Consider the following 72,089-nt stretch of genomic DNA (forward strand, 5'->3'; position numbering starts at 1 on the left):
AAGGCCCACTTGGCTTCACATTCCAGGATGCATGTCTCTAGGTGAGTGATCACACCATGGTGACTATCTGGGTTATGGAGATTTTTTTGTACAGTTCTGTCTATTCTTGTCACCACTAATTAATGTATTTTGCTTCTGTAAGTTGCATACCATTTTTGGTCCTTTTTCAAGCCCATTTTTGCATGAAATGTTCCCTTGGTATCTCTGATTTTCTTGAAGAAATCTCGAGCCTTTCCCATTCTATTGTTTTCCTCTATTTCTTTGCACTGATCACTGAGGAAGGCTTTCTTAACTCTCCTTGCTATTCTTTCGAATTGTGCATTCAAATAGGTATATATTTTCTGTTCTCCTTTGCTTTTCACTTCTCTTCTTTTCACAGCTCTTTGTAAGGTCTCGTCAGGCAGCCATTTTCCTTTTTTGTATTTTTTTTTCTTGTTGGGATGGTCTCGATCCATGTCTCCTGTACAATGTCATGAACCTTCATCCATAGTTCATCAGGCACTCTGTGTATCATATATAGTCCCTTCAGTTTGTGTCTTACTTCCACTGCATAATCATAAGGGATTTGATTTATGTCATACCTGAATGGTCTAGTGGTGTCCCCCACTTTCTTCAATTTAAGTCTGAATTTGGCAATAAGGAGCTCATGATCTGAGCCACAGAGAGCTTCTGGTCTTTCTGTGCTGGCTCTATGAAGTTTCTACATCTTTGGCTGCAAAGAGTATAATGGAGTTCATGATCTGAGCCGCAGTCAGCTCCCGGTCCGTGGATTAGATTAGCAATTGGATCAGATTGCCAGTTGCCGAACTCTAAGCTTTAACCTTTTCTGCCTCAGAGAACAGTGTATGCGATAGATACTATTTAAGCTGTTAGAGCTGAATTATGGAATGAATGTGGGCCTGTAAAGCTCTGTCTTCTATTTTTTCCTTTCCCTGCAAGCTTCATAATCAAGACATCTCCCTGGAACTTCTAAACTCTTTCATATAGAGATATTTTCAATAGCAACCACTTGGTCATTTTGCTCCTTAGAAGCCTTCTTACTTGTACTTATCTAATTCTGTGCACATCACTTTGTAATAGGACATGCAGTTTAGAGGTTGGCCTTACTGCCAAGATTGGGCTTCTCTGATAGCTCAGTTGATAAAGAATCTGCCTGCAATGCAGGAGACCCCGGTTCAATTCCTGGATCAGGAAGATCTGCTGGAGAAGGGATAGGCTACCCACACCAGTATTCCGGCCTAGAAGATTCCATGGGCTGCTGAGTCCATGGGGTCACAAAGGCTCAGACATGCCTGAGCAACTTTCTCTTTGACTTTAGAGCCTGGATTACTAGCAGCAACCATTAAAGGAATCATTCAGTAGGACAATTGGACCCTGGACTTGGACTTTGAGTATGGCGGCTAGTCAGTGAAATACCTGGTATTCTCTTTGTCCTTGATGTGCACGGCTCAGACAGTAAGATATCTGCCTGCAACGTGGGAGACCCAGGTTCAATGTGTCAAGATCCCCTTGCAAAGGAACTGTCTACCCATTCCAGTATTCTTGGCTGGAAAATACCATGGACAGAAGAGCCTGGTGGGGTCCAGTCCATGAGGTCGCGAAGATTGGACACCACTGAGCAACTGACACTTTCTAATTCCTATAATATGTGGATGTGGCTTGCTTCATGGCAAATTTTAGTGGTCCAAGGTTCAGTGGTAGCCTCTGTTTCAGGCATACAGTAAGTAGGAAGACCAGCGGTAAAAACGAGAAGCAGTGTGGCCTGCTGGGTAGAACACACCAGACTATACTTATTATAGTGCACCACTCAGGTTACTTTCACTAGGTATCCTTCAACTCCATAAACCCTGGCCACTAATTTTTGTGAAAAGTTTCCTGTTCTGGAAAATTGCCTTTGGTCATATGAAAGCTTCCTCACCCAAGAGGTGAAATTCCCACATCTGTGGGTGAGATTTGGACTGAGTGACACGGAAGTAAATGTCTTAATACAAAGTGAGATAAAGCCTGGTGTAACTTGGTCTCTGCTTGACATTAGATTTTGTTTCCCCTCTGCTATACCCTGTTTCCCTCATTCCATTTCTTCTGGAAAACCCTCACCATTGAGTCCTCTGAGTAACAAAGATGGGCTCTGCTTTTAGGAAATCTGATGGAAAACATTCCCACCACAGAATAACAACTACTATTCGTCACGAAAAGGAACGGGAAAAATATTCATACTCTAGCCTCAATTTCTTTTACGGTGAAATGCCATTGTCTGCTGCTATTTACTATCCTTCCTACAGACCTGTGAGATTACTTTGTTTGTATGTTTTTATTTTTATTTTTTCCTTTTTGATGTTCCTTGGCCACATAAGTCATGGAAAGATATGCTTTTCTTAGAAGCTGATGATTTTTTTTAGCTGATCTTGAGATGGACACCCAAAGTTGGTGGTTTTAACTTATAAACAATATACTTCCTTTTTTCAAGGGATAGGATCTTAATAATCTGTCTTCAAGTCCAGAGTTTATCAAGAATAGTAAGGTTAAACATGTTTCTTATCGGTTCCACTATTTAGGTTGTATGTTTCAAACAAAGACCTCTATTCCAGAAGACAATTGAATAAAATCCCAAGCGAAATAGACTTGGGAGATGATCGTCTATTCCAGTCAGATAAGACAATCTATCAAAGTGCATTGAACAGGTCAATCTAAAATAGTAGTCTAATAACAATCTGTAAAGTCAGAAAAAGCTGCATGAGGAAGTTAAAATAAGATCTCATAGGCATTAACAGACAAGAGAAACCAAGGGGAGCAGTAGAATGCCATAGGCACAGATGGTGAGACTAAGAAGAAAAGAGCACAGATTGAAAGGTCGGTGTGATTGAAGAATAGAGTTAAAGAAACAACGTGAAGATTGAGAATAAGGTAGAATCCAGAGTCCTCATAGGCTCTTCTCAAGATCTTGCTTTCCATCACATGGCTTAGCTGGTGAGTGACAATTTTCTCTGATTGTAGCAAGGTAGACAGTGTCCGAGGAACATACGTGGATGCTAGAGAATGAATTGCAGTCCCCTGAGTCATCTGCACTTGAGAAATCTGCACATTTTGTGCCAGGTGAGTGTTGATAAAGACAGTGATATGTGGCTGAATCTAAAGCATGATAAGGGGTAAAATTAACAACACTGAGGTATGGATAGGGTGAAGTGCATTAGAAAAGGAAGTAGTCAAGAATGAATAGTAGTATCAATCACAGAAGGAGAGAATTTGTGTTGTTATTCAGTCAGTAAGTCATACCCAACTCTTCAGAACCCCATGGACTCTACCCTGCCAGACTTCCCTTCCCTATTTCCCAGAACTTGTTCAGATTCATGTCCATAGGGTTGGTGATGTTATCTAACCGTTTCATCATCTGCTGACCACTTCTCCTTTTACCTTCAATCTTTCCCAATATCAGGGCATTTTCTACTGAGTCAGCTCTTTGCATCAGGGGGCGAAAGGAAGAAAGAACACTGAAAGGTAACGAAGTTTTCCAAGGAGAGGCCTTGAAACTCTTCAGGATACAGATGCAGAAAATACTTTTGACAACATTCAACACCCATTCATGACGGGTATATGCAAAAACATATACAGGCAGTGGGATCACAGGGAACCTTCTTCAACCATATATGAATAAACCCACTGCACACATGATTCACAATGGTAAAAACCTGAGAGCATGCCCCCTAATGTTATGAATAAGATAAAGATGCCCACTCTCACCATTGTTATTCAGCATCGTCTCTGGACTCCAATTGCGAGCAATCAGAGGAGAAGAAGAAAACAATTTTCAAACGAACTGGGAAAGAAGAGGTGAAACTGTCACTGTTTGCACATGGCATGATACTATGCCGAGAGAATCCAAAGATGCCACCAGGAAATGACTAGAACTAATCCAGGACTTTAGGAAAGGGGCTGGATACAAAGACAACACACAGAACACTCTTGCTTTTCTATAAAATAACAACAAAAATAAAAAAAAATAGAAACGTAGGAAGCAATCCCATTCACCATGGAAACAAGAAAAGAAAAATTTCTGGGAACAAACCTACCTAGGCTGGGAACAAACTTGTGCACAGAAAAAAATAAGGCATGGATGAAACAAAAGTGATACAAAGAGATAGTGAGATACACGATTCTCATGTACTGGAAGAAAAAACGTTGTGAAAATGGCTACACTACAAAATGCAGTTTACAGATTCAGTGCCATTCCTATGAAATTGCCAATGGCATTTTTCACAGATAGTAGAACAAAAAAGTTTTTCAACTTGTATGGAAATACAGAAGACCTTGAAGAACCATGTTGCCTTGAGAGAGAAAAACAAGAGCTGGAGGATTCAGACTCCCTGATTTCAGTCTATACTACAAAGCTGTAGTAATCAATGTGGTATGGAACTAACACAGAAACAGGAATATAGAGCAATGGAACATGACAGAAAACCTGGAGATAATCTCATGCCCAAATGGGTCCCCTAATCTATGACAAAGGAGGCAGCAATAGTCCATGGAAAAAAGACAATCTCTTTTAAAAGTGATGGTGGAAAATCTTGACAGCTAAAGGTAAAAGAATGAAATTAGGAAACTTCCACATCGCTGTTCTGTGGCCACGTCGTGTCTGACACTTTGTGAAGCTGTGGGTGGCAGCACACCAGGGCTCCCTGTCCTCCACTATCTCCCAGAGTGTGCCCAGGTTCATATCCACTGCATCGGTGATGCCATCCAACCATCTCATCCTTGTTTCTGGCTTTGCATTCTGCCTTCAGTCTTTCCCAGCATCAGGGTCTTTTCCAGGGAGTTTGCTTTTCGCATCAGGTGGACAAAGTTTTAGAGCTTCAGCTTCAGCAGTGGTCCTTCCCATGAGTATTTAGGGTCGATTGCCTTGAAGATTGACTGGTTTGGTCTCCTTGCTGTCCAAGGGATTCTCAAGAGTCTTCTCCAGCCCCACAGTTCAAAAGCATCTGTTCTTTGGCGTTCCGCCTCCACTGTGGTTCATCTCTCACAACCATATATGACTACTAGAAAGAACGTAGCCTCGACTCTACGAACCTTTGTCAGCAACATGATAGCTATGCTTTTTACACACTGTTTAGGTGTGTCATAGCTTTCCTGCCAATAAGCATTTGTTTTCTAATTTCATGGCTGCAGTCACCATCTGCAGCGATTTTAGAGCCCAGGAAGAGGAAATCTGGCACAGCTTTCCCGTTTCCCCTTTCTAGTTGCCATGAAGTGATGGAAACGGATATTGTGATCTGCGTTTTTATACTGAGTTTTATGCCTGATTTTGCACTGTCCTCCTTCACCCTCATCAAAAGATTCTTTAGTCCCTCTTCATTTTCTATCATTAGAGTGGTATGCATATGCATATTGTAGATGGTTGACATTTCTCCCAGCAATCATGATTCCATGTGCAACTCATCCAGCCTGGCATTTCTCATGATGTGCTATGTGCTTAAGTTAAATAAACAAGGTGACAATCAACAGCCTTGTCATCCTTGCTCAATCCTGAACCAGTCACTTTTCCCATACGTGGTTCTAATGCTTGGTTCTTGACCTGCCCACAGGTCTCTCAGGATCCAGATAAAAGATGGTCCTGTATTCCCATCTCTTTAAGGGTTTCTCACAATTTGTTATGATCCACAAAATCAAAGATTGTATAGAGTCGTCAGTGAAAAAGAAGTAGAGGTTTTTCTGGAATTAACTTGCTATTTCTCTCATCCAGCAAATGGTGACAACTTGAGCTCTGGCTCCTCTGCTGTTTCTAAAGCTACCTGAAGATCTGGAATTTCTCAGTTCACGTAATGCTGAAGCCTAGCATGAAGGTTTTTGAGCATAAATTTTTAGCATGGGAGGCCAGCACTATTATATGGTGGCTTGAATGTTCTTTAGTCCTACTCTTCTTGGGAATTGGGGAAAGGATTTACTTTTTCCAGGCCTGTGGCCATTGTTAGGTTTTCGAGATTTGCTGACATCTTGAGTGCAGCACAGGTCATAGCAAAAACCCTCCTCCAACAACACAAGAGAAGACTCTACACATGGAGATCACCAGATGGTCAACACCGACATCAGATTGATTATATTCTTTGCAGCCAAAGATGGAGGAGCTCTATACATTCAGCAAAACAAACAAACAAACAAAATAATGGGGGAAGACTGTGGCTCAGATCATGAACTCCTTATTGCCAAATTTAGACTTAAATTGAAAAAAGTAGGGAAAACCACTAGACCATTCATGTATGACCTAAATCAAATCCCTTATAATTATACAGTGGAATTGACAAATAGATTTAAGAGACTAGATCTGATAGACAGAGTGCCTGATGAACTATGGACAGAGGTATGTGACGCTGTACAGGAGACAGGGATCAAGACCATCCCCACTGAAAAGAAGTGCACAAAAGCAAAATAGCTTTCTGAGGAGGCCTGAAAAATAGCTGGGGAAAGAAGAGAAGCAAAATGCAAAGGAGAAAAGGAAAGATATTCGCATCTGAATGCAGAGTTCCAAACAAGAGCAAGGTGATATAAGAAACCCTTCCTCAGTGATCAATGCAAAGACACAGAGGAAAACATCAGAATGGGAAAGATTAGCAATCTGTTCAAGAAAATTAGAGATACCAAGGGAACTTTTCATGCAAAGATGGTCTCGATAAAGGACAAAAATGATATGAACCTGACAGAAGCAGAAGATATTAAGTAGAGGTGGCAAGAATACACAGAAAAACTGTACAAGAAAGATCTTCATGCCCCAGATGATCACAATGGTGCAATCACTCACTACAACCAAACATCCTGGAATGTGAAGTCAAGTGGGCCTTAAAAGCCTCACTACGTATAAAGCTAGTGGAGGTGATAGAATTCCAGTTGAGCTATTGCAAATCCTCAGAGATGATGCTGTGAAAATGCTGCACTTGTTATGCCAATAAATCTGAAAAACTTAGCAGTGGCCACAGGATTGGAAAGGGTCGGTTTTCATTCCCATGTCACAGAAATGCAATGCCAAAGAATGCTTAAAAACTGTATAATTGCACTCATTTCACACACTTGTAAAGTAATGCTCAAAATTCTCCAAGCCAGGCTTCAGCAATACGTGAACTGTGAACTTCCAGAGGTTCATGCTGGTTTTAGAAAAGGCAGAGGAACCAGAGATCAAATTGCCAACATCCGCTGGATCATCGAAAATGCAAGAGAGTTCCAGAAAAACATCGATCTGCTCTATTGACTATGTCAAAGCTTTTGACTGTGTGGATCAAAATAAACTGTGGACAATTCTGAAAGAGATGGGAATGCAAGACCATCTGAAGTTTCTCTTGAGAAACCTGTATGCAAGTCAGGAAGCAAGAGTTAGAATTGGACATGGAACAACTGACTGCTTCCAAAAAGGAAGAGGAGAACGTCAAGGTTGTATATTGTCACCCTGCTTATCAAACTTATATGCAGAGTACATCATGAGAAACGTTGGGCTGGAAGAAACTCAAGCTGGAATCAAGATTGCCATGAGAAATAGTGATAATTTCAGATAAACAGACCACACCACCCTTGGCAGAAAGTGAAGAAGAACTCAAGAGCCTCTTGATGAAAGTGAAAGAGGAGAGTGAAAAAGCTAGGTTAAAGCTCAACGTTCAGACAACTAAGATCATACATCTGCTCCCATCTCTTCATGGGAAATAGATGGGGAAACAGTGGAAACAGTGAAAGACTTTAATTTTGGGGGCTCCAAAATCACTGCTGATGGTGATTTCAGCCATGAAATTAAAAGACACTTGTTCTTTGGAAGGAAGGTTATGACCAACTTAGATAGCATATTTAGAAGCAGAGACATTACTTTGCCAACAAAGGCCCATCTAGTCAAGGCTATGGTTTTTCCAGTGGTCATATATAGATGTGAGAGTTGAACGGTGAAGAAAGCTGAGCACGGAGGAATTGATACTTTTGAACTGTGGTGTTGGAGAAGACTCTTGAGAGTCCCTTGGACTGCGAGGAGATCCAACCTGTCCATCCTAAAGGAGATCAGTCCCGGGTGTTCATTGGAAGAACTGATGTTCAAGCTGAAACTCCAGTACTTAGGCCACCTCATGCGAAGAGTTGATTCATTGGAAAATACCCCAATGCTGGGAAGGATTGGGGGCAGGAGGAGAAGGGGATGACAGAGGATGAGATGGTTGGATGGCATCACCGACTCAATGAACATAGGTTTGGGTGAACTTCGGGAGTTGGTGATGGACAGGGAGGCCTGGTGTGCTGCGATTCATGGGGCTGCAAAGAGTCGGACATGACTGAGCGACTGAACTCAACTGAATTGATCTGAGTGCAGCACCTTGATAGCATCGTCTTTTAGGACTCTAAGTAGCTCTGCTGGAACTCCATCACCTCACTTGGTTTCACACTCCTGAATGGCGGGCTCTGGGCAAATGGTCACACCATCGTGCTTATCTGAGTCGTTTAGGCCAGTTTTTCTACACTTCTGTAGATTCTTTTCATCTCATCTTGATCTCTTCTACTTATTTTCGGTCTTTGCTGTTGCTGTCCTTTATCATGGCCATCTTTGGATGAAATGTTCTTTTGATATCTCCAATTTTCTTGAAGAGATCTCTAGTCTTTCCTTTCAATTGTTTTCTTCTATTTCTTTGCATTGTTTATTGAAGAAGCCCTGTTTGTCTCTCTTTGTTATTCTCTGGAACTCTGCGCTCAGTTGGGGTACCTTTGCCTTTTCCGCATGTTTTTTGCTTCTCTCCTTTCCACAGCAACTTGTAAACCCTCCTCAGACAGTCACTGTGCCTTCATGCTTTTATTTTTCGTCAGGATGGTTTGCTCACTGTTCAATATTTTGGACCGCCTACCACAGTATTTGAGACACTCTCTTTACTAGATATAAACCCTTGAAACTATTTGTTACCTCCACTGCATATTCAGAGGGGATTTGATCCAAGTTGTACCTGGCTGGCCTAGTCGTTCTGCCCTCTGCACCCCACCCCAACTCCTCCCCGTTTAGTTTAAGCCTGCATTTTGCCATGAGAAGATGATGATCTGATGACGATCCACAGGTCTTGTTTTTGCTGACGGTATGCAGCTTTTCCCACTTGATTGCTACCAAGAAGATGATCAATCGGATATCGGCAGAGACCATTTGATGACATCCTTCTGTAAGGTCGTCTCTTCTGTTGTTGTAAAAGGATGATTGCTATGACCAGTGCAATTCATGACAGAATTTGATTAGTCCATGTCTTGCTTCATTTTTCACTCCAAGGTCAAACTTGCCTGTCACTCCAGGTACCTCTTGACTTCCTACTTTTGAAATCCAACCCCCTATAATGATAAGGATATCTTTCATTCGGTGTTAGCTCTACAAGGTCTTGTAAGTCTTCATAAGAACTGATTATTTCAGCTTCTTCAGCATCTGCATTTGTGGGATAGACTTTTATATCTCACGTAAAAAAACAATCTTGGCAGAGACCTAATCCATGAGATAAGGAACTTTTTATATTTCATTTAGGAAAATCTGGGTCGCGATTTTCCAAATGAGATATGCAGTTCTCTATATGTCATGAATGAAAGTCTAGGCACTGATTTTCCTACATGAAATATGGATTTCTCTACTTTCACGTTTGAAACTCAAGGCACAGAGCACTTTCCCCTGAAATATGAAATTCTTGTATTTCACATGGAATTGGCAATAAATAAGGTCACGTTTTGTAACACGAAATATGGAATTTTTCATATTTCTCATCTGAAAACCTGTGTACTGACTTTACTTCCTGAACTACAGAATACTGTATATTTAACAATTGAAACACTTGGCATCGATTTTCCTAAAGAAATATGGAAATTTCTGTTTCATTCATAAAGTGATTTTCATGCTTGAGGTGTGAAACTCTCTGTATTTCACCCAAGAAAACTTGCATGAAGCTCTTCAGTATGAAATATGGAATTCTGTATATTTTGCATTTGCAAATCTGGGGACAGATTTTCTCATGTGAGATACAAAATGTCAGTTATTCACATGTGAATATTTGTGTCAGATTTTGACATACAAAATACGGGATTTTCCATGATTCGGAAATTAACATCTTGGCCAGACAGTCAAATATAGAATGAGCTATATTTCATATATGAAAATCTGGTCACAGATTTCCCTATTGAAGTTTGGAATTCTCTGGATTTCATTTCTGAAAATCTGGGTGAAGACTGCCCTGCATGATATATGGAATAATCCATATTTCACACATGAAAATCTGGGTGCCAATATTTTTACATGAATTGCATAAATCTCTGAAGTAACAGTTGTATTTCTAGGTTTTGATTTTCCCATATGAAAAATGTGCATCTGTATATGTCACATATGAGACTGTGAAAGCAATTTTTTTTAGCATGATATATGAAATACTCTGTATTTTATTTATGAACATCTGCATGTCTGTATTACTACATGAAGTTTTGAAATTCTGTGTATTTCTCATCAGAAAATCTGGGCATCCATTTTCCTATATTAAATATGAATTTCTCAAATTTTCCAACATCTACATCACAGCACAGTTTTCATTACATAAAATACGGACTTATTTATCTTTCACATCTGAAAATCAGGGTGCATATTTTCCTGCATGAATGATGGCATTATCTCTGTTTCTCATGTGAAAATCTGGACACCAATTTCCTTTTTGCTGTTTGTTTGGTTGGTTTTTGCTAACAATAAACATTTTAATAGAAACAGATATATTATTTCATTCAATAAAAATGTGAAAGATTATGTCTAAGTAGATGTAAAGACTGGAAGGAAATCTACTCCATCTTTTCAGTAGTCAAAAAACAAACAAACAAACAAACAAAAAAACCTGATGACTAGCCCAGACTGAAGGGACAGAATGGGACAAATGAAGTTCAGTTCACAGGACTTGTTAGCTCTAGAGCATTCTTTTTTTTTTCTTTTTTACGAAAATGTAATTAGTTTATTTTCAGGTAACTTTTATTTTTTATTATAAATTTATTTATTTTAATTGGGCGCTAATTACTTTACAATATCTAAGTGGTTTTTCCACACATTGACATGAATCCGCCACAGGTGTACATGTGTTCCACATCCTGAAGCCCCTTCACACCTCCCTCCCCATCCCATCCATCTGGGTCCTCCCAGTGCACCAGCCCCGAACACCCTGTCTCATGCATCGAATCTGGTCTGTCATATGATACGATATGGCATATGATCTGGTTTGACATATGATAATATACATGTTTCAATGTCATTCTCCCAAATCATTCCACCCCTGTAATCTCCCACAGAGTCCAAAAGACTGTTCTATACATCTGTGTCTATTTTGCTGTCCCGCATATAGGGTTATCGTTAGCATCTTTCTAAGTTCCATATATATTTGTTAATATACTGTATTGGTGTTTTGCTTTCTGACTTACTTCACTCTGTATAATAGGCACCAGTTTAATCCACCTCGTTAGAAGGGATTCAAATGCATTTATTTTAATAGCTGAGTAATATTCCATTGTGTATATGTATCACAGCTTTCTTATCCATTCGTCTGCTGATGGCCATTTGGGTTGCTTCCGTGTCCTGGCTATTATAAACAGGCCTTCGATGAATATTGGGGTACACGTGTCTCTTTCAGTTCTGGCTTCCTCGGTGTATATGCGCAGCAGTGGGTTTGCTGGGTTGTATGGCAGAACCTCCACACTGTTCTCCATAGTGCCTGTACTAGTTTGCATTCCCACCGAGAGTGTAAGAGGGTTCCTTTGTCTCCGTACCCTCTCGAGCATTTATTGTTTGCAGATTATTGGATGGCAGGCATTCTGACCAGTGTGAGATGCTACCTCGTTGAGGTTTTGATTTGCATTTCTCTGCTAATGAGTGATGTTGAGCATCTTTTCATGTGTTTGTTAGCCATCTGTATGTCTTCTTTGGAGAAATGTCTGTTTAGTTCTTTGGCCCAATTTTTGATTGGTTCACTTACTTTTCTGGACTTGAGCTGCAGGTGTTGCTTGTATACTTTTGAGATTAACTCTTTGTCAGTTGCTTCATTTGCTATTAGTTTCTCCCATTCTGAAGGTAGGCTTTTCCCCTTGCTTCTAGTCTCTGTGGTTGTACAAAAGCTTTTAAGTTTCATTAGCTCCCATTTGTTTATTTTTGCTTTTATTTCCATTACTCTGGGAGGTGGGTCATAGAGCATTCTGCTGTGATTTGTGTCGGAAAGTGTTTTGTCTATGTTTTCCTCTAGGGCTTTTATAGTTTGTGGTCTTACGTTCAGATCTTCAATCCATTTTGAGTTTATTTTTGTGTACGGTGTTAGAAAGTGTTCTAGTTTCATTCTTTTACAAGTGGTTGACCAGTTTTCCCAGCTCCACATGTTAAAGAAATTGTCTTTTCTCCGTTTTATTTTCTTGCCTCCTTTGCCAAAGATAAGGTGTCCATAGGTACATGAATTTATCTCTGGGCTTGCTATTGTGTTCCATTGATCTATGTTTCTGTCTCCACGCCAGTACCATACTGTCTTGATGACTGTTGCTTTGTAGTATAGCCTGAAGTCAGGCAGGTTGATTACTCCTATTCCATTCTTCTTTCTCAAGATTTCTTTGGCTATTTGAGGTTTTTTATATTTCCATACAAATTGTGAAATTATTTTTTCTAGCTCTGAAAAATACCGCTGGTAGCTTGATAGGGATTACATTGAATCTATAGATTGCTTTGGGTAGTATACTCGTTTTCACTATATTGATTCTTCTGATCCATGAACATGGTATATTTCTCCATCTATTTGTGTCTTGTTTGATTTCTTTCATCAGTGTTTTATAGTTTTCTATATGTATCTCCTTTGTCTCTTTAGGTAGATTGAGGTTTTTAAAGGCATAAGCCACACTTCTTGCATGGCTCTGCAATAAAACATACTCTGCTTTAAACTCTAATGTTTCGATATTGCTTGGCCCAAGGTTGCTGGGTACAGGGGTATTTAGTTACAGTAACACCTTATCTCTCAAGTCTGTGGAGGTTAACAGAATCTCTTGAGAGAATGTCTCATTTCAAAACCACATACACTCATAAAAGGATGACCAGTTTTTTCTTGTGTGTGAAGCAAATTAACAGACACTGAGAGCTCTCCTAGTTACCAGGTGAATTTAGGACAAAGTGTGACAAAGGTTTTCATCAGGTCTTACTTGAGGACTACTCATTATTTTGGAAACTTTGTCATGAACTGATTTGCTAGGATATATAGAGAGAGTATATCTTTTATCTTTTCTATCGTTTAGTAGTTTGCTTCTCATGTGTGTCACATTATGTTTTAATATGTGCATACATTTTCATACTGTAAAATATGGGGAATTTCATTCTCAATTTGGAAAGTGTGTGGTGAGATATTCACAGATGAAATGCAGAGAATTCTGTATTTCATTCAGGAAATCTACATGCATGTATTCAGATGTGAAATACCAAGTTCCATGCTTCACGTAGAACACTTTTGCCCTCATGTCAAAATGTGATACACACATGGAATTCTCTCTGTTGAGAGAAATTTATACAGAGATGCTAAGGATAGTGCCCCACCAAGGGCCACGGCTCTCCATTGTCAGAGGAATTGAAGTCTGCCCATTTATTGTACAGAGGCCCTTTCACAGTGATTCTGTTCTCACCCAGCCTCCAGGTGAGAACACAGCCCAGCCTACCCCATCAGCCCAGGCCTGTGGGACTAGGAGGGGTAAGAGGATCAACCCAAGACACCCTTTTAAGGAGTGATGTTTCAAACTGACAAACTCTGCATGTAGCAGGTGCTTCTGCTACAGTGCTACCAGTCTCCCAAACCTTACAGAAAAGGGCAAGCTGTGCTCAGATGCCTGGTCATGTCGAGGATAGAATGGTCCTGCACTTGAGAAGGACAGAAAACCCTTTGTAGCTGGGTGTCCTAGGGGCTGTGCAGAGCCCCTCTTCTGTGCCTGGGAATCTGGCCCGCTTCATTTTTCTGCTCCTTCGTATCCTCCCTGACTGCGCCCAGGTGCTTCGTTTCTGCCTCTCCTTTCTGATCAGGCATCCATGTTTACATTTACATGCCTGTTTACACTTCCAGCTTGCTCTGTTGGTGAGGCCCCTGGGCTTTTTTCCGTGGTGTCAGTGCTTCTGCTGCCCTATGATCTTTCTACCTTACACAAGCTCTTTCACGTTTTCAGTGTCCATTCTTCCATCCCCCAGCCAGACCAGCTCAGACAGCTCACACACACATTTGTGTCAGCACATGTGTGTGCATGCTCTCCCACCCACCTACCCCCCCACACAAACAATCCTGAAAAGAAACTTGCACAGATGTGCCGCTAATTGTTTACTTGTCCAGTATAATGAACTTTGGTAAGCACCCCTCTTTTCTTGGCCCGGTTATTATTATTATTTTCACTCACTAGTTGATCAAATCAGCGTCCTCTTCTACTTCTATGATACATCCTGGAAGGTGAATGGGATTTGCTCATGAGGGGGCTGACTTACAAGAGGTTGGCAGGGTTGGAAGTCCTCACTGTGGATGGTTGAGTGACGTGTGCCTGTGTTCTCTACTCCCATCACAACAGACTGGTTCACAGTGCCAATCATGGTGGCATGATTCCATTCCCTGTGCTTTCCTTCCAGAAAAAGCACAGAAATAGCAAGGGGCTTTGAACTTGAAATTGATCATGCACCCCCTTTGCCCAGGCTATAGCAGGTCACTGAGGACAAGAATTCTTTAACAAATTCCTATTCACAGAAAGGCAAGTCCCAACTCTTACTGCCTGAGTGATGCTTCACTTAAAATCATGAAGAAATTCTGCATGGGTAATGCCAGGTTAATGATCACTGCAAGAAGTGGTAATAGTCAATGTCCTTCTTTCCTGCAGCAGTGTTTATAGAACACTTAACAAGTCAACCCCAAATCTCTCCTGACAGATCAAATATTTTCTGACAGATGCATTCCTGCAACATCTTTGCCCTTTGTGATCCTAATTAATATTCTCATTTCAACGAGTGATATTCTTGCCCCATGGGCATTTCTGTAAGTGTGTGGGCATTGCTGTTTCCAAACGGGGGTCACTGTTAACTATTCCTGTGATAAAGCATTTCTTGCTGTTCACAAATATCGTGTATCTCTTAAAAAAAAGTCACAAGTCAAGATGTTGGAAACATTTGATCCAGGAATGAAAGAAATCATCCAATTCACACACAATCTGACAAAGACACACAAACTTAAAAAACAAAAGTGAATACAAGCAACACAATTCACGTATGTTGAATAGGGCCGTGCAAGAACTGACACAGCTATTGCAGCAGAGCTGTGTATAATGGCACAGGCATGGATGTCATATCAAAGAAGACAGGAGGCATAGGCAGACCCAGAGGAAGAAACATCAACTCACATTCAAGGGCAGGCACAACAGAGACACCCAATCTTCATTCTAAACAGAGGAAAACATGAACACATCCAGGGAACAGGAAACAAATGCAGCTCAGGGTGATTGAGCCAGAATGCTCAAGAAATCATCAGTAACCCGCCAAGTCTCACACGCATTGATATTCAGTGGAAGAAAACCTTACACAACACGTCCAAGTGTGCAGTCAAATCTAATAGCACCTAGATCTTAGGGCCCAAGTGAAAGCCCGAAAGACACTGGGACACATGTCATGGCAAGTTTCCAGAGAATGACCATCAAGTCAACGATGCACAGTTCAGTTTTACTAACCGATCCATGACTATCTCTGCACTCTTCACTTCAGGACAGGTTAGAGCTAAAGCCACCCCTGGTACTGAATCACTGGTACTGAAGACAGGTGATATTAGGCGTTGGGGCACCCTGTCCTTAACTCTTCTTGTCTTTAAGTTCTTTGCAGTGCCTTACTAAAACTTCTGAATGTGGATAACTAGAATGAGCCCAGTCTAAGGTCCCCAAACACATGCACCAATATGCCATCCCACACCCACAGCAGAGTTATTACACATTAGTTTCTGCTTTGTGTTGTTTTGTTTTGAACTGGTGCTGAGAAACACAGGTACCAGCCTGCCGGAGCCCCAAGGATTCTTTGAAGATTACAGATTAAGAAAGTAAGAAGACATGTTTCCATTGTTTGCTGGGCTGCTTGTACAGAAAGCACCCAGAGAAGGCCAAGCCTTGCCTTCTGGAACTGTAGATGCTCCTCTGCAGAAGGGGCATACTGGGGTGCAGATAGTCAAATGCAAAAGTTGGCCCTGAGCAGGAGATCTCATTCAGTGCACCTTGAAGGGGGCATCCATGAACCCATGAACTTTGACGTTCATTCTTTACCCTTTGCCCTCAAAAGAGATGCTGCTGTCGGGAGACAATTTTTGGAGTGAGAACTCCATGTGAGACAGAAATATCACCCTCAGGCAAGCGCACATTGGAGCCATTGTATCTGGGGCGAGTGGGCAAACGTTGACCTCTCCCTACTCCCTTTGTGCCAGTCTGTCCTTTGCCCAATCCAGAGGTGGACATGATTCTGAAAAGCAGCCATCTACTTGGAAAGGGCCACCCTAAGTTCTGACCAGTCCCTCAGTGAGCTCTGTATTCTCCAGGTGTTCCCATTGGCCCTTGGCCCGCAGAGTAGCGACAAAGCCCCAGAAGAATGTCCCTTGTGGTTTTATACAGTCTGTGCTGAGCCATTCAGCAAGGAAGAGACACTGTCACCAGAGGGTTCGTGAGAAAAATGTTATTTCTACACCTAGTCCTGACAGAGGGCCTTGGGCACAGAGCTTAAGCCTTCCTGGAAAAAAGGATATTAACCGCTGAGCCATCATGGGACACAGAGTGCACGGCTCGGTAGGCTGGACCTTGCCTGTTTAACATCCCCATTCCCCTGACTTCTGCCCCTGCAGACTTTGTACCTAAACTGAGTTCCTGGAAAAAAGAACAGAGTTCACATGAGCTCAAACATATATGATGGGATCTGGTTTTGTTTGTCTGTCTGTTTCCTGGCGATTTATCTTTTCCCCTGGTCACTTTTGCCAGAAACTAATATCCTGACTGCCTTCCCACCCCCTCACTTTCACCCTGGGCCACAGCCCCTCCATATACTTTATGCCCCCATCCCCTAAGATGTTACCTGGAACCCTAGCTCTGGGAAGCTGACTCTCAGCAAAGCTGAACCGTGCAGTCATATACACAAGAAGGCTATGTGGTTCATAGTGAGTTGAATGTTAAGGCTTTTTCCTTGTCCTGTACTCTTAAAATGTCTGATGATATCCAGCAGTGATGATACCTGGGACACCACCTTCCAATAAAGTTGTGTTCCATTATTTCAATCTCTGGCCCTTGTTCACCAGACCCTTTCCATGAACATCCACATTTCCCTTGTGAAGTTGCCAGACCCACAGTTAATGGCCCCTGCTCTTCCTTCTCCTTCCTCCCCAACCCCGCCCCACAGGAAGAACTGTGTCCCCTGACACAACCCCAACATATGGCTTAACCCCCTCTACAACTCTCCATGGTCTGGTAATTCCCACGCCTTAAACTGAGACCCTACATGGAGTTGAAGTATTTGTCTTGAGGACCTGGCCAAACAATACACAGACACATACGGTTGATGCTTTCTATTTATCCTTCGGAATTATTTCATGCTTACTTGTTTCTCCCTCTCGATCTATTTCACCACCAGACCACTCTTCATTACTTTCCTGTCCGAGAGAACTAGCTGGCCATTGATCTTCATGTGAAGCACCTTCTTAGATTTTCTATTTTAGGTAAAGGGGGACACTCCATCATAAGCTTCTCAAAATCGGGGGTTTCCTTTCAAAACAGACAGAGACACAGACACAGATATGTCAACCTATCCTCTCTCAACAACACTAAAGACAGCTTTAATCTTTCAAGTCAGTTCCCAGGAGAGAGAGTCTGTGAACTTTTACATTTCCTCTCTCAGTTCAGTTCAGTCGCATAGTCGTGTCTGACTCTTTGCGACCCCATGAATTGTAGCACACCAGGCCTCTCTGTCCACCACCAACTCCAGGAGTCTACTCAAACCAATGTCCATCAAGTCAGCGATGCCATCCAACCACCTCATCCTCGGTCGTCCACTTCTCCTCCTGCCGCCAATCCTACCCAGCACTAGGGTCTTTTCCAATGAGTAAACTCTTCACATGAAGTGGCCAAAGTATTGGAGTTTCAGCTTCAACATCAATCCTTCCAATGAACACCCAGGACTGATTTCCCATAGGATGGATTGATTGGATCTCCTTGCAGTCCTAGGGACTCTCAAGAGTCTTCTCCAACAACACACTTCAAAAGCATCAATTCTTCAGCTCTCAGCTTTCTTCACCATCCAACTCTCACATCCATACATGACCATTGAAAAAAACCATAGCCTTGTCTAGATGGACTTTTGTTGGCAAAGTAATGTCTCTGCTTTTAAATATGCTATCTAGGTTGGCCATAACCTTCCTTCCAAGGAGTAAGTGTCTTTTAATTTCATGGCTGCAGTCATCATCAGCAGTGATTTTGGACCCCCCAAAAATAAAGTCTGACACTGTTTCCACTGTTTCCCCATCTATTTCCCATGAAGTGATGGGGCCAGATGCCATGATCTTAGTTTTCTGAACATTGAGCTTTAAGCCAACTTTTTCACTCTCCTCTTTCACTTTCATCAAGAGGCTCTTTACTTTTTCTTCACTTTCTTTTTTTTTTTTTAATAAATTTATTTATTTTAGTTGGGGTCTAATTACTTTACAATATTGTAATAGTTTTTGCCATACATTGACATGAATCAGCCATGGGTTTAGGGTGGTGTCATCCGCATATCTGAGGTTATTGATATTTCTCCCAGCAATCTTGAGTCCAGCTTGTGTTTCTTCCAGCCCAGCGTTTCTCATGATGTACTCTGTGTATAGAGTTAAATAGGCAGGGTGACAACATACAGCCTTGACATACTCCTTTTCCTATTTGGAACCAGGCTGTTGTTCCATGTCCAGTTCGAACTGTTGCTTCCTGACCTGCATACAGGTTTTTAAGCCACGTACCCCATTCTTCACCGTACAACTATTTACAAGAACTAGGACATGCAAGCAACCTATATGTCCATCGGCAGATGAAGGGTTAAGGGAGTTGGGGTACATATACACAATGGTATGTTACTCAGCTCTTAAAAGAAATGCATTGAACTCAGTCCTAATGAGTTGGAATGAATATGGAGCCTATTAAACAGAGTGAAGTAAGTCAGAAAGAAAAAAACAAATACTGCATGTTAACACAAATATATGGAGTTTAGGACCACGTAGATCGTACTGGACATCCAACATGCAGGACAGCAAATAAGACACAGACATGTAAGAACAGACTTTGGACTCCGTGGTGGAACGTGAGGCTGGGTTAATTTGAGAAAATAGCCCTGAAACATTTATATTACCTTATGCAAAATAGATGATCAGGGCAAATTTGATGCGTGAAGCAAGGCAACCAAAGTCATGTTGTGGGACAACCCACAAAGACATGTAGGGGAGGGCGGTGGGTGGTGGGTTCAGCATTTGGGGGGACACGTGTATATCTGTGGGTGATTCGTGTTGGCCAATGTATGGCAAAAACCGTCATGGTTTTATAAAGTAATCATCCTCCAGGTAAAATAAATAAGTTAAAAGACTATTCTCCATAATCCTGCACAGTGGTCAGTATTCTCAGAATGAGAGTGGCAGGTGAAAAAGATGTAAAAGAAAACAAAACCAGAAACAAGTGTGATGATCAAAACGGAATCAAATGATGGTCAGTGGGGAACAGCCTACCAGAAAGAAGGCTCACAGACCTTTGTAGAAAGGGGACTTCAATAGTAGGTGGGCCCCAATTTAAGAGGAGCCTGAGGGTAGCCTTGTTGGCCATGGAATGCCAGTTCAGAGATGTTCAGCTGAGTCAGATATAAATTGGAGTGACATTGCCCTGACCAGAACACTTCATCTACCTCAAGCTTCTCTACTTAGAACCTGTTTTTCACTACAGTTGTCTACTCCTGCTGTCTCTTGCAGATTCCCTCATTCCTTGGTGTTACACTGCATTCCACGGACTCTCACTTTCTCCACAAGTGAAATAAATGACCCAAGTTTCTGGGAAACACTTATGCCAGTGCTCGATCCCTGGGCTCCTCACCTCTCGTCCTCCCAGTACCTCTCGTGGAAGAGCCTTCCTCCTCATATAGTACCACACTGGATTGGGCCACAGATCCTTTATGACGCTTTGTCAGGGCAATGAGGGAGGTCAGCACAGGACTGGCCAGACCCTGAGCCCTTCCGTGCACCTCCAAGAACCCCAACATACATCATCAGTTCTGGCCCAGTGGCCGCGTGGGGCCCTATCTCAGCAATCCGGTCAGATCCTGTGAAATTGTGGTCCAAGAACCAGTTGAAAAAGTTAACGCTGCTGTCGTGGTGCCTGCGGCTGTATGCCTTACGTTCAAATCCCTGGTTCCAGTGAATTAGGGTGGAATGAGATGCTCGATATCCTGCAGGAAAAGGAGTATGGGAGAAAGACCTAAATCACTTTCCAATTCAACCTACACTTTTCTGCCCCCACTCCCCAAATCCAAGGACCTGCCTCTTACCAGTGACATTAATGAGATAGTCCTTAACAAGCACTTCATTCTGGAAATACCTATTCTTCCAGAAGGGCAATGTGATGTTGCAGTGATGAGTGGGATTCCTGAGTTCTTTCACCTGCCAGGACAAAGTGTGGGGAGTGGTGTAGGGGTGGGTGGGTATGACACATCTTTACAGAAGAGCTGTCCTTTCCTGTTTCCAGGGGTAAATCATGCCCTCTCCCCTCCCCAGTCACCTTCCCTCCACAATTATCAGTGTCCCCTGCCTGACCTTCAAGTTGGTGATGAAGTGAAGCATGTCTTCATCTTGGTCAGCCATCATAGCTGACATTTGGGGGTGGTTCATAAACTGCTTTAGGTCAAGGAGCCTCTAGATGCTAGAGGAAAAAAGTGCTGGAAGGACAAATCTAGCCTAAAGAGTAAAATGGCACTATCTGACTTCAACTTGCGATGAGTTAACTCCTCACATTTCTGTTAACGTAGACTGTATGAAGGCATGACAAGCCCCAAGGCTGTACCTATGAATGCACTACCAGAGGAGGTTCTGTTCCTAACAGGAAAGGCCCTAAGCTCCATCTCAGCCTCCTAAAACATAGGTTACTTCTGGAAAACAGGCACTCCTACGTACAGGCACTCCTATGTGCATGATCATTTACACAACCGAACCTCACCCCCAAATTCAATCAGCTTTTCAGAGAAGACCTGGATCCCAGACAAGCCTTTCCTCTGAAGAGTCCCTGGTGCTAATGACAATTCTGATTGGGACCTCTGCAAGTAAAGCCCAAGTAGCAATTTGTGCTAATCAGAACAGCAAGGACATCATACCGAATATCGGGAACAGATACACAGAACGGTAACCAATACCCAGCATCCAAAAAATACATTTTGTACCAGAACTGCCAGATCTCTAAACTGCTTCTGCAATTACCCAGGTTAAAAAAAAAAAAAAAAAACCTTCACAAGCACCACACCAAGGGATACAACTTCGACCCAGAATTCACGGATTCCCTGGATGATGGCACTTCTGTGTTCTAGACTCAGCTTCCGCCTCTGGCAGTTGTTGTGCGAGCGTGGGCCCTTTGGGCTTTCTTATTCTCGGAATCCAGCTCCACCTGCAGGGCCTTCAGGGCCTCCAGTGCGGGCTGGTCCCTGGGGGCTCTGGGGCTTGGATGTTCCTGGCCCTGTTCCTGCGAGGACACCTGTTCCTGCTCCTCGTAGGCCACCACCTCCACCTCCTCCATGACGTCTAACACCAGCAGCTGGAACTCCTGCCCGAATCCCGCCAACTCTCCCTCCTCCAGGGCCGCACCTTCCTCTACCGCCTCCACCCAGAAGAGGGCGGCCTCCTCGCCTGGTGCACTACCTGCGGCCTGCATTGCCTCTGCCGCCCCCACCGTGCTGGTAGGTCCCAGGGTCCCTCTCTCGTGAAGACCTTGGCACACAACTAAGACCCAGGATCCTGGGGTGCTGCCGCATTTCTCTGGCCCCGTCTCACTCTCCATGGTGTTCTGGCCGTAGCCCAGAACCACCAAGAAGCTGGACGTGAGAGCACAGCCGGCAGCCGGCAATGCCCGCCCACCGGTGGCAGTCTACGTGGCACAACCAACTGGTTACTTGCCCACAGCCAATGAGCACCGAAAGGGAGACAGCCATGCGCAGAACCGTGTGCCACCACGCATGGGTAATATGCTGGCGGGAAGGACCTGAACTCTATACCCTGACCTCCAGACCTCATCACAGAACCAATCTAATGGAGTCAAAAGGCGTTCGCTCACGGGACACACCCCTTGGAATTCTGGGCACGCAGGGGCCCAACTTGGCTCAGTGCACAGTGCGCCGGTCCACACAAGCCATTTGCCTGACCAACAGTGTAGATGTGCCAGACCAGCGACTGGGCGAGCCAGGCCAGCTGGAGTCGAAGGCAAGGAATCTGAAGGTGACACTGCAGCCACCGTCAAGCTTGAAGTTGCCACTGGGGCAGCGGGCGACTCTGTGTGCTCAGGGGTTCACACAGGTGACACAAGGTTCGTGGGTACGTCAGCGACACAGGTGCTCACCTTGGATCTAAACGGCAAGCCACGGGCAGAGCGTGGGTTTGGTGGGGGGTGGGGGGTGGCGGGGGAGTCGCTATTACCGCTGACCTCACCAAAGTTCACCACCTGCAGAGTCCGTCCCTAACCATGTGCCTTAGGCTTGAGCAGTGTCAGGAATGTAGCCATCCTCTGAGGATGAAGCAGCACACTTTCCTCGGCTAGCTCTTCGGGCCCCACAACGCAGCCCCAAGCCAAACCACCCTGGAGCCCCTGGCCTGCTGTCTGTCAGCTCTTGGCCTTTCCCCTGGCCCAGAGATTAGAGCAGGCACCCCGGCGGCTAAGGATGTGCTCCTGCGGATGCACTTCCCAGAGAAGCAGAGCTCCTCCTGCAAGTGTTTCAAGTGGACCAAAATGCTCCTCCTGACCATTGCTTCCTCTCTTCCTCTCGGCCACATAGCTAACGTGGGCACACTGAACTTAAGTGCCTGGATAGATGCAACGCTCACACTCTGCCTCCTAGGATGTCTGGTGTTTCACACTGAGCACCTAACTTAGGCCACACACACACACACACACACACACACACACACACACAGAGGAACAGGTGACACAAGCACAGACGTGTACACACATACACGTAACGCACCGGGATACAAATGCAAACAGGTGTTTCAGAGACTGAAGAACCAATGGTTTACAGGAAATGCAAAGATTTCCTTATTTCTCATAGGGAAATGTTCATTCTGATCATCAGATGTGAAATATAGAGAAGTTCGAGTTTCACGAAGGAAAATTAGTGCCTAGATTTTGATGCAGTTAATAAAGAAAACTCCAGACTTCATGGTGGACAGTCATTCTTTTCTATATAAGAAATACAAAGAATTAAGTATTTCACGAAGAAACAGTGGTGCCCAGAATTTCTTTTATGAAACAGAATTCCAATTCCCTGTTGGTTCCCATATCTTAATTGCATACTTCATGTCAGTAAAATTTCATTGAGATTTTCACATAGGAAATGTATACAACTTCAGAGTTCAGGCAGCAAAGCATATGCTCAACTTTTCATATCTGAAATACCTGGAATTCCCCATTCATGTAGGAAAACGTGTGCACAGATATCCACATGTGAAACAGACAAGATTCCATATATGATGAAAAAAGTATACAAGTAGTTTTTCAAACATGAAGTACATATTTCCTATTTCATGTAGAAAAATCTGCACCCATGTTCTCACATGTGAGATAGAGAAAATTACATATTTCATACAGAAAAATCATCTTTCGGATTTTCCTCAGCACGAAGCAGGGAATGCAAAGCAGTGCTCTGGAACAACCCAGAAAAATAGCGTCGGAGGGCATGTGGGAGAGGCTCCAGGATGGGCGGGACCCCGATTTACTTATGGCTTTTAATGTTGATGCATGGCAGAAACCATCACGATATTGTATAGTAATTAACCTCCAGTTAACATTTAAGAAAATGTTACAGTTTGAGAAAAGTGAAAGAACAAGGGGACTCGACTCTGCTCTGTGGTGACCTAAATGGGAAGGAAATGCAAAAATGAGGGGATATATGTACACTTAAAATGGATTCACTTGGACATACGTACTCAGAAACTAAAGCAACATTGTAATGCAACTATAGCCCGATGATAATTGTTTCAATCATATTACATGTCAAGTATAATTCCAGCAGTGAATAAATAAATGGTAGCCTCGTTTGCAATATATATCCATGGGGACATTATTCTAAGTTAAATATTTCAGTTAGAGGAAGATGAAATCTTTTACATCACATGACATTGTGAAGTTGAAATCCCTGCATTATAGAAACAGAGTAGAATGTGGTCCTCGGGCTACTGGAAATGGCCCGTGATGGTCCAAGTTACCAACTTTTAGTCACCGGTTGAATAAGCTCATCAAGGAAGATACTGTAATAGAGGCAGGATGGAAAATGGTGTTGCAGGCCTCAGCCCAAGACCTTCAGTGGAGTTAGAAACCCCAACACCACCCACAGAAAGCCTCTGAGCAGAGTGTAGTGAGCTATATTACAGCCTTCCCACAGAGCCCTCTAGGCCCTTGGGCCTTGGGATGGGGAATGAACTGTGGAGCTTGGGAACAGGCTGTGTCTTGCAGAGTCCCAGAGCCTTTGCTGAAGCCACTGACTGGTCTGGCCCAGGTTTCAAAGCAGTGGCCAACGTGTTCCATTCCCACCTCCACGACTGAATGGTTGTGGCAATCTGCATGGGTCACAGTCTACAGGACCAAGCTCTCCAACTGGGTAGACTGAGGAGGCTGAGGGTCAGCTACATAGTGGGTACCTGGCTCCCTCATTGAAGGTGGCTGGACAGTGTATGGGGGCCTTGGAAAGAGGAGGGCACAGAGAACTGAGAACTGCCTCTTCCACCTAGGACTGGGCACTTCTGGAAGTAACAAGAGTGGGTGCTAGATGAATGCTCCATGACTAGGATAACCGGCCTGCACAGGGAACCCCCACATCCCAACCAGTACCGTGGAGGGTGATTGTCAAGCTTGGGACCTATCCTTTCGGGAAATAGGGAATAGGGAATATTTGCTTCCCTCAAGGATTACAGGAACACAGTTAGCTGACCACCAGTTACTTCAAGAACACAAGATCTGACACCAGGAAATTTGCAAGAGCTAATCACATCCATCCCTCACCTTTCCTATACATAGCCTTTGCTGAACGCTTTGTGGGAGTTGTGTTTTTTTTTTTCTTTTTTCCATTGCCTTAGGCTTTTATTCTTTTTTAATACAAGCATTTAAAATTATGAACACTTCCAAACATGCATCTCATGAATTCTGGTACACTGTTTTTTTATTATTACTGAGTTAAAATATTTTCTAATTTTTCTTTTTATTTTTTACCTCTTTTTTAAAATTTATATCAATTGGAGGCTAATTACTTTACAATATTGTAGTGGCTTTTGCCATGCATTCACATGTAACAGCCCTGGGTGTACATGCGTTCCCCATCCCGACCCTCCCACCTCCCTCCCCATCCCATCCCTCAGAGTCATTCACCCCAGTACACCAGCCCTGACACCCTGTCTCATGCATCGAATCTGGACTCACGATCTATTTCACATACTATACATGTTTCAATGCTATTCTCTCAAATCATCCCACCCTCACCTTTTCCCACAGAGTCCAGCAGTCTGTTCTTTACATATGTGTCTCTTTTGCTGTCTAACATATAGGGTCATCATTACCATCTTTCTAAATTTCATATATTTGCATTAATATACTGTGTTGGTGTTTTATCTTTCTGGCTTACTTTGCTCTGTATAATAGGCTCCAGTTTCATCCACCTCATTAGAACTGATTCCAATGCATTCTTTTTAATGGCTGAGTAAAATTCCATTGTGTGTATGGATCAGAGCCTTCTTCTCTTTTTGTCTGCCAATGGACATCTAGGTTGTTTCCATGTGCTAGCTATTGTAAACACTGCTGTGAATAACATTGGGGTACATGAGTCTCTTTCGGTTCTGGTTTCCTCCATGTGTATGTCCAGCAGTGGGATTTCTGGGTCATATGGCCATTCTATTCACAGTTTTTTAAGGAATCTTCAGGTTTCCTTTTCACTGGGTGCTCTTGACCTTCGGGTGAGAAAGGAGCTGTAGTTGGGTGTCACCTAGGCTGTCTAACCAAAGCACTCCTTGCTGGGTTGCCCATTTGGTTAGGTCATTGAGTGACATGGATGAACTATGCAGTCCATACCTTTCTTGGGTTCTTCCAGGCAGCTAGTCTAGCTCCTCAATTTGTTATTGTCAATAAGGATGTACGGAGGACTTCCTATCCCCCCTGCACTGTGCAAAGATTGCCCTGGAAGGTTGAAAGTGTTACCAAACCCATTGTCCAGGGGAAGAAACTGAGGCTCAGAGAGGTAGTTCACCCATTCAGGGTCGCACAACTAATAGAAGCAGAGGAGTAGGATCTGAATTCACCTCCTTTGGGCTCCAGTACCCAAGCAAATGTGGTCATGCTTGTCATTCTTGGGTCCGACCTTTAGTTGCCAACTGCACCAGCCCTGAGATCCAGAAATCAAACCAGATTTGGTTTTTAGATTCTTTCCCTTTGAGCCCTGGCGGAGGTGGATATAGTTCACTCCTGATCTTGCTGGGCTGTTTGTGGCTCTTGCCCTTTTACGATTTTCTCTTCCATGATCCCACTCATGGTAACCATTGCTCTAGAACGAAGACAATACAGAGTTGATGGGGATTTCCTCTTTGCAAACTTGTAGGTAACAGATTATTTACCTACAGATGGATGACAGTCACTACTGGGAGAGGAAACATAAACAGGTTAAATGAAATTATTGTTAGAAATAGACTTTTCCCCATTTTTGCTTGTATATGCAGGAAACTCCTGTTGTTTGATCGGTTTTCCTTTTGTTTGAGACATGGAAATGGGTGCCTTTCCTCTGGAATCAGTTACAAGTAGAGAAACAGTAGAAGCACAATGGTGGTTGACTCTGTTTCCGGGCAGGGAGCCAGATGGGGGCTGGGCAGCTGGGTGACCTGGAGACAGTGCTCCCCCAACTGAAATGGGCCAGTAGTTCTCAGCCTCAGCCAGCCTTGAAGCCCTGTGACCCAGAATGGCCAGGTCTTCTGCTCTTTCAGGCAAGCCTAAAATCTTAATTTCTGTGTGAAACTTCCAGATTTCTGAATTGGCCAGCACATTCTAAGTTATAAGCAACAAATAACGAAAGATTGGAAAGCATTGGGTCAAATCATTGCTTCCTAAATAACACGTCTGCTCACCCCACGTGGCTCTTGGGCTGTGAGTTTGCGTTCCCTGCTTTAAGGCTTGGCTTATTTCTTTGAGTCCTGGACACAAAGAGTAAAAGACAAAATGCTTTGGGAATATGTGGGAAGAGCCGAAGTGGTGACTCAAGAACCCATGTCTCTGGCCTCGCCTCTCTGTCTTGGTTTTCTTTGTGTCCCAGGACAAGGGATTTCTCAGGCCCTCTTTTATTTCTAATCTGTAAAATGGAAGCACCAGCTGGAATCAAGATGGCTGGGAGAAATATCAATAACCTCAGGTATGCAGATGACACCACCCTTATGCCAGAAAGTGAGGAAGAACTAAAAAGCCTCTTGATGAAAGTGAAAGAGCAGAGTGAAAATGTTGGCTTAAAGCTCAACATTCAGAAAACTAAGGTCATGGTATCCGGTCACGTCACTTCATGGCAAATAAATGAGGAAACGATGGCTGACTTTATATTTCTGGGCTCCAAAATCACTGCAAATGCTGACTGCAGCCATGTCATTAAAAGACGCTTACTCCTTGGAAGGGAAGTTATGACGAAGCTAGACAGCATATTAAAAAGCAGAGACATTACTTTGTCAACAAAGGTCTGTCTAGTCAAGGTTATGGCTTTTCCAGTTGTCATGTGTGAATGTGAGAGTTGGACTATAAAGAAAGCTGAGAGTTGAAGAATTGATGCCTTTGAACTGTGGTGTTGGAGAAGACTCTTGAGAGTCCCTTGGACTGCAAGGAGATCCAAACAGTCCATGCTAAAGGAGATCAGTCCTGGGTGTTCATTGGAAGGACTGCTGTTGTAGCTGAAACTTTAATACTTTGGCCACCTGATACGAAGAGCTGACTCATTAGAAAAGACCCTACTGCTGGGAAAGATTGAGGGCAGGAGGAGAAGGGGACAACAGAGAACGAGATGGTTGGATGGCATCACTGACTCAACGGAGATGAGTTTGGGTGGACTCCGGGAGATGGTGGTGGACAGAGAGGCCTTGCGTGCTGCCGTTCATGTGGTCGCAAAGAGTCAGACAAGACTGAGCGACTGAACTCTACTGAACTGAAAATTGATCAGTTTTAACAAATCCTGTGTAGTGTTCCCTTCCATCCCTCCCATTCTATGTTTCCCAGTAGTTAACCTGTGCTGCCAAGATTGAGATCTGTATAAATTAGAATTCACGTGGTTTGGTCCGATGCCATTTTTGAATGTCAGTAACTGAAACACTCTTCAGGCAAGCTCAATTTGTCACCTCTATTCACCTGCAAGTTAAGTCTACTGCTAACGCCACCAGGCCAGTGTGACGCAATGTGATTTTTTTTTTTTTTTCAGCATTGAGCATGTTAAATATTTGTGGATTTCTGGTCCTGCTCCTTTATCTGTGAGTATGCTGCATCCTGTTTTCTTTCTTTTTTTTTTTTAATGTAGGCATAAATGAAATCTCAGAAGATGTTTATATGACTGTTGAACCCAGCGATTCCAGGGATACTGAGAAGTCAGATAGTAGCGGAAGTGACCCTATCAGTGAAGAGGAATAGAGGTCCAAGAATGAGCCAGAAGATGCTGAAAACACAGAGTTGTCTCAGATGGAAAAAGAGCCATCTGCTGTCAAAAAAAAAAAAAAAAGTCCAAATTGTTGAATCCAGTAGAGATGGAAGAGGAGCTGAAAGCACGTCACCAGCCAGTGAGAAAGTGGACTCAAGACCAGTCAAGGAGAAGATGAGGCACCAGCTTGAGAAGGACTTTTCAGACAAAGCAAAACCCTTTCCTCATCCCACAAAGGATAATCTGAAGGGAAAAGGTGAGACCGACTCCCCAAGAGTGCATTTGGGCCTGGATTCTGATTCAGAGAGCAGATTTGTCATAGATTTAAGAGAAGACCTTTCTGCGCTGGAGGGTCGAAAACCTAGGAAGGAAGCCAAAGAAACATCTCCCAAACAGGAGGGTAAGTGACTGTATCAGTTTCTGGTTTCTTGATTTGGTTTTTGAATGTCACATTGCCATTTATAGCAGCACATGTCATGTCACATGATGCTCAGACATCATGAAGTGTGCACAACAAAGCTTAGGTTAGCTCCAAGTCATCTAGCTAGTTACTGAGCAGGACAAGGACTTGAGCTGGGCCTGCCTACCTTTAACCTTCTTGATACCCAATGTGGTTGATTTTGAGCACAGGAGAAGAAGTCTCTTAGAAAGTAATAGTTGCTTCCAGCAGTCAGGTCATTTTGAACCTAAGCAGTTTCCTTTCCAATATGTTCACTTACATGTCTCAAGTGGTTATCGATGCTAAGACATTGGACAGGTCTGAAATTGATAAAAGCATTCAGGTCAAACACCTTGATAAGTTTATTCTCCCTTACCTCCCCTCACACTGCCCAGGCATCTCAAAATACATTTTCTTACTAGAGTATAAGGTTTTCTGGGTGAGCGGCACCAGACTGCTGAGTTCTTCTTCAGGCCTGTAGAAATCCAAGGGGCATTGTATGATGCACACATGAGCCCGTTTTCTGCCATATTTGCATTTAGCTGACATGGGCCCCAGGCCTCTCAACCTTGGCGCTATTGACATTTTATGCTGGACAGTTCTTTGTCCTGTTTATTCAAGGATGCTTAGCAGTATCCCTGGCCTTTACAAACTGGATGTCAGTAGCATCTACCCAGTGGAGGACTTCAAAAGTGTCTAGACAAAGCTCAATCTCACCTAGTTGTGAACTGCTGCCTGAGTCTTCGCAGTTCTCCCTTTACTGCTGTTGGGGACTGAAAGAGCAGTGGCTTCTTTCAAACTTGCCACACCCCAGGCATGTTGGCAAAGCCTGCAGTGGAACATCAGTTCAGTTCAGTTCAGTTCAGTCGCTCATTCGAGTCTGACTCTTTACGACCCCATGAATTGCAGTACGCCAGGCCTCTCTGTCCATCATCAACTCCCGGAGTCTATCCAAACCCATGTCCATCGAGTCGGTAATGCCATCCAACCATCTCGTCCTCTGTCGTGCCCTTCTCCTCCCGCCCCCAATCTTACCCAGCATTAGGGTCTTTTCTAATGAGTCAACCCTTCGCATGAGGTGCCCAAAGTTTTGGAGTTTCAGCTTCCACATCAGACCTTCCAATGAACACCCAGGGTTGATCTCTTTTAGGATGGATTGATTGGATCTCCTTGCAGTCCAAGAGAATCTCAAGAGTCTACTCCAACACCACAGTTCAAAAGCATCAATTCTTTGGTGCTCAGCTTTCTTCACCGTTCAACTCTCACATCCATACATCACCACTGGAAAAACCATAGCCTTGACTAGACGGACTTTTGTAGGCAAAGTAATGTCTCTGTTTTTAAATATGCTATCTCGGTTGGCCATAACCTTCCTTCCAATGAGTAAGCGTCTTTTAATTTCATGGCTGCAATCACCATCAGCAGTGATTTTGGAGCCCCCCAAAATAAAGTCTGACACTGTTTCCCCATCTATTTCCCATGAAATGATGAGACCAGATGCCATGATCCTGCTTTTCTGAACGTTGAGCTTTAAGCCAACTTTTTCACTCTCCTCTTTCATCTTCATCAAGTGGCTCTTTAGTTCTTCTTCACTTTCTGCCATAAGGGTGGTGTCATCCACATATCTGAGGTTATTGATATTTCTCCCGGCCATCTTGATTCCAGCTTGTGTTTCTTCCAGCCCAGCGTTTCTCATGATGTACTCTGCATATAAGTTAAATAAGCAGGGTGACAATATATATCCTTGATGTACTCCTGTTCCTATTTGGAACCAGTCTGTTGTTCCATATCCAGTTCTAACTGTCGCTTCCTGACCTGCATGCAGGTTTCCCAAGAGACAGGTCAGATGGTCTGGTATTGCCATCTCTGTCAGAATTTTCCACAGTTTATTGTGATCCACACAGTCAAAGGCTTTGGCATAGTCAATAAAGCAGAAATAGATGTTTTTTTCTGGAACTCTCTTGCTTTTTCAATGATCCAGCGGATATTGGCAATTTGATCTCTGGTTCCTCTGTCTTTTCTAAAACCAGCTTGAACATCTGGAAGTTCACAGTTCACGTATAGGTGAAGCCTGGCTTGAAGAATTTTGAGCATTACTTTACTAGCCTGTGAGATGAGTGCAATTGTGTGATAGTTTGAGCATTCTTTGGCATCACCTTTCTTTGGGATTGGAATGAAAACTGACCCTTCCAGTCCTGTGGCCACTGCTGAGTTTTCCAAATTTGCTGGCATATCGAGTGCAGCACTTTCACAGCATCACCTTTGGGGATTTGAAATAGCTCAACGGGAATTCCATCACCTCCACTAGCTTTGTATCTAGTGGTGCTTTCTAAGGCCCACTTGACTTCACATTCCAGGATGTCTGGCTCTAGGTGAGTGATCACACCATCGTGATTATCTGGGTCGTGAAGATCTTTTTTGTACAGTTCTTCTGTGTATTCTTGCCACCTCTTCTTAATATCTTCTGCTTCTTTTAGGTCCATACCAGTGGATCATAGGAATGATTTAAAAGATATTTAGCCCATTGGTGAAGCAGTCAGTGAATTTCTCAGCTGGCTTGGCAAGTGGGTATTGATATGCCCAAGAAAGATAAGAATTAATTAAGGGCCCAGGAGACACGTGGCCTAAGAACAAATTGGAGATTGTAGCCATAAAAACTCTTGTAGTTTGTGAGTTACATACACGGATAGCCAGGTTTAATTATGTAGCTCAGTGGTAAGGAATCTGCCTGCCAATGCAAGAGACGCAAATTTGATCCTTGGATTGGGAAGATCCCCAGGGGAAGGAAATGACAACCTACTCCAGTAGTCTTCCCTGGAGAATTCCATGGACAGAGGAGTGTTGTGGTCTATATAGTCCATGGGATCACAAAAGAGCTGGACATGACTTAGTGACAAAACAGACAATGGGCAGCTTCTGACAGGACCCATCTTCTCAGTTCTGTGTCCCCTGGGGTTTTCTTCGTCTCACTGCTTAAAGCAGGAGGGGGGATGGGTTTTGAGCTTTTATCCTCTGTGTTTGTATCATTGTGAACTGTTCAGGTTCCTGAACCTCAGTTCCTGGAATTCATTGAAAGAGGATGGAATATCTCTCAGTGATATGGGGCAGGAAGAGAGAGAGCAGTTGAGTCAGTCAGGAAGGATGGATCACCACCTCATCCCTTAAAATTATGAGTGGCATCTGAAACATCCAATTCTGTGTGGATTGGGGTTTGAGGGAGCACTTCTGATGCTGCATAAGGCAACGGGAGTAGCATTTTTTCAATAAAGTTTGTGGAATTGTTGGGTCCCAGATGGCAGTGTTCCTATGAGTGATAGATTTATACTATTCCTTTCTTTCTGAAGTACATTGTTTGTTTAGTTGTGGGTTTTTTCACTGCTTCCAGAAAGGATTTCAGATATACTGATAAAATGGAAATCAAGAGAGCGAGAAAAATGAACATGAAATAGTGAGAGATGTAGGGAAATTTTGTATACAGAAATAACTATGTCAGCCTTCAGAATTAGCAAAGTCACTCTTCCTTTTTGACCCTGAGCTTCCTGAAGTTGAAGTGAAAAGGGAAAAAACATATGAGTGCTTTAAAATAGCTCATGCCCCCCCCCCCCAAATAGAAAGCACTCCAGGTGATAAAATGAAGCTGAGCTGTTCCTCTCACTGGTGTCGGAAGGAAGTTTCTCTAGGATCCTCTGAACTTGGTGGGAATTTTACGCAAAGGATGATTCTGAAACAAGAAGTCAGTTAGAGGAACTTCACAGAAGTTGAAATCCAGAGCCACCTGAGGATGATTTCGGTCTTGAAGAATTGGCTTCATGTCAGACTCTGCAGTTGAGCATCTTTTCAAAGGTGTGCTTTCACTTACGTGTTTATTAAGTGACTGGTGTTTTGAAGAGTGCTTGGTGACCTCCAAGTGATCTTCAGTTAGGAGTGCAGCTTATACAGAGAAACTGAATCCTCAGATCGAAAGATGGCTTTTCTAGCTAGAGGTCCCAGAGCAGAGGCTAAGGGAGCTCGCTTCAGGACCTTGACTCCACGTACAGGTGTCATATCAGTCGTTTCCAGCCTTCTCTTAAAAAGTCCCTTTTTAATGTACAAGACTGCGACCTAGGTCTGATATAAGTAGGCTAGTTGGGTGGGGTCGCCTTTGGAGTGTTGACCTTTAAGAAATTCACTTCTTTTTGAGACAGCAGGTGAGTGCATACTCCCAAAGTTTTAGGACAAATGGAATTTTCCATGGCCTTTCCTCTCCCTCCCCACTGCCCCAGTAAACCTTCCATATCCTTTAGAAATTAAAACGTTTTAGTGTATAAATGAAGACTCCCCAAAAGTGTGTCAAGCCTGGAAAGTTTTCAGATTGCATACTCCTGCTTTGTTGTTGTTTATTTGTTTGTCTTTTAATTTGGAAAAGAGCTCGAATGGGACTCTTTCAGAGCAGTTACCACTCTGCTCAAAGCCAGTCGTTTGCTTTGGCAAGATGAGAGAGAGAAAGGACCTTTTTGTGGTTGCCCTTTGCCCAAGGAGGTATCAGACTAGCTAATCCACAAGGACAGCATATTTTTAATCACATGGCAGAAAAGAGAGGCACAAATGTTGCTTTTGCTTTTGCAAGTTAGAAGCCTTGCCTGTGGGATCTCTACGTTTTACAAGGGGCAAGCTCAAAGCCACTTCTGCCCCTGCAAGGGGAAGGGGTAGAGGCTGTGACCGATATCTGAAAGGTTATCCTGGGAAAGGATGGGGGCAACCTCACTCTAGGTAGAGCTCTTCTCCCAGCCCCACCCTGTGTTCTGGCCCAGGACTTTGGTTGAATTCTTCCCCGGAGGAGCAAGAGGGACAGTCAGTTGTGTAACCACCAAGACCCCCTCCCCCCTCCGCCCTCGGGTGGAAAAGTCAACCTGTCAGCATACTTTTCCTTTCACACTCCTGGATTTTCCTAGAACGACAGCTAACTGAAAATGTCCCCTAGAATAATCAAGAATTCACGTCTTTTCTGGGTGACAGAAATCTAAAAATGACAGGCATGGAGTCATGCAGTGGAAGCATGCTGAGCCCCTCAAAAAAGGTGTTGTCATTAAGGGCTTCCTTGGTGGCTCAGATAATAAAGAATCTGCATGCAATCCCGGAGGCCCAGGTTTCTTTCCCTGGGTTGGTTAGATCCCCTGGGGAAGGAAATAGCAACCCACTCCAGTATTCTTGCCTGGGAAATCCCATGGACAGAGGAGCCTGGAGAGCTACAGTCCATGAGGTTGCAAAAGAGTTGGACACGACTGAGCGACCTCACTTTCAGTCTTTATTAAACCCAGTTTGAGGTCCAGGCACATTGTCTGAGATCAAGGATGCTGACTTGCATCCGTGTTTTTTTTGTGTGAACCCGAGGGAATCCTCTCTGGGGATGCATGTTCATCTCTCCAGTGCCTGGGGCCCCTGCAGTCGTAACAGACTCCTTCCCCTTACAGATAAATACTCATGTGGTCACCCCCGGGCCAGCCCTTCTCACTGCCTGACCTCACCCACCAAAATTCTGCCTATTCCTGGGCATGTCTTGGCTAAAACTGTTCTCTTCCAAATTTTCCCTGCTGTCTGTTGAAATGCTGCCCTCCATTCTCATAGCTCATTTTCTCCCAGAAGATGCACTCCAAAAGGAAGCATTTTTCAAACTCAGTCACTCGTAGTCATTATTTTTGTCATTCCCAAAACCTGCTTGTTCACGTATTGCCTTAGTATATTTTCTTATCTGAAGCAGCAGCTGTTTAAAAAAATGAACTCAATTTTGAACTTAAACTTAACTACCACACAGTAGGGAAAACAGTATTTTGTGCTGTGCATAAAAGATGCAAAATGGAGAACTGCAGTCAAAACGAAAGCAAGGCTTCTAAATTCTCCATAAATACCATTGTGCTGGGGATGGTTCTGTCCTTGGTGTGGAGTTCCCTTGAGTGATAGGTGTCAAGACTGCCAGGACCACACTGAGACTTCTCGTGAAGGAATTAGAAGAGATGAAAGGGAATATTCTTCGTTCTGGGTGATTCATTGGTATTCAGTGCTTTGGCCACTGGGAGGCTGTCTGGTTCCTTGGGGTACATGCTCTGTAGGTTTCCTATCCAAGCAAAGGATTCCTGTTAATGACCAGAGGGAATTTGGCTAAGTCTTTCTCAAAGTGCTTACTAACTCTAACTTTGTAAAACAAGGTACTTGCAACGATTCTGTTCAGCCAGTGGGTCATCGACTAGCAGGTGGGCAACTCCAGGCCAAGGGCTGGGTCATGTTGGCCTCAGTCCCTCAGAGGTCTTGACAAGTTTCTCAAATATCAGCAAGCCCACATTTGAGTACCCCAAGGAGCCTGATATTTGAAGCTAGCACACACTGAAGAAGTGGCTTAATCATGTAAAGCAAGAATGTGCCCATTCACGTGGAGGCCCTTGGCATGGCAGCCTGGGATGGTCACTTAGAACTCACTGGCCTGGAGACCCTGCAGGTCAGCCTGAGTCCCGTCAACTTTCTGTTTTGTTTTTTCATGTGTTGGCTTCCGTTATAGGTGAAGCTTCATCATCCACAACAGCGGGCAGCCGGTCTCCCCCCAAAATGCTGGTCCTCACCCACTCATCCTCCCAAACTCACATGGCTGGGGTCACGGCCACCAACAGCACCATCTGCACGGTCACGGCCCAGCCACCACCACCACCAGCAGCAGCAGCAGCCTGAGAAACCCGGTGAAAAAGCAGAGGCCAGTTTTACCGAAGGAGACTGCCCTGGCCATGCAACAGGTTGTGCGGACCTCATCAAGTAAGTTTCAAACGTCCACCCAAAAGAGGCACATGCAGAAGATGCAGCACCAGCAGAAGCTGCAGCAAAGCCAGCAGCAGCAGCCTCAGTCTTCCAAGAGGACGAGATATCAGAACAGACAGGCTGTGAAATGTACCAAGCCTCCCTATCTGCACTCCATGGCACCAGCTCTTTTTTTGCCACATGGACAGGAGAAAAATAGTCCTTGTTTTATTTGTTTACTTCCCCTTGGTTGCCTGGCCACTGTATCCTAGAGGCCTGACACGTTCCATTTGGCATTATTTTTAAAAATTAATTTGCAGCTTGCTGTTTTACTTTTCTCTTTTCTTTTCTCATTTTACAGACAGTGCATACATGTCTTCTTAGAACGAAGTGAAATGGATACCTAGACACACAAAAATCTATTGTCTTGATTGAATTCATATTTCATTCTCCACCCTTTCTCAGAGGTATTGTTAACCATAAGATCTTTTTCTAATATGTACGTGTATGTATTTCCGTATAAGTTGGCTTAAAGCTCAACATTCAGAAAACTAAGATCATGGCATCCGGTCACATCACTTCACGGCAAATGGATGGGGAAAGAGTGGAAATAGTGGCTGACTCAAATTTTCTGGGCTCCAAAATCACTGCAGATGCTGATTGCAGCCATGAAATTTAAAGATGCTTACTCCTTGAAAGGAAAGTTATGACCAAGCTTGACAGCATATTAAAAAGCAGAGAGACATCACTTTGTCAGCAGAGGTCAGTCTAGTCAAGGCTATGGTTTCTCCAGTGGACATGTATGGATGTGAGAATTGGGATATCAAGAGGGCTGACAACAAAAGAATTTAAGCTTTTGAGCTGTAGTGTTGGAGAAGACACTTAAGAGGCCCTTGGACTGCAGGAGATCCGGCCAGTCCATCCTAAAGAAGATCAGTCCTGGGTGTACATTGGAAGGACTGATGCTGAAGCTGAAAGTCCAATACTTTGGCCACTGGATGCAAAGAGCTGACTCATTTGCAAAGACCTTGGTGCTGGGAAGGATTGAAGGCAGGAGGAGAAGGGGAAGGCAGAGGATGAGATGGTTGGATGGCATCACCGACTCAACAGACATGGGTTTGGGTGGACTTCGGGAGTTGGTGATGGACAGGAAGGCCTGGTGTCCTGCAGTTCATGGAGTCGCAGAGTGTTGGACATGACTGAGGGGCTGAATAGAACTGAAGTCTCTTATGTGTGAACCTTCAAGTTGGGAATTTTGAAAGACGTGAATGTTTGCATGTTTAATCCTGTAAGTTAGTTCACCTCCCTGGCGTACACTGTCACCCGCACACATCCTCTACAAGTCGTTGTGCTTTGTGTGCTTTACTGTACAGAGTGCAGTATTACAGTATCTTTATTTCAAGCCCAGGACGTCCATAAGCAAGCATAAAAGCAGCAGTGATGTACCTGGTATTGTACTATCTAGCTGATTGTGTGAGTTGGTTGCTTAGGCTAACTTTGTTGGACTTCTACAAAGAAATTGCACTTATGACCGTGCTCTAGGAATGGAACTTGTTCATAGGTAGGTCACTCACTGTCCTATTTATTTTGAAAATCTGGTCTTTTTCACTTTAAATGGCTTTTACTGCAGCACCTCTCAGAAAAGATGGACCACTTGTATTTGTTTTTTTTTTGTGTTTGTTTGTTTGTTTAAGCAGAACTTCTCATGAATTTGAATTAACCCACTGACAACCATCTGGGGGAGGCCAGCAGAGACCAGGCTTCCCACTCTTTGATTCAGCAGATGACATTAACCGTATCGTGATTCTGGAGCTTCCAAGCCCTATTGACAGCAAACACCCAGATGCACTTTATAGGTCTTTCTGTCTCCATACAGATCTGCAGGCTGAGGATTTAGATACAAAGGGGAAGCCAGAATTGAAAGAGACACGTATACCCCAGTGTTCATTGCAGCCCTGTTCATAATAGCCAGGATAGGGAAGCAACGTAGATGTCAATGAGCAGACGAATGGATAGGAAAGCCGTGGTACAAATACACAATGGAATATTACTCAGCCATTAAAAAGAATACATTTAAATCAGATCTAATGAGGTGGATGAAACTGGAGCCTATTATACAGAGTAAAGTAAGCCAGGAATAAAAACACAAATACAGCATACTAATGCATATATATGATTCAGAAAGATGGTAATTATAACCCTAAATGCGAGACAGACAGGGAAAGAGACACAAAGGTATAGAACAGGATTTTAGACTATTTGGGAGAGGACAAGTATGGGATGATTAGGGAGAATGGAATTGAAACATGTATATTATTGCATGCAAAATTAATCGCCAGTCCATTTTTCATGCATGAGACAGGGTGCTCGGGGCTGGTGCACTGGGATGACCCAGAGGGATGGGATGGGAAGTGAGGTGTGGGGAGGGTTCAGGATGGGGAACACATGTACACCCGTGGCAGGTTCATGTCTATGTATGGCAAAACCAATAAAATAATGCAAAGTAATTAGCCTCCAAATAAAATAAATAAATTTATATTTAAAAAATTAAAAAAACAATAATAATGGAGAATTTGAACAAGGAATAAATATATAACTGTATGGGGGGGGAACCTCCAGTGGCTGCACCAACAGGAGCTCTCAGGCATGAAATACAACTTGGGTAAGTGCTGCTGACCTGGCCTCCACTGACAAAGGTTCTGGATAGGAACTTCTTGGCATGTCTAGAGTTAGGCCCAAATGTGCACTGAGTCAAAAGTAGGCCAGGCCGCCTTACCACTCTTAGGGAGAACACAGCATCCTAGGGAGTCTAACCTGGAGAAACCAGGTATGAAGCAAGAGCTGGCAGAAACCTGTTTTCCTCTCTTCCAAATACCAACATCAGCAACAAATTCATCACAACAGCTGTGGTAGCTTCTCCTGCTTGTGAGCTCTGACCTGTTGTAAAATTGCGAGAAGTCTCAGTAGCCTGAGCAGTTGGATAATTGTCCTGTCAGCCCAGTGATCAGTCCTGATGCCCTGTCTGGAAGATTAGATCTGCTGCCACTAAACACATCAAAAAGGAAATATACCCAAGTTGTAGCCGCAGCTCTGCTCATCTTAGCTGTGTGCCTCAGTTTCCTCATCTGTGAAATGGGTATTATAGGAGTATACACCTCCTTAAGGTTGGAGTACGGATTAAAAGAGTTCATATTTATAAAGTCTTTACAACAGTGCCTACAGATCATAGGTACTCTGTATTTGATAGAGAAACAAGCTTATACAAATGATAAATTTCAAAGTGAATTGAGTGGACATTTTTCAGAGGTTTTATGTGAGTACTTCCTGCAGAATCACCGCAGGGCCCCATTTTCAGTATCCTCAGGACCTGACGTTCATGATCATGCTGACATTCATGGTCAGCATGGTGGATGCCCGTTCTACAGATAAAGACGTTGGATCTCAGGGAAGCTGGGTGAGTCTCTGAACGGGCTCATATGACCAGGACATCCCCGACCCAAGGATTCACACCTGATAGGATTCACCTTCGGACCTGGTGTGAATGAGCCCATGGCTTGGGATGGACGATGAAGTCGGTATCCTCTCCCCTCCCCTCCTCTGGCAGAGCTGACCAAGGCAGAGATGCGGCAGAGCCTAGAAATGGAGCACGACCAGCTCATTGCTGAGGTGAAGAAGCAACTGGAGCTGGAGGAGCAGCAGGCAGTGGCCGAGACCAAGAGGAAGCTGTGGTGTACCAACTGCAAGAAGGAGGCCGTTTTCTACTGCTTCGGAATACCAGCTACTCTGACTACCCCTGCCAGAAGGCCCACTGGCCTGAGCACATGAAGTCTTGCACCCGGTCAGGTGGGACTTAGGAGTGTCCCCTGGCCCTGACTGTGGTGGACGGGCCCTTGGCTCCTCCTGGATCACAGGGCACTTGCCACGCTCACTCACCACAAGTGACTCCTACATACACGAGAGTAGCAGGCAGACACATAGCCAAGTCTCCAGGCACCATTGTCTCCACCCTCCAGTTTACTTGGCAGCATTCACTTGTGTGAATGGAGCTTGTAATGACAGCCCAGATGACTTTAGCTTCATGTGGTTTGCTGTGGTTCTCTGCTGGGGGCAATATTTGTCTCTGCCCAAAGCAATGTGGGCATTCCTGGTAGCTAAGATGGTAAAGAAACTGCCTGCAATGCAGGAGACCTGGGTTCATTTCCTGGGTCGTGAAGATCCCTTGAAGAAGGAAATGGCAACACAATCCAGTATTGTTGCCTGGAGAAGGCCACAGACAGAGGAGCCTGGCAGGCTACATTTCATGGGGTTGCAAAGCGCCGGACATGACTGAGTGACTAAGCAGACACACACACACACACACACACACACACACACACACACACACATCAAATGCATCTTCTACCCCTTTCTACAATGCACAAGCAGCATTATACAAGCCAGCCCCCACCATGGAGCCCATCTTGGACTCAAGGCTTTAACAATCATTAGTTCTTACATGAAGGACAAAGTGCTGCTTTGGAACTAATCTGTCTTTTAAATCTCTTTCCAAAGCACGGCAAGCAGATCCCAGGCCAGGAAACTCTAGCTGGAGACATCACCTAGTAAGACTTGATTAATAATATGTATTAGTAATATTTTATACTTAGTGCTCATGTATAGCCAATACTAGATTTCTGTATTTAGAAGTAGAAGTCTCCACTTCAAAGAATATATTTAAGTACAAATAACATAAATAATGTAACAAGGAAATGTGTCAGTAGAGTGCTAAATTTTTCAAGGGTTGTAGATAAATGACCCAAGTTTCAGAAGCTCTAGGCAGGGGTTCGCAAGCTTTTTTTAAGAAGGTCTAGAGAATAAACATTTTATGATTTGTGGTCCATGTGGTCTGTGAAAACCTCTCAACTATGCTGTAACAGAGTGATAGCGAGTGCATGGGGATGTACACTCGTCTAAAATAGGAAATTATGAAACTGGAAGAGTTGTACTGTTTGCTTCACGAACATGCTTATATCTCCAGAATGATTTAATCAAACTTAAATCAGTTCAGGTCAGTTCAGTCACTCTGTCATGTCCGACTCTTTGCGACCCCTAGAACCACAACACGCCAGGCCTCCCTGTCGTTCAGCAACTCCCAGAGTTTACCCAAACTCTGCTGGATGGCGGTGATGACATCCAGCCACCTCATCTCCTGTTGTCCCCTTGTGCTCCTGCTCCCAATTATTCCAGCATTAGGGTCTTTTCTGGTGAGTCAATCGTTCATATCAGGTGGCCAAAGAATTGGAGTTTCAGCTACAACATCAGTACTTTCAGTGAACACCCAGGGCTGATCTTTAGGATGGACTGGTTGGATCTCCTTGCAGTCCAAGGGACTCTCAAGAGTCTTCTCCAACACCACAGTTCTAAAGCATCAATTCTTCGGGGCTCAGGTTTCGTCACAGTCCAACTCTCCCATTCATTCATGACTACTGGAAAAACCATAGCCTTGACTAGATGGACTTTGGTTGGCAAAGTAATGTCTCTGTTTTTTAATATGCTCTCTAGGTTCGTCATAAGTTTCCTTCCAAGGAATAAGGGTCTTTTAATTTCATGGCTGCAATCACCATCTTCAGTGATTTTGTAGCCCCACAAAAAAAAAGTCTGACACTGTTTCCCCATCCATTTCCTATGAAGTGATGGGACCAGTTGCCGTGATCTTAGTTTTCTGAATGTTGAGCTTTCAGCCAACCTTTTCACTCTTCTCTCTCACTCTTAAAAATGAACATATTTTCACACACAGTCTGGAATTCCTGTGTCTGGGAAGGCTTCGATCCAGCTATTCAGGGCCCACACTGTAACCTGGGTGGAGCTGGTTGGTATGTCTTAACACATGGTGGTTTGCACAGAGCAGGGTTCCCCGCAGTCCTGGGAACTACTATGCTCGGCGTATATGTGACTTCTGTCCCCTTCTGCACTCAACTACCACCCCTCAGCAGGAAGTAGACCCCGAGGTGAACACGGAAACATTGATAAGTTATCCCAGGGCACCTCCTCCGAAACTCAGGCAGCCCCCCTGGAAACCAGTGCCTTGAACGCGAAGAGGACGCTAGCTGAGAAATGCAAGGACAGTGGCTCGGTGAGTATCCATCGCACACACCTAGGGCCAAGCAGAATCTCAGAGGAGCCCACTCCCAATGCCACGGTGATTCCCGTGATGTGGGAAGTTGTCTGTCTTCAGGCTGCATGTAGAGGTGACAGAGTCTCTGCAGGGCTTCTTCTCCCCAGGTGTGTGTTGAGGGCAAGTGTGGTCTAGTAGAACCTTCTGTGATGATGGGAATGTTCTACATCCCCTCTGCCCATTGTGAGAACCTCCGACCAGCCTCATGTGGCACTTGAACTATGAGCACTTGAACTGGGGATAGTGTGACCAAAACTTGGATTTCAGGTTAATTTAATTAAATCAATTTAATGATAATTAATGTAGATGCAATAGCCATGGGTGGCTGGTGACTGTCATATTGGACACAGACGTCAAATTTCTTATTTTCCCAGGGGGTGCCATATGGATTGCATGCAGACTTATTTTAGAGGACACACTGGTCATTTTTTACATTTGTAATCATTATGATTTTAATTCATGTGCATCAGGGAAAAACATCAATTCATCCCAGAAGTCAAACCTCTTTGACTTCATTGATATCATTGACTAGGAAGAGGTTATTGTGGAATAAAAGTGAATTGATATAATATGATTTAATATATAGGCAGCCTTCTCTATCCATGGATTTCTCATGTGTACATGCAACCAACCAAAATTCCATCTCTGTTTGGTTGAATACGTGAATGTGAAACCGTTGGATACAAAGGCATAGTTGTATTCATCCTTCTAGGGCATTTTATATAAGGAACTTGCACGTCCTTGGATTTTAGTATCCTTGGGAGGTCCTGGAACCATTCCACCTTGGGTCCTAGGGGATGGCTGTATATCCTTTGGGGATAGGGTAGAAATCCAGAGAGTGGAATAGGTCAGAGAGGGGGGAGTTGACAAGCAGTGTTCTTGAACCTGAGGCTCTAGCATTGAGTAAGGGACCTCCCTAGTTCTGTGTCCAGGGAGATGGAGCAGAAAAGGGCACAGGGCTTAGGCCACACTGACTGGTCTGGCCTTCCCTCCCTGAGCATGCCAGGCAGAGGGCGTGAAGGTGTTGTCGGGGCTGTGATGAGCACCCGCATGGATCCCCGGGCTTCCCTGGGGTGGGGTAGGGGGGAGGCCCTGTTTAACACAGTGCCTTGGCTCCATCTGTCTCTTTCTGTGTTTCTAGATCCTTGACCTCTCTGGGTCCAGGGAAATACCCTCTCCTTTCTCTTATGCTCCAAGATAGACTCTGGTAAATGGCCCCCTGATGGTTGTATGTACTCTCATGTTCCACAGGGGCAGAGGGGAGCCATCTCCTCCAGGGGAGCCTGAAGGGTTCAGGGACGTGGTTTGCAAACTGTGGTTCCTTAGTGATCTTTGAGGGAACCCTGGGCTGGTCAGTAGAGGTGAGGGATAGCTGAGCAAGCAGCTTTGAGGCATTTCTCCAAGTCGAGAATTTACCTTATTTGTGTGAGTTTTGTGGGTTTTTTTGTTTGTTTTTTGTTTTTTGCTGTGTTGTGTTTGTTTTTTTCAGTTCTGAATCTAAGACAGAGAGAGTTTCTATTGTTGAACTGGGGAGGGGTAGAAAATACACTTGGTTTGGACAGTTCTTCTGCCCTCAGAAATGACCATAGTAAATTAAACTGTGTGAATCCGTCCCTGAGGTACCAGCACCCACAGTCCGTGGAGGCCTTCAGAGGAGAAAAGCATTTCTACAGAAGTGATCTTTCTGTAGAAATTTTTCCTCTCAAGGAATAAGCTGGCAGGCTGTTTTGGGGAGATTATCTGGCACTAACTTTTCTAGTTCTCTTCTGTGGAATTTGAGCTGTGTTCTTTAGGCTTTCCCCTGCACCCTCTCAAATAAGTTTTAGGGCATTCTAAAATGGTTCATTCTCAGTGAGAACAATTCTGCTTCTTTCAGGGTCCTTCAGCTCCAGGGTCTTTCTCTCTCCCAGATTATTCTCTTCAGCTGAAAACCAAATTTTCTTTGTTAGTTAGTTTCTGCATATTGAGTACTTAGAGTAAGAAATGATGTATCTTGTTAGGGTGGCTGGAGGTTTCCCAGTGGCACTGGAAGCGGGGTTTAGGTCCAGCAGAAAAGATGGGAGAGTGGCATGAGCTGATTATAGGGGGAATACGAACATGTATAGGCATGGAAGTATGGCTGAACCGCCTGTCAATTCCCTTCTCACTCTCACTCGGGTCTTGTGACTGCATCTGGAGGACACGTTGAGTTTGGAGCTGAGTGTCTTCCTCATCCCTTCTTCTAGCTTCTCTTTTTAACAATGGCAGAGCAGACTTCAGACTTCAACAGCAGCGCAGCACCCACCTCGAGTTTTCTGCTACAGTTGGGTGTTCATTATGTTGATTTGTGGAGTTGCCGTCTGTGTAGCGCAGGTATTCTGATTTCCTGCTTTTGGTGTTGATAGAGTTTCTGTTTGAGTTAAGTGGAATGTGAGTTTAGGAACACCAGCTGAGCCATAAGTAGGGGGACATGGGAAGTGTCAAAGCCATGGAGGTGGTTGGCCGGGAGAAGGGTTCAAGTTGGGAAAACACTGCTGCAGGCAGGGAGCCCTGCTGGGGATTTGGAGTAGCCAAGTGGTGTCATCCACATGGGAAGATGAGGATTGGTGATGCTGTGGGGTATGGAATCTGGTGTGACAAGGAGGCTTGCATGTACAAACGTGGTTGGGAGATACAGCATCTCCCAGTCGTGAGGTGGATGAGGTGTTTCTTGGCCCGGGGCTTGTTGGACCACCCGTCTTTATCAGAACTGCCGTTGTCAGGTGAAAGCAGCCAGAGATGGCACATAAAGAGATGTTCCTGTGCTGCAGTGAACTTGCCCTTGGGAAAGCAGGCATTGGGCTGGATTTGGCCTGTGGACCATCATTGGTTGACCCCCCGACCTGAAGCACCCTAGTGTGTGAGAGGATACAAAGGGAGGATGGAGAGAGGAAGTAAGAGTCTAGAGATGCTGGTGAGTTGGTGCAGAGGCTGGAGTGGGGAGAAGAACATCTCAGGGAGCCTGATGACTATGGGGGAGGGAGGGAAGGAACCCAAATTGTCAGCATTCATGAGGGAGTGTTTAAGGATTATTCTAGAGTGTGAGCTGAGCCGGAGGTTCCTGGAGGACTCATCAGGACTGTGAGCTCATGCCTGTTCATTTCCCCCTGTTTGCACTCCACAGCCATCTGGCTGAAGGCTTATGTCAAAGTAGACAGACCAGCTCATTTTGTCATTCCTCATATGCCTCCGGACTTCTGTTTGTGCTCACTGCTTGCTGACAGTGGAGGTGGAAGCGGGAGGAAAGCTGAACGTTACAAACATGGAGGTTCCTGTGCTCTTTATCAGCTTCTGGAAACAGGCTGGTTAAGATGAGGGTCTAGTTGAGAGAAAGAAAGGTTAAATAGGAGATAGGAACTTCCTTGGGGTGTCCATATGCCTTTCCTGTTCACTTGTCTCTTCAGCTGAAGAGTTTAAAGTGATGCATGCATATCGAGTTGACCCTTGAACAACATGGGTTTGGACTGTGCAGGTCCAAGTCTGAGTGGATTTATTTTCCTGTAATGAATACATTGCTACACAATCTGTAGCTGGTTGAATCTGTGGATGTGGATATGGAGGGCTGACCGTGAGACTAAGTTTCCATGGAATCTGGTGTCCATGGTGGGTCGTGGAATGAATCCCCTGTGCCATCCCTGATACAACGGGATATGTGTAGTCAGAGAAAATAAAATCACACAGGGGAAAACAATTCCTCGTCCCAGTCTTCATGGCTATTTTTTGCACCCTGTACTTATTTATAGATAACTTGTTTCCTCATATTTCTGTTTCTTGACTTTATCTAGACATTGCGTGTTGACTTCTCACTTGAGAAGATGAGAATCGGGGTCACTTACCACCTCTCTTCTCCCCTCTCTCCCAGACCACTCTGTCACTGTTTGACGTGCTCTATGGGCTTCCTTGCTCCAATACAACACTTATTCCTTAGTTCATGTTCTCCAGCTGGAGGAAACTGTCTCTGGACCCCTCTCTTGGTGCACATTTCCTCCCTCACCTCTCCTCCATTGTCATTTTCAGACTTTTCCATCTTCCTGCTCTGATTTCCCATCACCAAGGTGGAGAGAACTTGTGCATTCTATTCTATAACTGTAGTTGGTCCGTCTCAGTTCTGGCTGTTGGCTGAGTCATAAATGTGGCCAGATGACCATCTGTGTGTCCATCATTATGGTCGTTCTGTTTGTCTCAGAGTCAACTAGTGCACTGTGATTACATTTCCATCTCTGTACAGCCTTACTTTTCCCTGCGTGTTTCTTCTCCCCGCTCACTGCTCTCATATCTTCAACCATTTCCCTGCCAAATTCTTTGCCATAACAGTTGTTTTCTTGAGACACTTTTCATGTCACACATTTTGGGCTCTTCCATTTCAAATAAGTATGTGTCTGTGTCCTACCGTCATGGCTGAGGTGTGGTCCACTGAAATCTCACCTGTGGCTCCTTCCTCAACTCTTCTCACTCCATGCACCTCCATAATACTCTTTCCTGATCTGTCATTAGCCTTGGCAGTCGATTCAAGATTATATTTACCCTAAATAATCTAGGTTCCTTTGATGGAGCCTTGCCACCTAAGTGTGGTGGAGCCAGCGCCTCCAGTTTCCCTGGATGAACTAAGCTCTTGGCAGAGTGGTTCTGAAGGAAATTTGCTTTCAAACTTCTGGGAATGTATGGCTTTTACATCATGGTATGCCTTATTTCCACCTGTAATCTCGTGCAGCATCCAGAGATCTTAGTTCATGGTTTAATATACATTTGTAAAAGCCTTAGTCTTCTATGAATGCCTCAAGTTGGAAAATGGCAACACTGACCCAGCAGTTCTCCAGTGCTAAGATCAGTAGCCTGTTGGACAGCAGGATAGAGAGCTGGTGGGTTTGTATGGACTCGAGCTCTCTTCCATACTCTAGCCCTCAGCCAGTCTCTGAGGTTGCCTTGCTGTCTCTTCAGTTAGCAACAGGTGTGACAAATCACCTGCCTCTGCCCCCAAACATCACAGAGCGCCAGCCTCACCCAAACTACCCAGCACAGAAGTGGAAGTATGAACCAACTTCATGGCAGCCAACGGGGATCTTTTCCCAGCAGGCAGTGTGCTCGTCTCTTGAGTGACTGTGTGTGTGTGTGTTTTCTTTGTGAGCATGCCTTTTCCTGAGTGATGGGTCTTGGCTTTGCCTGGTTTCTTCCTCGCTGTGCTCCTGATGGCCATTGGAAGCAGCAGTAGGAAATGAGAGAGAGAGGATGGATGGTCTGGCCTCTGTCTCTCTCTCTCTCTCTCTCCTGTTTTTATTTTATTTTATTTATTTATTGACCATGCTAAGCAGCTCATGAGATCTTAGTTCCCCATGTAGGCATTGAACCTGCACCCTTGACAGTGAAAGCACCAGGTCCTAACCACTGAACAGCCAGGGAATTCCAGATCTGGCTTCTTGAAGGGGCTTCATCCTTGCTCTTTTCATGATGAGTCCTGGATTAACACCCATTTCCTCCGCAGTGACTGGCTGAATCAGCCAGCGTGCCCTGTCCTGTCCACGGGAGAGGTTAGGCTCTGCACTTACTCAGGTGGCCTGGCTCCGGGATGTGGCTTCTGTGCTAAGTAAGCTAAGCCCTGCTGCCTAGCTGGTCTCCGCCTTCAGCAGAGCTGGGGAGATTCGATGTGACTTGAGTATATTGTTGTCAGTTTCTGCGTCGTGATGACCAGCTCCATCACCGACCTTCCAGAGGACTAACAATGTAGGTGTCACAAGTAGAGAAGAATGTTTAAGAAGGGGTGGATTTGGATTCAAGAACCCTAAGAGAGCTCCACCCTGGACCCCAGCTCTGTCCACCACAGTAGCACTCCCTTTGGGCCATAGATGCAAGTGATGAGGGTGTGTTCTCTCCTGAGTGAATATGTGATTTGGGAGATCCTTATCACTGTCTTTGCTGCTTCCCTTTCAGAACCAGAGCTCAGAACCAAACACAACCTGCGTATCACTAGGCAATAATAAGAGTACTTTCTCTTCTAGGTGATGATCTGGTCCCTTGTTCCCCCACTCTGATTCTGTCTCTAAGTTTGACAGTCGACTTCTTGTGTTCAAATATTATCATCCCACCTCAAGAAGTTAAAAAAAAGAAAAAAAAGTTGTGTCCCAATCTGTCTGAACTTGGTAAATGATCTAACATATGATGAGATCTTAGTGATGTGCTGGCAGGTCTCTCAGAGTCGGCCATCCCGCTGAGCCTGCAGGCTGGGTGTCTCCCCACTGGACAGACACCTCATTTGGCTCTTCCTTCAGTGTCCTCACATCTTACTCATCCACGATGTAGCTCCTTATGGTGCACATGTCCTTGAAACTCCCTTAGCCCTTACTGTGGGTCTTTCATCCTTCTGTTGATCCATTAGCTTGTCCATCCTGGGAGCCAGGTGGGGTTAACCATTAAGCCCAGGTGGGCTTAATCATTCTGGTCCTCACTTCTTTTCCTTTGGCTGGTTGAGGTATAATTCTGCTTTCAAGTTGCCTATACAGTGATGAAACAAACTCCATTAACAGAATTAAGTAGATTGAACACCAAATCTCAGTGCCTTTCTTGGTGCCCAAGGTTAAATATAACAAGAGCCTGGGGTTCTTTGTGTCTACACATGCAGTAAGAGTGCCTGGTCCCAATTACTGCATAAGAAACCTTTCTCGATACGTTAGTATGTTTCCCCACTCATCTTTATTTTCTCCGAGCACGAAGCCCTTCTGTTTTTCCAACCAGCTCTTGTTAAATCCTTAAAGACCCAAAAATTCAGGTCAGTAAATGATGGCAGGATTTTCCCCCTGTGTGTTGGAGAGTTGGGAGGGGAAGGTGGCTTCCTGGGGAAGCAGGTGCATATCAAGTAGAAGGGGATGGGAAGGCATGCTAAATCTCCTTTTCCCCTTGGCTTTCCCCCTCCCAGACCATTCCCAGAGCAGTAAATCCACTTGCTGGAGCGGCAGTGAGCAGAAGCAAAGCTCCACCCGCTCTGAGCAGAACACTGGTACCAGTTCAAAGAGCCTCATCCTGAAAGAGTCCCACCGGGACACGTTCTGTACCTAGGGACATGCCAGGACACAAGCCACCCACTCCATGGAGGGAAACAACTCAGGCACCTGGGAAATCTGAAACGGCAAAGAAACATGAGATGGAGGACTGCCACCCTCTGACTTGGCCTCTGCAACTGGCATGGAGGGCAGGGCACATTATTTCATGTCTTGCATTATCCTTGACTGAGGACTCTTCCACCCACATGAAACCTTTGCTTTAGATGTAAATAATACACAATTTGTGGCTGTCATCAAGCCTAGAGTACCTTCCCCTTTTCACACTTGTACTAACTTTAACTTATTAAAAAAAAAAAGAGAGAGAGAGATAAAGAGAAAGAGAAAAACAAAACAAAAGACACACCCAACAACAAAAGGAATGTTTGGATGCTGGAGAAAGGATGGTCACCCAGCCAGTCTGTCACAGGGGTACAGAGAGGGCACAGGGGTTGTTTTACGGTGCACAGCTCCTCCTCTGTGACACCCTGTGAGCTGTTTCCATTTGTACGTCTGTACACAGCACATTGGGATCAAGAATTTCCAGCACAGAATTTAGTGCTGCTATGGACACATCACATGCACCCACTGGCCCCTTTCAAGTACTATGTTACCATGTTTTCAATGGGAAGCTCTCTGGACCAAAAGGGCACATAGATGTGCTCATTAATCTGATGTGATTTCCAGGATGACTCTACTCCAATAAAAGGGACAAATGAAAAAAATCCATATCTTTGTTTACATATGATTAACTAGAAACAACCCTGCTCACCTCAGTTTGCAGAAGAGAAGACCGTAGAAGCCATTCAAGTCCGAAGCTCCAAAACAGAGATTTTCTTTACTTTGTGGTTCCTTTAAAGATACTCAAACCTTCTTGGTAAGAGATGGCCATGCCTCATAGAAGTGAAAAGTCAAAGGCAAGACACACGTGGAGGACATTTGAGCCTGAGATGAAGCATGTATGTGATATTTATACAATGGAATTTTAGGTTTTTATGTCAGTGTGAAACGAAGGCAGTTTGAGGGGAAGCAGGACACCACTCTGCCGTTACACTCCGTATGCTGTAGTACCATTTTGTATGTATGTTCAAGAAGCATTGAACAAAGCAAAAAGGTGATGTATGTATAGGATAAAAATTAATTGTACGATATCATTCCAGTACATTCTGTTGTACATTTTAGTCTTGTTTTCTTTCTTTTCATTATTGATAAGAGGATGCGAACTGTACAGTTTCCAGCTAGTTACTCATAATAGAAAATAAATAGAAAAGAGAGTACTAGAAGAAAACAAGAAAGAACATTTGTCAATTGCAGTTGTCAAAAGATACAAAAACCTAGCCTTATTTGTGAAGCATAATTGCTTTTCACATACAGAAGTATTTTTTTCACAATTGTTTTGCATAACATTTGTATTAAACTTAAATATCTTGTCTGATGAGGGTGTTTCTTTGTGACTGAACCAGTGGATTCACGAGGTATGTTCTTATGGGTTCTCCCTACCCCCTAATTTTTTCAGAATCTTCACCTTTTTTATTTTTTTATTTTATTTTATTTTTTTAAAATAAATTTATTTATTTTAGTTGGGGGCTAATTACTTTACAATATTGTAGTAGTTTTTGCCATACATTGACATGAATCAGCCATGGGTTTACATGTGTTCCCCTTCCTGGACCCCCCTCCCACCTCCTTCCCCATCCCATCGCTCTGGGTTTATCCCATTGCCCCAGCCCTGAGCATTTGTCTCATGCATCGAACATGGAATGGTGTTCTGTTTCACATATGATATTATACATGTTTCAATGCTATTCTCCCAGAACGTCCCACCCTCACCTTCTCCCTCAGAGTCCACAAGACTGTTCTATCCATCTGTGTCTCTTTTTCTGTCTCGCATATAGGGTTATCATTACCATCTTTCAAATTCCATACATATGCATTAGTATACTGTATTGGTGTTTTTCTTTCTGGCTTCCTTCACTCTGTATAATGGGCTCCAGTTTCATCCATCTCAATAGAACCGATTCAAATGTATTTTTTCAATGGCTGAGTAATATTCCATTGTGTATATGTACCCCGGCTTCCTTATCCATTCGTCTGCTGATGGACATCTAGGTTGCTTCCATGTCCTGGCTATTGTAAACACTGCTGCAATGAACACTTGGGTACACGCGTCTCTTTCAATTCTGGTTTCCTCGGTGTGTATGCTCAGCAGTGGGATTGCTGGATCATATGGCAGTTCTATTCCCAGTTTTTTAAGGAATCTCCACACTGTTCTCCTTAGTGGCTGTACTAGTTTGCATTCCCACAACAGTGTAAGAGGGTTCCCTTTTCTCCATACCCTCTCCAGCATTTATTGCTTGTAGACTTTCGGATAGCAGCCATTCTGACTGGTGTGAAATGGTACCTCATTGTGGTTTTGATTTGCATTTCTCAAATAATGAGTGATGTTGAGCATCTTTTCATGTGTTTGTTAGCCATCTGTATGTCTTCTTTGGAGAAATATCTGTTTAGTTCTTTGGCCTATTTTTTGATTGGGTCGTTATTTTTCTGGAATTCAGCTGCAGGAGGTGCTTGTATATTTTTGTGATTAATTGTTTGTCTGTTGCTTCATTTGCTATGATTTTCTCCCATTCTGAAGGCTGTCTTTTCACCTTGCTTATAGTTTCCTTTGTTGTGCAAAAGCTTTTCATTTTAATTAGGTCCCATTTGTTTATTTTTTGCTTTTATTTACAATATTCTGGGAGGTGGGTCATGGAGGATCCTGCTGTGATTTATATCAGAGAGTGTTTTGCCTATGTTTTCCTCTAGGAGTTTTATAGTTTCGTGTCTTACGTTTAGATCTTTATTCCATTGTGAGTTTATTTTTGTGTATGGTGTTAGGAAGTGTTCTAGTTTCATTCTTTTACAAGTGGTTGACCAGTTTTCCCAGCACCACTTGTTAAAGAGGTTGTCTTCTCTCCATTGTATATTCTTGCCTCCTTTGTCGAAGATAAGGTGTCCATAGGTGTGTGGGTTTATCTCTGGTCTTTCTATTTTGTTCCATTGATCTCTATTTCTGTCTTTGTGCCAGTACCATACTGCCTTGAGGACTGTGGCTTTGTAGTAGAGCCTGAAGTCAGGTAGGTTGATTCCTCCAGTTCCATTCTTCTTTCACAAGATTGCTTTGGCTATTCGAGATTTCTTATGTTTCCATACAAATTGTGAAATGATTTGTTCTAGTTCTGTGAAAAATATCATTGATAGCTTGATAAGGATTGCATTGAATCTATAGATTGCTTTGGGTAGTATACTCATTTTCACTATTTTAATTCTCCCAATCCATGAACATGGTATATTTCTCCATCTGTTTGTGTCCTCTTTGATTTCTTTCATCAGTGTTGTATAGTGTTCTATATATGTCTTTTGTTTCTTTAGGTAGATATAGTCCTAAGTATTTTATTCTTTTTGTTGAAATGGTGAACGGTATTGTTTTCTTAATTTCTCTTTCTGTTTTCTCATTATTGGAGTATAGGAGTGCAAGGGATTTCTCTGTGTTAATTTTATATCCTGCAACTTTACTATATTCATTCATTAGCTCTAGTAATTTTCTGGTAGAATCTTTAGGGTTTTCTATGTAGAGGATCATGTCATCTGCAAACAGTGAGAGTTTTATTTCTTCTTTTCCTATCTGTACTCCTTTTATTTCTTTTTCCGCTCTGATTGCTGTGGCCAAAACTTCCAAAACTATGTTGAATAGCAGTGATGAAAGTGGGCATCCTTGCCTTGTTCCTGACTTTAGGGGAAATGCTTTCAATTTTTCACCATTGAGGATAATGTTTGCTGTGGGTTTGTCATATATAGCTGTTATTATGTTGAGATATGTTCCTTCTATTCCTGCTTTCTGGACGGATTTTATTATAAATGGATGTGGAATTTTGTCAAAGGCTTTTTCTGCATCTATTGAGATAATCATATGGTTTTTATCTTTCAATTCGTTAATGTGGTGTATTACATTGAGTGATTGGCGGATATTAAAGAAACCTTGCATCCCTGGGATAAAGCCCACTTGGTCATGATGTATGATCTTTTTAATACGATGTTGGATTCTCTTTGCTAGAATGTTATTAAGGATTTTTGCATCTATGTTCATCAGTGATATTGGCCTGTAGTTTTCTTTTTTAGTGGCATCTTTGTCTGGTTTTGGAATTAGGGTGATGGTGGCCTCATAGAATGAGTTTGGAAGTTTACCATCTTCTGCAATTTTCTGGAAGAATTTGAGTAGGATAGGTGTTAGCTCTTGTCTAAACTTTTGGTAGAATTCCGCTGTGAATCCGTCTGGTCGTGGGCTTTTGTTTGCTGGAAGATTTCTGATTACAGTTTCGATTTCCGTGCTTGTGATGGGTCTGTTAAGATCTTCTATTTCTTCCTGGTTCAGTTTTGGAAAGTTATACTTTTCAAGAATTTGTCCATTTCTTTCAAGTTGTCCATTTTGTTGGCATATAGCTGTTGGTAGTAGTCTCTTATGATCCTTTGTATTTCTGTGGAGTCTGTTGTGATCTCTCCATTTTCATTTCTCATTTTGTTGATCTGATTCTTCTCCCTTTGTTTCTTGATGAGTCTGGCTAATGGCTTGTCAATTTTGTTTATCTTCTCGAAAAACCAGCTTTTAGTTTTGTTGATTTTTCCTATGGTCTCTTTTGTTTCTTTTGCATTTATTTCTGCCTTAATTTTTAAAATTTCTTTCCTTCTACTGACCCTGGGGTTCTTCGTTTCTTCCTTCTCTAGTTGCTTTAGGTGTAGAGTTAGTTTATTTGTTTTATTTCTTTCTTGTTTCTTGAGGTACGCCTGTATTGCTATGAACCTTCCCCTTAGCATTACTTTTACAGTGTCCCATAGGTTTTGGGTTGTCGTGTTTTCATTTTCATTTGTTTCTATGCATAATTAGATTTCTTTTTTGATTTCTTCTGTGATTTGTTGCTTATTCAGAAGCGTGTTGTTTAGCCTCCATATGTTGGAATTTTTAACAGTTTTTTTTCCTGTAATTGAGGTCTGATCTTTTCCATTGTGGTCAGAGAAGACGGTTGGGATGATTTCAATTTTTTGGAATTTACCAAGGCTAGATTTATGACCCAGGATGTGATCTATCCTGGAGAAAGTTCGGTGTGCACTTGAGAAAAAGGTAAAATTGATTGTTTGGGGGTGAAAAGTCCTGTAAGAATCAATTAAATCTAATTTGTCTATTGTATGACTTAAAGTTTGTGTTTCCTTGTTAATTTTCTGTTTAGTTGATCTATCCGTATGCGTGAGTGGAGTATTAAAATCTCCCACTATTATTGTGTTATTGTTAATTTCCCCTTTCATATTTGTTAGTATTTGCCTTATATGTTGTGGTGCTCCTATGTTGGGTGCATATGTATTTATAATTGTTATATCTTCTTCTTGGATTGATCCTTTGATTATTATGTAGTATCCTTCTTTGTCCCTTTTCACAGCCTTTATTTTAAAGTCTATTTCATCTGAAATGAGTATTGCGACTACTGCTTTCTTTTGGTCTACGTTTGCATGAAATATGTTTTTTCCATCCCTTCACTTTCAGTCTGTATGTATCCCTGGTTTTGAGGTGGGTCTCTTGTAGACAGCATATATAGGGGTCTTGTTTTTGTATCCATTCAGCCAGCCTTTGTCTTTTGGTTGGGGCATTCAACCCATTTACATTTAAGGTAATTATTTGTAAGTATGACCCCATTGCCATTTACTTTGTTGTTTTGAGTTCGTGTTTAAACATCCTTTCTGTGTTTCCTGTTTAGAGGAGATCCTTCAGCATTTGTTGGAGATCTGGTTTGGTGGTGCTGAATTCCCTCAGCTCTTGCTTGTCTGTAAAGCTTTTGAATTCTCCTTCATATCTGAATGAGATCCTTGCTGGGTACAGTAATCTGGGTTATAGATTATTCTCTTTTGTTACTTTAAGTATGTCCTGCCATTCCCTTCTAGCCTGAAGAGTTTCTATTGAAAGATCAGCTGTTATCCTTATGCGGGTCCCCTTGTATGTTATTTGTTGTTTTTCCCTTGCTGCTTTTAATATTTGTTCTTTGTGTTTCATCTTTGTTAATTTGATTAATATGTGTCTTGGGGTGTTTCACCTTGGCTTTACCCTGTTTGGGGCTCTCTGGGTTTCTTGGACTTCTGTGACTATTTCCTTCCTCATTTTAGGGAAATTCTCAACTATTATCTCCTCGAGTATTTTTTCATGGCCTTTCCTTTTATGTTCTTCTTCTGGGACTCCTATGATTCGAATGTTGAGGCGTTTCATATTGTCCCAGAGGTCCCTGAGGTTTTCCTCATTTTTTTGGATTCTTTTTTCCTCTCTGCTTCATTTATTTCCATCCATCTATCTTCTACCTCACTTATCCTATCTTCTGCCTCTGTTATTCTACTGTTGGTTCCCTCCAGAGTGTCTTTTATCTCCTTTATATCATTATTCATTTTATATTGACTCCTTTTTATTTCTTCTAGGTCCTTGATAAACATGTCTTGCATCTTTTCAATCCTTGTCTCCAGGCTATTTATCTGTAACTCCATTCTGTTTTCAAGATGTTGGGTCATTTTTATTATCATTATTCTAAATTCTTTTTCAGATAGATTCCCTATCTCCTCTTTTGTTTGGTTTAGTGGGCATTTCTCATTTTCCTTTACTTGCTGAGTATTTCTCTGCCTTTTGATCTTGTTTAGCTTGCTGTGTTAGGCATGGCCTTTCTGTATTCTGGTAGTTTGAGGTTCCTCTTTATTGTGGAGGTTCCACACTGTGGGTGGGGTTGAACGGGTGGCTTGTCAAGGCTTCCTGGATGGGGGAGCTTGTGTTGGTGTTCTGGTGGATGGAGCTGGATTTCTTCTCTCTAGAGTGCAATGGAGTGTCCAGTATTGAGTTTTGAGATGTCTATGGATTTGGTGTGCCTCTCGGCAGCCTGTATATGGACGTTCAGCGCTATGTTCCTGCGATGCTGGAGAATTTGTGTGGTATGTCTTGCTCTGGAACTTATTGGCTCTTGGGTGGAGCTTGGTTTCAGTGTATATGTGGAGGCTATTGGATTATCTCTTATTAATTAATGTTTCCCCTGGCTTTGAGTCTTATTCTTGTAGTAGCCTCAAGACTTCTCCATCCATACATCATCAATAATAAAACTTTTAGGTTAATGGTGAAAAGATTCTCCACAGTGAGGGATACACAGAAAGGTTCACTGAGTTACATGGAGATGTGAAGGGGGGGGTTGAGGTCACCAGGAAGGGAAGAGGGGGACTCCAACGTGGAGAGAGCAGTCTAGCCAGTAAGCACTTCCCTCTGTGCTCTCCACAGTCTGGAACCCTCAGAGCGGTTCACAGAGATACATAGAGAGGGGGGAGGAAGGTAATAGAGGTGAGCATAAGTAGAAAGGGAGGGATCAGGAGGGGAGAGAGAGATCTGGGCAGTATTCTGTTCCCGATGTGTTCTGCAGTACCCAGAACACCCTCAGAATTCACAGAATTGGGTGGAGAAGAGAAGGAGGAGGGTGGGAGATACAGGTTCCCTGGGGGAGAAGAAAGAGCGTCAATAGGGGGAGAGAGTAATGAAGCCAGTAATCACACTCCTGAGTAAAAATGAGTCCTAAAGATTGGGTTCTGAAGTGTGCAAAATTGATATCAAATATGTAAATCAAAGATTAAAAATCTAGAGTAGAGGATAGCCTCTTATAAAACATACAATATAAAAAAAGAAAAAAAGGAAACAGTGTAAAAAGAAAAAAAATAAAATAGCAAAACAGTAAAAAAAAAAAAAGAAACAGTAAAAAATAAGTAAAACAGGAAAAAAAATTGTAAAAAAAAAGAAACCACAAAAGGTATGAGATGTATGTATGCAGTTTGCTTTAAAAATAGGTTTTTTTTTTTCTGCAAGGTAATAGTGGGTTATGAAACTGAAAGTTGAAGGTGTAATAGAGGACTTCAAGAAAAAAGAAAGAAAAAGAAAAAAATTTAAAAAATAATGACAATAATAAAAATATGTATCCCGGTCTTTCTCTGGAGCTGTTGTGATCAGTGTGGGGTCTGTTCAGTTTCAGATAGATCCTTGTTCCTGCTTATACTTTTCAAGATCTGTAGACCCCTTTCAATGCAGTCGGTGGTCACTACAGCGATTTTAATCTGTTGGCCTGTCACTTCCAAAGCGCTTCCCTCTGTTTATTTGGCTTCTGTTTGCAGGTCTCTTCAGTATCTAATTTCTGCCCTGCCACAAAGGGGCAGAGGTGGTCTCTTTAGGTTCGCTTGTCCAGTCATGCTGTGAGGAGGGAGGAACACTGAAAACCTATATCACTGGCATGTGTGTGGCGAGCTCGCAATGTCTCGGCCACACTGGGTTCGCCCCCGCTCATGGCGTGTGTGCTTTCCCCGTCTACCCTGCTCAGGCTTCAGGTTACTCGGTCGGGGAGTGCGCCCTGAGATGTGTGCACTTCCTAGGTCTAAGCCACTCAGGTTCAGGCTCCCGGTTACTCCACAAAGGCGCAGACTCGGTTGCGCCCGCGGTTTGTGCTGTTCCCGATCGGAGCAGCTCAGGCAGCCAGGAGTTTGGCGAGCGCACTCTCCCCTGTTGGGGCGGTGCGGCTTATCACCTCCCTGGTCCCCGTCTCGGTTTACGGGCGCGCCCGGCTCCGGTGTGTTTTGTGTCGGTTCTGGGGAGCTGGTTTCTGATTGCGACCCTCCCGGCGGCTGTCGACCCTCTGGCACCTCAGGCAGTCTTTGCTTAGAAACTGGGAGCCTGTTTGCAGTTTGGTAGTGGGTGCCCTCTCTCGGGCCGAGTTTGCCCCTTTCCGGCTCTGGCTGGCCCCGCCTGCCCACTGTGTCCGGCAGGGGATGGGGCGGTCCGCAGCCGGCTAGGTCTCCCCTGGTATCGCTCAGTCCTTTGTTCTGTGAGCCGGCCGGCAGTGCCTTAGATTTGGGCTTTTCACGGGATAGTTCTCTCTCTCTGGCTGTCCCACAGTTTAGGTTACTATCTCACGTTAGCTCCCTCAGATTGCCCTCAGGGCATTCAGGCCCAGTCCTTACCCTAAGCAGTGCCGCCCGCTCCTCTCCGTTCAGCCCCCTCTTGCTGGTGGCGGCTGCAAGCGTCTGGGGTTCTTTGCTGGGAGTTTCCTTTAGGCACGTAATCTGTGGGTTTTATTTATTTTTTCTCCCAGTTATGTTGCCCTCCGAGATTCGAAATCTTCCCCCAAACTCACCGGTGAGAGGGTTTCCTGGTGCTTGGAAATTTCTCCTCTTTACAACTCCCTCCTCGGGATGGGTCTCCGTCCCTAACTCTTTTGTCTCACTTTTTATCATTTATAATTTCTCCTATCTCTTTTTGAAGATAATGTGCCATCTTTGTGGATGCCTGACGTCTTCTGCCAGCGTTCAGATATAGTTTTGTGAAGTTTGCTCAGCGTTCAGATGTTCTTTCGACAAATTTGTGGAGGAGAAAGTGGTCTCCCCATCTTATTCTTCCGCCATCTCAGCCCCGCTCCTCCTTCACCTTTTTAAAATGAAGCTGTTTTGGAAAAAAAATGCCTTGTTCTTCCTCGAAATAGCTGTTTTCCGTTTGGTCAGGATGGATGCATCAGGTTTGGGCCAAAGACGGAGATGTGGCCACATGAGGTCAGGAAGGTTTCTCTCCACATTATAAATAAATGTCCCCAATGGGAGCTTTCCTGGGAAGTCCAGTTCTAGAGAATTTACTGACAGAGCCAGAGACAGAAGGGAAATCCGGGGTCATTCTCAGAAGAACACTGGGAGGGAATGAATTAGTCTTTCAGTGGCTAAGATGGCAACCTGAGCTACAAGGAGCTTTGTGGGCAACGTGTGACCTTGACTCTGTCCAGGCACATCCTGGTCATTTCATCTTCATGGGTCACATAAGTATATCTCTTTCCATCATTTAAACATGTGAACACTCCTCAGCTCCATGGCTGGACAAAAGTAGGGCATGGTTTGGCCCCTCAAGCCATCCCTGGCTGGTGCTGTGAAAGGAATGGGATGGGACTGGTTTAGAGAGGACCTTACAAGAGCTTCCTTGTTCTTCTTTCTGGGTATGGGAGCCTGCCATGTGGAAGGTGACAGTGTGTGTCACAACTCCCAGTTGATGGATATTCAGGTTGTCTGCTGACATCAGCCATGGCCAGCAGACCAGCCTTGTGTGCAAGTCATGAGCTAGGTGAGGAAGCTATGGAATTCATCTCAGGAGGTTACATCCAAGGCTCAGGGACTGGCCAGGACTTGGAGGTTCCAGACAGGGCAGCAGGAACTTCTGCCTCTGATTTTAGTCTGAATGAGCTGTTCTCAGGGCTCAGTGGCTCAGAGTCTAGAAATGAGGAGGAGAGGAAGGCCACCAGCTGTCTGCCGTGGGCCTTGCTCCTGGCTCTGAGCAATGGCTAAGTGCAGGGCAGGATGGCCACCACCACCTACCCCCTTCTACCACTTCCCCGACCTGCACAGCTGGCCTGGTAGGTCTCCTGCTGCTGCTAAGTCCCTTCAGTTGTGCCCGAGTCTGTGGGACTTCATTGATGGCAGCCCACCAGGCTCCCCTGTCCCTGGGATTCTCCAGGCAAGAACACTGAAGTGGGTTGCCATTTCCTTCTCCAATGCATGAAAGAGAAACGTGAAAGTGAAGTTGCTCAGTCGTGTCTGACTCTTCACGACTCCAGGGACTGCAGCCTACCAGGCTCCTCCATCCATGGGATCTTCCAGGCAAGAGTACTGGATTGGGTTGCCATTGCCTTCTCCACTGGTGGGTCTAGAGATGACCTTTAATGCAGCCAGGCATTATCGCCACCTAGTGGTCGTCTTGGAGAGCTGCAGCCCTTAGAGCTGGAGCTAGACCCAGGAGGGCACCGGTGAAGGGTCATTCATGAAACAGCTGTGTGCTGAGCATCTGTGGTGAACCAGGCACTGAGGACACAGGCTCTGCCTTCATCCATCTGACATTCTCACTGGGAAGCAGATCTGTATATGATAGAATCCTAGGTGGGATAGAATCAAATATGTAGAGTATGGAAGGGAAGTAGTTGGTGTGATTGGGGACGGCCTCTTGTAGAACTGGCCTTTGAACTGAAACCTTTATGCGGGAATTGAGCATGATATCTTTGGCAATGATTTCGTAGTGCTGGCTGAATGTTAGAAGCTCCTGGCAAGTATTAAAACAACAATAAATGTTCAGGTGCCACCCTCTTTCCCCAAGTAACTATATCTGACTCTCTCAGGTGGGGTTGGGGCATCCATAAGTTCTTCAGGTGATTCTGCTGGGCAGTTAAATCTCAGAGCCTGTAATCTGATTGGAAAAATGCCCATGGTAGAAGGGGAAGCAAATAGAAAAACCTGAGGGGGCTTCTGGATCTTCTCAGAATAGGAGGAAGGTGAGGGAGGCCAGAATGAGGGAATGAGCATTGGAAATGGAGCTGATGAGGTCAGAGAATGAAGAGAAATCAAGGGGTTTGGGGGCTGAATTTTGATCAGAAGGAACTGGGAAGCCAAGGTGGTTGGCATTTTAAAAAGGCTTTATTGAGATAGCATTTAAAGTGTATAATTGCTTTGGGTATTTTACAATTTTTTTTTAAATGTGGTAAATGAGATGTAACAAAATTTGTCCTTTTAATCATTTTTTAAGTGTGTTAGTCAAGGTCCGGGTTTAAACATGTAAATCAGCAGGTAAAGGAACATGATAAATGTGCACCAAACCAAACAAAAGGGGAAGAGATAGAGAGTCTTCCGGAAAAAGAATTCAGAATAAGGAAGTTAAAAATGATCCAAAATCTGGAAAACAAAACGAAGTTACAGATAAATAGCCTGCAGACAAGGATTTAGAAGACGGAAGAATCATTGAACAGGAATCTAGAAGAAATAAAAAAGAGTCAATCAATAATGGATAATGCAATATATGAGATCAAAAACTCTCTGAAGGGAAACACAAGTAGAATAACAAAGGCAGAAGATAGGATAACTGAGGTAGAATTGAATGGTAGAAATAAATGAAGCAGAGAGGGAAAAAAAATAGAATTAACAGAATAGAGGACAACCTCAGAAAATTCTGGGACAACGTTAAAGGCCCCAACATTCAAATCAGAGGCGTCCCAGAAGAAGAAGAGAAAAAGAAATGCCATGAGAAAATACTTGAGGAGATAATAGTTGAAAAATGCCCTAAAAAGGGAAAGGAAATAGTCACCCACATGCAAGAAACCCAGAGAGTCCCAGGCTGGATAAACATAAGGTGAAACACCAAAAAACACATATTAATCAAATTCACAAAGATGAAACACAAAGAACAAATATTAAAAGCAGCAAGGGAAAAACAACAAATTACACACAATGGGATTCTCACAAGAATAACAGCTGATGTTTCAACAGAAACTCTTCAGGCCAGAGGGAATGGCGGGACATACTTAAAGTGATGAAGAAGAAAATGTTTCAACCCAGATTACTTTACCCAGCAAGGATCAAATTCAAATCTGAAGGAGAAATCAAAACTTTACAGACAAGCAAAAACTGAGAGAATTCAGCACCACCAAACCTGCTCTTCAACAAATGCTAAAGATCTTCTCTAGGCAGGAAACACAGAAAGGTTGCATAAACCTGAACCCAAAAAGTAAAGCAAATGGCAACAGGATCATACCTGTCAATAATTAACCTCACATGTGAATGGGTTGAATGCCACAATCAAAAGACAAAGACTAGCTGAATGGATACAAAAACAAGACCTCTAATTATGTTGTCTACAAAAGACCCACCTGAAAACAAGAGACACATACAGACTGAAAATGAGGGGCTGGAAAAAGAAACCAGAAGAAAGCAGAGGTAGTAATACTCATATCATATAAAATACACTTTAAAATAAAGCCTGTGAAAGAGACAAAGAAATACACTATATAATGATCAAAGCATCAAACTGAGAAGAAGATGTAACAATTAAAAATACATAAACACCCAACATAGGAGGACAGCAATATGTTAGGAAAGTGCTATCAAGCATCAAAGGGGAGATTAACAATAACACAATAATAGTGGAAGACTTTAATACCCCACTCACACTTATAGATGGGTCAAGTAAACCGAAAATCAACAAGGAAATACAAACTTTAAGTGATACAATAGGACAGAGAAACCTAATTGATATCTATACTAATTTCACCCCAAAACAATGAATTTCACATTTTTTCTCAAGTATACATGGAAAGTTCTCCAGGAGAGATCATATCCTTGGCCATAAGTCCATCCTTGGTAAATTCAAAAAACCTTGAAATCATTCCAAGCATATTTTCTGACCACAATGCAGTAAGACTGGAGGTCAACTGCAGGAGAAAAACTATTAAAAATTCAAACATATGGAGGCTGAATGCCACGCTGGTAAATAACCAACAAATCACAGAGGAAATCAAAATATGCATAGAAACAACTGAAAATGAAAACACATCAAGCCAAAACCTATGGGACGCTGTAAAATCAGTGCTAAGGTGAAGGTTTATAGACAAACAGCCTCACCTCAAGAAACAAGAACAAAGTCAAACAAATAACCTAACCCTATGCCTAAAGCAACTAGAAAATGAAGAAATTAAGAACCCCAGGGTTAATAGAAGGAAAGAAATCGTAAAATAGGGCACAAATAAATGTAAAAGAAACAAAAAAGACCAGAGCAAAAATCAACAAAGCTAAAAGCTGATTCTTTGAGAAGATAAATAAAATTGACAAACCATTAGCCGGATTCATCAAGAGACAAAGGGAGAAGAATCTAATCAACGAATTAAAAATGAAAATGGAGAGATCACAACAGACAACACAGAAATACAAATGATTATAAGAGACTACTATCAGCAACTATATTCCAATAAAATGGACAACTTGGAAGAAGACACATGCTTAGAAAAGTACAACTTTCAAAAACTGAGCCAGAAAGAAACAGAAAATCTTTACAGACCCATCACAAGCACGGACATTGAAAGTGTAATCAGTAATCTTCCAGCAAACAGAAGCCCAGCACCAGACAGCTTCACAGCTGGAATCTACCAAAAATTGAGAGAAGAGCTAATATCTATACTACTCAAACTATTCCAGAAAATTGCAGAGGAATGGAGACTTCTAAACTCATTCTATGAAGCCACCATTACCCTAATACCAACACCAGACAAAGATGCCACGAAAAAAGATAACTACAGGCCAATATCACTGATGAACATAGATGCAAAATCCTTAACAAAATTCAAGCAAGCAGAACCCAACAACATATTAAAACAATCATATATCATGACCAAGTGGGCTTTATCCCAGGGATGCAAGGGTTCTTCAATATCTACAAATCAATCAACATAATCCACCACATTAGCAAATTGAAAGATTAAAAAAAAACACATATGCTTATCTCAATAGCTGCAGAGAACGTCTTGAACAAAATTCAACATAAATTAACCATCAAAACACCTCAGAAAGCAGGCATAGAAGGAACATACCTAAACATAATAAAATCTATATATGACAAACCCACAGCAAACATTATCCTCAATAGTGAAAAATTGAAAGCACTGCCCTTAAAGTCAGGATCAAGTTAAGGGTGTGCACTCTCAGCATTACTATTCAACACAGTTTTGGAAGTTTTGGCCAGAGGGATCAGAGCAGAAAAACAAATACAAGGAATCCGGATTGGAAAAGAAGAAGTAAAATTCGCACTGTTTGCAGATGCCATGATCCTCTACATAGAAAACCCTAAACACTCCACCAGAAAATTACTAGAGCTAATCAATGAATAGAGTAAAGTTGCAGGATACAAAATGAACACGCAGAAATCCCTTGCATTTCTGTACACTAACAAGGAGAAAACTGAAAGAAATATTAAAGAAACAATTCCATTCACCACTGCACCAAAAAGAATAAAATAGTGAGGAATATATCTACCTACAGAAACAAAAGTCCTATATATAGAAAACTATAAGATGCTGGTGAAAGAAATGAAACTGGACACAAATAAATGGAGAAATACACCATGTACATGGATTGAAAGAATCAATATAGTGAAAATAGGTATGTTACTCAAAGCAATCTATACATTCAATTCAATCCCTATCAAGCTACCAACAGTATTTTTCAGGGAACTAGAAGAAATAATTTCACAATTTGTATGGAATTACAAAAAACCTCGAATAGTCAAAGCAATCTTGAGAAAGAAGAATGGACCTGGAGGAAATGTCCTGCCTGATTTCAGGCTATACTACAAAGCTACAGTCATCCAGACAGTGTGGTCCTGGCACACACACACACACACAATATATATATGAATGGATCAAAATCGCAAGCCCAGAGATACATCCACACACCTATGGATACTTTAACTTTGACAGAGGAGGCAGGAATATACAATGAAGACAAGACAATCTCTTTAACAAGCAGCGCTGGGAATACAGGTCAACCACTTGTAAAAGAATGAAACTAGAACACTTTCTAACACCGTACACAAAAATAAACTTAAAATGGATTAAAGATCTAAATGTAAGACCACAAACTATAAAACTCCTAGAGGAAAACACAGGCAAAACACTTTCTGACAGAAATCACAACAGGATCCTCTATGACCCATATCCCAGACTAATGGAAATAGAAGCAAAAATACACAAATGGGACCTCATTAAACTTAAAAGCTTTTGCACAACTAAGGAAACTCTAAGTAAGGGAAAAAGACGGCCTTCACAATGGGCGAAAATAATAGCAAACGAAGCCACTGACAATGAATTAATCTCAAAACTATACAAGTAATGCCTGCAGCTCAATTCCAGAAAAATAAATGACCCAATCAAAAAATGGGCCAAAGAACTAAACAGACATTTCTCCAAAAAAGACATACAGATGGCTAACAAACACATGAAACGATGCTCAAATCACTCATTATAAGGGAAATGCAAATCAAAACCATAATGAGGTACCATCTCACACCAGGCAGAAAGGCTGCTATCCAAACGTCTACAAACAATAAATCCTGGAGAGGGTGCAGAGAAAAGGGAACCCTCTTACACTGTGGGTGGGAATACAAACTAGTAGAGCTACTATGGAGAACAGTGTGCAGATTATTAACAAAACTGGAAACGGAACTGCCATATGTATCAGCAGTCCTACTGCTGGGCGTAAACCCCAAGGAAACCAGAACTGAAAGAGACACATGTGCCCCAATGTTCATCGCAGCACTGTTTATAATAGCCAGGACACGGAAGCAACCCAGATGTCCATCAGCAGAAGAATGGATAAGAACGCTGTGGTGCATATACACAATGGAATATTACTCATATATTCAAAAGAATGCATTTGAATCAGTTTTAACGAGGTGGATGAAACTGGACCCTATTATACAGAGTGAAGTAAGCCAGAAAGAAAAGCACCAACAACACACACACGCACACACACACACACACACACACACACACACATGCCATATGTGTGTGTGTATATATATAGGCTTCAGAAAGATGGTAATGATAACCTTATATGCAAGACAGGAAAAGAGACACAGATGTATACAACAGTCTTTTGCACTCTGCAAGAGAAGGGAAGTGTGGGGTGGATTCAGAGAATAGTGTTGAAACATGTATATTTCCATATGTGAAACAGAACTCCAGTCCAGGTCCCATGCATGAGACAGAGTGTTCAGGGCTGTGGCAATGGGGTGACCCAGAGTGATAGGACTGGGCGAGGGAGGGGTTCAGGATGGGAAACACATGTACAACCGTGGCTGATTCAGGTCAACGTATGACAAAACCACTACAATATTGTAGAGTAATTAGCTTCCAATTAAAATAAATAAATTAAAAAAAGAAAGAAAACTAAAAAATTCAAAACGAAAAACATGTAACTGTTTTCTAAACTGCAGCATTCACAGACCATCTTCATCTTGGACTACATGAGGACACCACCTCTATTATTACTATTTTTTTTAATCCAGCAAAAGAAAGGTCACTCTCATTCCTTCTAGCATCACTGGTGTGGGTGTATCCCACGTGCTGAGCTGTGTGCTTGAGCGATTGCTCCGTACAGGAATCTTTTGGTCTCCATGACAACCCGAGGAGGCAAGTACTAATCACAGTCCATTCTCGAGATGAGGAAAGTGATATGCTCCATGTCACACGACAGGTCAGTCAGCACCACAGCCTGGATTCAGATGGGTCTACCCGACTCACAACCCAGGTCAGTGACCCCCTCAGAGGGACACTGGCCCAGAGTCTGTGGCACTATAATAATTTGACAAAATGCCTCTCCCTGACTCCACTGCCCATGGGGTTGGACATTGTTCCTTACTTAGTCTAGTTTTGCAAAGAGGCTTGATGGTTAAATGAAGTTAGAGGGGTGTCAGCTTTCTACTTGAAAAGAATAAAATCCATTACAGGTAACTTTGAGCAGGAAAGAAACTTATTAAGAATATTAAGTGACTCAGATTTCTGGGAGGGAAGGCTGCAGAGGCAGCCATGGACAATATAGAAATTAATTGCAGGATCTTCTGTCACTCATTGGAAAAGACCCTGATGTAGGGAAAGATTGAGGGCAGGAGAAGAAGGGGATGGCAGAGGATGAGAAGGTGGGATGGCGTCGCCAACTCAATGGACATGGGTTTGGATGGACTTTGGGAGTTGGTGACAGACAGGGAGGCCTGGCATGCTGCAGTTCATGGGGTCGCAGAGAGTCGGACTCGACTGAGTGACTGAACTGAACTGAACTGTCACTACCACTGGCTCCAGACACAGCAGCTGTCACTAGTGTCATGGCTTATGTCTCTTCCACCTCTGCTAGATTGAATTCTATGCATCAGAATCCACTTGCCTTGCTTTCACCTATAGGTATATCCATTGGTTAAGCCTGCATTCCATGTGGCTGTAGTAATTGAGTCTTAAGTGCCATCTGGATGTATTTGATTGGCTAAGCCTGGGTACCATCTGGGTGCATCTAATTGATTGAGCCTAGGTCACATGGTTACGTTCTGACTGCAAAAGAGGTGGCAAAACTGAGATTCAGACTGTTTCTAGTGCAGATTCGTAAGATGGAAAATTAAAGAATTGACTAAAAATCTCCTCCCTGCAGACTTGTCCAAAGTCTCTTTTTCAGTCAGGTCAGCTTTTCAAAGCTCAATTCACCCTACTAAGTAAAGCAGAAGGGTTTAGTAAGTCAAGCGGTCTGTGCTCTGCTGTGTTAATTTGCCTAGGCTGGGGCTACATTTCCTAGAACCCCTTTCTTTGATTTTGAGTTCAGTCAGTCTGTTCAGCGGCTTAGTTGTGTCCATTTCTTTGTGAGCCCATGGACTGCTGCAAGTCAGGCCTCCCTGTCCAACATCAACACCCTGGAGCTTACTCAAACTCATGTCCATTGAGTCGGTGATGCCATCCAACCAACTCGTCTTCTGTTGTCTCCTTCTCCTCCCACCTTCGATCTTTCCCAGCATCAGGGTCTTTCGAATCAGTCAGTCCTTTGCGTCAGATGGCCAAAGTATTGGAGTTTCAGCTCAGCATCAGTCCTTCCAATGAATATTCAGGACTGATGTCTTTTAGGGCGAACTGGTTGAATCTCCTTGCAGTCCAAGGGATTCTCGAGAGTCTTCTCCAACACCACAGTTTCACAGCATGAATTCTTTTGGTGCTCAACTTTCTCTCTACTCCAGCTCTGACATCCATACAGGACTACTGGAAAACCCATAGTTTCAACTAGGGGATTCCTCTGCCTTTTGTAAAACCAGCTTGAACATCTGGAAGTTCACAGTTCACATATTGCTGGAGCATAGCTTGGAGAATTTTGAGCATTAATTTACTAGTGTGGGAGATGAGTGCAATTGTGCGGTAGTTTGAGCATTCTTTGGCACTGCCTTTCTTTGGGATTGGAATGTAAACTGAACTTTTCCAGTCCTGTGGCCACTGTGGAGTTCTCCAAATTTGTTGCCATATTGAGTGCAGCACGTTCTCAGCATCATCTTTCAGGATTTCGAAATAGCTCAACTGGAATTCCAGCACTTCCACTAGCTTTGTTCCTAGTGGTGCTTTGTAAGGCCCACTTGACTTCATATTCTAGGATGTCTGGTTCTAGGCGAGTGATCACACCAGTGTGATTATCTACATCGTGAACATCTTCTTGTACAGTTATTCTGTGTATCCTTGCCACCTCGTCTTAATATCTTCTGGCCTGGAGGCACACAGATACCCTCTGTGCCTGCCCAGTAGCCTCCTACTGGAGACATCAGTGCTCAGACCACTGGATGGGAAGTGATCTGAAGCTATTCCTCCACAGCCTCTTTATAAAAAAAAAAAAAAAAAGCCATGGAAAAGAGGTTGAAAGAAATTAAATTAAAAAAACAAAATCATGTTGTAAGATGAGAACCTTGACAGTGGAAAAGGAGGAGCATGTGGCAAAAAGCATAGGTTCTTGGGAAATAGGATTCTCCTTAGTAACAACATTTGCATTTCAAACTTTGGAACATGGCCTCTTATAATATATCTTCCTAGGGACATGGTCCTTGTATTGTAATTTATCAAAATCCACTGACTTTCATAAAAAGTATGAATTTTTACAACATATGCAAAAAATTCTAGTCAAATCTCACTCGTTAGGTTAGTCATATCCATGGTTTTAAATACTACTTCAAAATGGAAAAAATTAAATTTCAGGAAAATGTGTTTTAATATTTTTTATAAAGCAACACGAAATATCCAAAATATTTTCTCTTACTGTATCAATGGATAAAAGCATAAAATTTCCTTTACTTGATAAAATAATGAGTTAAAAATGAAAAAAAAAATCCAGAGTAGAGGCCTTGTAGTTGTCTCTATACAACAAGCTATGTAATGATTTCCATTTTACGTTAGTCATAGTGGTGGTCACTCTAATGAGAAGTAACCTTGTATTTATCGAAATACCCAATAAATCAAAATTCTCAGGTGGAAAAAAAAAATCATGGGTTCTGGAAAAGAGGAGCTCTGATGGGATGACGTCACATAGACCCTTTCTCATAAACTTAAGAATGTGCTCAAAAAGTGACCAGCACAGTGTGTAATCCTTACTAAATGGTTCTCTGTCTTTCTGATTAGATGTTGTCTGCTCCCTTTCAGTAGTTGGGGAGTATTTTCTTTCTCTTTAGCCTCAGATTACTGCCACCCAAGGAAGGGGCTGAGAAAAAAATGACAGCAACACCTCTGTGTAATAAGCCCACTGGCATCTTTCGTGGGAAAGAAGAAGGATTCCATAATTTCACTTGCTAGTACTCAGGGGAGATGGTGCCCGCATATGCAGAGCTTCCTGGCCAGCATCCACTGTATCAGATCCATGGTGGAGGCTCCCTTGTAGTGCATGGATGGTGGGGAGGAGAGTCTGTGCACACAGAACAGCAGTAGGCGTGTTAACCCAAGTGCCTCTGGGAGACACAGGCAGTCAGCTCTGGGAACAGAGTCATACAAGCAAGTTATTAGAACAGCCACATCTTATCTCCATGCAGAAAATATTTTTTAGTAATCTTCTCAAGATCTCAGAAGTTAGGATGTTAAATACCATGATATCAAGCTAGTGGTTGATCAAGTTAATTGCACACAATTTTTATTTGATTTATTCGATTTGGTTTGTTTGTTTGTTTGTTTGTTTTTGATCTGCTACAGAGCTTATGGGCTCCTCATACCCTGACCAGAGATTGAACCCACAGCCTCAGCAGGGAAAGCACGGAATCCTAACCACTGGACTACCACGGAATTCCTCATCTTTTTAAATCTGAGTAATTCGGTAAAGAGTAGAGCAGAGACTTTGATCACCCCTATGCCCACCAACTGCAAATCACCACTTCCTGACATTATCACTTACTTTCTTCCAATCTTGTACACACTCACAAATGTCTGTGAAAAATGACTCAAGTGAATGTGTATGTGCTTGAGTGTATGTTTACTGGGCATATTGGCAATAATTTGAAGATATCTGAAGAACAGCCCTTGTCAGCCGGTTGGTATATCTGTGATTGTCCATCCAGCCTCTCCTGGAGAGAATGCTAGAGTCTGCCACTGAGCCCTTTCAGATTAAGTCAGCGTCCTTCTGGGCTACCTGCCCCAGTGGTGAAATTTGCTTTCAAAGTTGAGGTATCACTCAAGGCATCTCTGTGGATCCTGCAGGGGTTTTGCTCTCCCAGGTTTGATATTCAAGCTGAGCCTGAAGCACAGGAGAGAATGACCCTGTGCTTCCCATTTTCAAATTTGTTTTCTCTGTGGCAGCACTGGAATTAAACTGGGGATACCTTAGGTACAATTCCCAAGCATTGTTTCATTCCTAGTACATCATATCTCTACCCTTAAACTCATCACAGAAAATCCAGAAACAGCAAAATAAGAGAAAAAGAAAAGTGTCAGCCAAATCCACCCATTAAGAGGCCCTGGTGTACCATACTGAACTGTTCCCCACCCAGGCTTTTTCTCTCTGAAAAGTTTTTCGAAGTTTCTGGTCTACACGTTGCCTTGGGATGTCCAGTGATTTTGCAGACCTATACGAGGCTTCTGGTGAAGGGAAAGAAAATGGTGTTCCATGAGAGCTGGGATTTTCATTTTCATACTCTAGCTGCTATCGGTGACAAATTCCCCACAATTCCCCTTCTGGCTCCCAGCTGCCACTCCTGTCATTAACTTCCCATGACACTCGGTTGTGTTCCAAGGGCAGGCTTCATGCTGAAGGAGGGTAATATATACAAAGTACTCTGTACGTATGCAATTGACTCTGCCTGATTATTATTATTGTTATTATTATTCTTACTTTTTTCTTTTTTGTTTCAACACTGTGCACAGGCTTTCTCTAGTTAGGGCAAGCAGGAGCTACTCCTCATTGCAGAGTGCAGTCTTCTCATTGAGGTAGCTTCTCCTGTTGTGGAGCAAAAGCTGTAGAATATGTTGTCAGTAGTTGTGGCCTGGGGGCTTAGCTACTCTATAGCAAGTGAAATCTCCTGGGGCCAGGGATTGAACCTGTGTCCCCCTGCATTGCCAAAGGGATTCCCAACCACTGGACCAGCAGAGAAGTCTGACTCCGCCTAATGGAAAAGATAAAATTAACATGGGGAATGCCTATAGAAAGATACAGAGATGCTCACAGAATAGGAAGAAAGGGTTAGCAGCCAGGCCTTTCGAGGCATGTGAAGCAGGCAAATTTGGGGATCAAAGTATCAAGAGCCCACTGGTATTTTCTTCTGCACCCTACTCTTGGGATGAACCAAGGCCAACCACTTTTTGGAGTTGCCTTCGAGCCTCAAAGTCCAAAGTGGGAGATAGGGGGATTTTCTTTGGCTTGGCCACTCAGTGCATGCAGGGGACTGGATGACTGCCCCTCAAAAACCAAAGATGTTCTTAGATACCAGAAGAAAAGAGAACGGAGGCTGACTGGGCATGAGCACAGGGAGCCACTGCTGTTTGGGAAGTTAATGGAAGCTCTGATCCTGCTCCTCCCAGACGGCAGATACTCACAGCACTCTCACACACTCGGGGACATAATGAAACACAGTCCTAAGCCCACCCATGGGTCTCCTGGTGAAAAGCTCCCAGCTCCCCACAGTGACACTGTCTCTTCTCCATCTCCCTGCCCTCTTCCATCTCCCCAGCACCTGCAACTTCTCCACTGATGGCTTCCACGGTTCTGCCCCGGGAGCCAGCCTGTGCCTGGGTTGCTGTGTGCACGATGGTGTGGACTGGGTGAGAAAGCTTGCCTTCCGTGACCATTAGGTGAAGGAGATGTACAATGCCTACAGAAACAAAGTCGGCAGTGAGTGGGCCAGGGAGAGGACCATCCATGGTGGTTGAAATGTGT

General features: G+C 43.3%; 1 pseudogene; it reads left to right on the forward strand.

The window, feature by feature from the left end:
* The first annotated feature begins 3,026 nt into the window (after positions 1-3,026).
* On the forward strand, positions 3,027-49,314 carry LOC145537750 (MYND-type zinc finger-containing chromatin reader ZMYND8-like; annotated as a pseudogene).
* Positions 49,315-72,089: the final 22,775 nt, after the last annotated feature.

Source organism: Giraffa tippelskirchi, chromosome Y, assembly GCF_054371585.1.
Source record: "Giraffa tippelskirchi isolate mGirTip1 chromosome Y, T2T-mGirTip1v1.2.pri, whole genome shotgun sequence".
In the NCBI taxonomy this organism is placed as follows: domain Eukaryota; kingdom Metazoa; phylum Chordata; class Mammalia; order Artiodactyla; family Giraffidae; genus Giraffa; species Giraffa tippelskirchi.